Consider the following 72089-nt stretch of genomic DNA (forward strand, 5'->3'; position numbering starts at 1 on the left):
GAAAGAAAATCATAATTATGCCAAGTTGCATCTCTTTCCAGCAATAACAGCAGAGGGCTGCGAATCAAAAATAAAAGTAATAATGGTGTTTACATCAATCTTCTTATGTTTTTGAAGCTGAGTTATTTCAAATTGTAAGAAAAAAACACATGAAAGCTACTGCTATAGTACCTTCCACTCCCATATAAAAAATTAAACTTATTATATTAGAGAGAACAAAACCATATTAATTTTGTGAACATTGAAATTTGGTAGGTGATAAAAAATCAAAGTAATATTATAAACTTTAGTGCTTTGGCTTGACTATGAGATTAATTTAGTCCCGTTGAAACTTTTATGTATTTTTAAAAATGCATTTTATTGATAACGAAATTTTCCTACATATCAAACGTTAATGGTGATAAACTCAACAAACAACAAACTCTCCTTATATGTCTATTATATTAATAATTTTTTTATTAATACTATATTAAAAAAATTAACTTTAAGTTAACTTTATAAAATCAATTTATATTTTTTTAGTTCGCATCAACTTGTATATAAAATTTTCAACAAAATTTTAAATTTATTTTCTAAAATTAAGTGTTATATACTTTATATAGTTTTATTAGCTTACTATATTTAAAAAATTAAAAAACTGTCGTGGTAAAATCTTTTAAATAAATTAAAAAAAATAAAGAACTTATAAACAAGTTACCAAACTTAAGTTTACATTTAAATAGTAGAGCGTTATAATAAAAATAATAAAGGAACAATAATGGTATAAATATTATTGGCCTGAGTTTTAAATGCTTTTAAATTATTTGATAAGGAATATTAAGTTAAATAATTTTTAACATATTTGAAGAAGATTTATTGAATAGAAAACCTTTGAAGTTTCAACCCCTATTAATCCCATCCACAAATGATGTGCAATTTTCTTTCCGTCTTTGACGGGATGAACAACGAAGAAAATTAAAGTAAAGCCAAAATTATTATGCATGAGTATAGTACACGTAATAGTGAATTACCACTAATAAAAATAAAAATCAACCGAATAAAAAAATATACAGAATACTTTCACGTGTTATTCTTTGTTGAATTATTTTATTAATGAAAATTATGTTATATTATTTAAAGTATTTAGTTTATCTGGTCTCTTTTTTATGTAGAGGATCGTCTAATGAGAATGTTTGTTGTGTTTGATATTGAGATTATCGTTAATTTTATATTTTGTTTAAAGTATTGGTGTCAGTTTGTGATTGTTGTTATTATGTAGTTATGGTATGCTTTTCTTGATCTATATATACACCAGTGTAACTATATTGTATCCTTATAATTTACTTATTATTGTGTAAGTGTTTGTACTTTATTATTTTATGTAATCGTATAAAAATATTTAGAGAAAATAATTTTGTTTTCTTATCTCTTTTTTTTAATTATGTCTTAATGATGAATTTTAACTAGATAATTTATTTAATATATTTTTATTTACGAGTTTTTATTATTATTAACAAATTAGTATCATAGATTTGATTCTGATTTGTTTCATATTAGTAGGTAGTTAATCTCTTATCAAGATTAATCTTTTTTATTTGTTTTTTTCACAAAAAAATCTCCAAGAAGATAATCAACATGATAAGATTGAGAAATTTATGAAAAAAAAACAACTTCAATATATGGTGTATGAAGATATGTGTTATGTTTAAGAAACAAATTTAAACACTTATTTGACAATATCGAAGAGACAATTATAAAAACTCAATTGGAGAAATTATGTTCCTTAACTCTCTTGTAGAAAATATTTTATGGGTTGTAAATGAAATTTTTTCTTATATTACTAAATTTATTACGTATAAGTTTCATTTAGTCGTTAAAGAATATAATTTAGTAGAAGTAGTAGACTATAATAAAAAAAATTATCACCTTAATTGATTAAAGATCGATTAAAATTTTATTTACTCTTATTATGTTCATGGATATAAACACATAGTAGCTTGGTGTAAAACCATTATCCTTTATGAAAATATATTTGAAGACAAATATTAAGAATTTCACATGACTCTAAAAAAATTTCAACGACTCATTTCTTATCGCCATCTATATATAGAATATCTATTTGAAGAAAAAAGTTTGACGAAAATCACGACAACAAAACTTTTATAACCTTTAGTAATCCTCAAGCCTGAGTTTGTGAACAAAAACATTGTTGTGTTCATTAACAACCTAAAAGAGTATTTCCAATATTGTCTTATGACGTTAATTATCTTATGGTAGTCAACAAACTCGTGATCGTTTAGATCACACTTTTCATGTAAACAAAGATTTTAGTTAGGAGTGATAAAGTAAAAAAATACTCAAGTTTTAGCTCAAAGTGAATGCATGTTTAAAGAATACTCAGTGTTTAACTAAAAATTGTTGTGTATTCAAAGAATACTCAGTGTATAGTCAGTAATGACATTGATCCAAATAATACTATGTGTTTAGCCAAGAGTAATTGAGGCTAAAAAAATACTCGTCTTGTATCTTGCAGTATTAGCCTGTCAATGAAACTTGATCATATTGATCAAGAAGTGAACGTAGTCGGAGACAAACAAGTATAAACCGACCTAGTATAATTTTATCTTTAATCTTATATATTTTAATTACATAATATTAATACGCAATTAATTATAAAAGGAGAATTTTGCTAAAACAATTTTTTTAAAATACTTTTCACAATGTTTATCAAATTTAAGTTATATTTGATAATCTTCGTCATATTTGTTTTTCTTACAAAACTTTTAGTCCATCTATCAAATCACTTTTATCAATTTTCAACAATTTTAAGCACACAAGTAATATTTATAATTTTTTTAAAATACACATAAGAAAAGAAAAAAATGAGAACCCATTTATTTTATCTTAAAACATGTTTTTAATGGTTGAATTTCACATACTTATCTTTATTCCTTAAAAAAGTGCAAAAATTAATCTTCCAAAAATCATAATTAATTTTAAATCCTTAAAAAATCAATAGATATTAGTCCTCTATAAAAGCCCATGCTCTCATTCATTAAACTACTCCAACTTTTAGAGTAAAACTCACGATTCCTTATGCAAATAAAACCTAGCTAATAGAAAACATGATCTTCACACTCATCCAACCATTTTCTGTTTTGAGAAAACAAATATAGTTCTTTTCTTTCTGAACATTAGAAATGTAACAAGAATTATAATAATAAATCAAAATTAAAAACTGAAAAGGTATATAAACACGCACTTTCAATGAATTGATTAGTCACAAATGACACATCGTGACTTGTTATCCGTCTTTTCATGCAAACAACTAGTTATAAATGACACTTCATGACTTGTCCGTTTTTTCATGCAAACAATAATATCAATGAAGTAAATATATAAACAAACATTTTTTTTTCTTAAATCTAACTTTTACAGATTATTTTAAAAAATAAAAAATATTACATTATGTAAAATATTAAATTCTATATTTTTATTTTAAAGCACCAAAAAATAACCTTATATTATTGCATATTTAAAACTTTTAAAAAGCTATTATCTTACTACTAAAATTTTACTGTATGATAGAAATTAAAAACATATTTAAAAGCTATAAGAAGTTAATTTTTTTACTACAAATTTTTTATCTAAACTTTCACGGACGCAAGTGATTGCGCGATGGGAGGTGGAATCGGAAAGAAAGGAGAGGAGTCAAAGCAGGGTGAGTTGCGATCATTGTTCAACGCCCACGCGGCGCAAATTAGCGGAAAACCATTCTATTTTATTTTCCATTATTTTTATTCCTTTTAATTTATATAAATTTATTATTTTTTTGGAGAGTTGTTTTGTTCGGAAATACAGCTAATGTGAGGTACCGTGGCCGTTGTAAACAACGAGCCTCATGCCTCGCATGGCCCTATAAAAGCCTCACCTCTCGTTCAAGTTCCGTTTTCTCTAACTGAAACCGTTCCAAATTTCCTCTGCCAGATAGGCAGAGAGAGAAAGTAGAGCGAGAGAGGAGAGAGAGCGAACAGAACCACACGCATATCTTTGTTCTTCCTCCGTCGGGGTTCGCGTCAGCGTCGCCGTCGTTCTTTTCTCCGATTTGTTTTTCCGAAATGGTGGATCCGTACGTTCTCGGCTGGATTCTGTGCTCCGTTCTGACTCTCTTCGCGCTCTACAGCCTCGCCTTCAGCGGAGAGAGCCGGCGTCGAGCTTCGCCGAAGGCGGAGAAGAGCATCGAGCTTTCGGAAACCGTGACCACCTCCACGAGTGAATGCAGATCGGAGAAACGCGACGCCGACGTTGACGTCATTATTGTCGGAGCCGGTGTAGCCGGCGCGGCTCTAGCGCACACTCTCGGAAAGGTAGTTTTTTATCTAAAACTCGCGTTTCGATATTGCTGATCCGTTCTTATTGCATGTGATTATTATGAGTAACGAACATGAGCACAGACACGGCATATTATTTACTGGACAAATTATTTGTTGTTTTTTTTTTTTTTTTTTTTGCGTTTGTGTTATTTAGAATTTTGTATTCATTTGAGAGGACAGAGTGGTGTTGAAAGACCTGTTTCACCAATGAAAGTGTGAAGCTGCATGTTCTATCCCTCTCACTTTTTCTATCTGTTTTGAGAAACGGAAAACTAGGATGTTACAATTCGTTGCTGTCGTTTGTCACGTGGTTATAGCATGGTTATGTAATTGAACATTCTGAAAGCTTTTATATCGGAGTTCTGAGTTTTTCTCTTCTAAGCAGCGGAAGTCTGAAGATATAACATGTTCTGATTTAAAACGAATAAGATGTTTAGTGCTTTATTTTGTTTTTTTAGAAATAATATATTAGAGGACAGAGTCAAAATTGAATGCGAAATTTTATTTCGTTAATATCTATGCGTACAACTGCAGCCTGACAGTTCCAGCGTTATAATGATATGTATTTGTTGAAACTTAGAAATCAATTGTTCTCTGTAAAATATTTATATTTTATATATTAATTTTTGTGCAGTTAGTTGATTTGTTTCTACGATTCGAAATCACACAGGAGTGTGTGATTTTTGGATTATTTAATCAAGTAATTGTAGGTATTTAATGGAAAATCGTTGATATTGTAACATCTCTATCATTTGTTATGCTTGTGTAATATTTACCGTTTTTTCTTCAAAGTATGAGATTACACATTATCTTATGAGTTGTGTTGCTCACTTTTGAGGACCCGGATCAATGATTTATAGTGTTACTTTATTGTGTTTTGGATATAAAAATGAGGTTAGGCAGCAGATCACTGTTTAAGGGAGTTTTTACTATTTGATTATTCTGTTTACAATCTTTGCGTGTCTGGTTTGGTTTTTATCCTCATACCTTTTAATTATACTGTATGCTAAGACAACTTGAAAATCGAACTTCATATGGGTAATTTATTCGGCCTTCGCCGTTTATATTGTGTGTTGTGTTGTTTATCAGTGAGATTCAGGACATAAATATTTTGTGGAAGTTTTTAACATACGAATGCCGTAGAGGTTGAATATTGTTTTCCGATAGATATGGGTATTGACTACATAAATATTTTGTTATAGGATGGGCGTCGAGTACACGTCATTGAAAGAGATCTGAGTGAGCCTGATCGTATTGTTGGAGAGTTGTTACAACCAGGTGGCTATCTCAAATTGATTGAGCTGGGTCTTGAAGGTAATCTAAATATTAACTTTATGCATGCCGTTTATTGTACTTCTAGATTGCTGATATGTACTGGAGATTCTCCCTAGAATTTTTCTAAAGTTTTCTGCTGTGTTTAATTGCAGACTGTGTAGACAAAATTGATGCTCAGCAAGTGTTTGGTTATGCCCTTTTTAAGGATGGGAAACATACTCGTCTCGCTTACCCCTTGGAGAAGTTTCACTCAGATATCTCTGGCAGGAGCTTTCACAATGGTCGCTTCATTCAGAGGATGCGGGAAAAGGCTTCCACCCTTCCCAAGTATTGATTTCTTCCTTTGTGGATTAGACCTTGTAGCATATGCTTGTATATCCTTCCTTTAATAGTTCTTGTTTGTAATATATTAAAAAAGTTTGAGATCTGGCGCTGATTTGGATTCTAACTTGGAATGTTGTGGTTCCTGGCGATCTAGATGTAGGATAATCAGGAATAGAGGGCTTCCATGCCCTCTTTTTTCTACCCGACTTTTTCCTCTTAAGAATATTGATTTTTTAAAATGAGTGATTGTCCTTCTGAGATACTACTGTCTGACCTAGGAGCGGATAACAAAAGCGTTCTGCTTTTCGAACATGGTTCTATGGTGGATCCGCGTTATGTATTACATTAATGCTATTTAAGTTGATTTGGTTAGATGTTTCAGTCTTGTTATATGAATCAGTAATTATTGAATTTATGCTATTAGCTGATGTTTCCTATAGTGTATGATCTCATCATCATACAGATAGCCAATTGATATAAATTATAATAATACTATCAGAATTCAGAAGTGATATGTGAATTAAAATGTGATTTTAGTTGTTCAATTGAGGTTGAGATATTTACATTGTGTTTTTCTTTTTAAATATTCTGCAGTGTGCGATTAGAGCAAGGAACAGTCACTTCCCTTGTTGAAGAGAAGGGGACAATTAAAGGTGTGCAATATAAGAACAAAGATGGCCAGGAATTGACAACATTTGCACCTCTTACCATTGTTTGTGATGGCTGCTTCTCAAACTTACGCCGTTCTCTTTGTAATCCTAAGGTGAGAATCCCTTCCAGCTTAATTCTAATAACAAATCTCTCAACTTCCTATCAAATCAATAACCATACCGTAAAAGATATTTTGCTATAATTTATTCAGATATATTTTTTGGTTTACATTATTCAGACTTTTTTTCCTACCAAGGTTTTATTCATCGTGCTTGTAAGAAGAAATGCGTAGAATTCTGAATTACTAATATTTCATAATGCTGTATTTGCAGGTTGATGTTCCCTCATGTTTTGTTGGTTTACTTTTAGAGAACTGTGAGCTTCCATGTGCAAATCATGGCCACGTTATACTGGGAGACCCTTCACCAATTCTATTCTATCGTATAAGTAGTACAGAGATTCGCTGTCTGGTCGATGTACCTGGTAAGAAGGTTCCTTCTATTTCAAACGGTGAAATGGAAAAGTATTTGAAGACAACAGTAGCTCCCCAGGTACTCCATTTATGATCTAAGTTCTATAAATTGTGTTTTATTCTTTGCATGTGAATAACCTTTCACTCTGAATTTTATTGGGCTGTTTGACGATGAAGTGACAAACTATTGCAGATTCCCCCAGAACTTTATGATGCCTTCATAGCTGCTGTGGACAAGGGCAACATAAGGACAATGCCAAACAGAAGCATGCCGGCAGATCCCCTTCCTACACCTGGAGCCCTTCTGATGGGAGATGCATTCAACATGCGGCATCCACTAACTGGAGGCGGAATGACTGTGGCATTGTCTGATATTGTGGTGCTGAGAAATCTTCTAAGGCCCTTGCCTGATCTGAATGACGCACCCACTCTCTGCAAGTACCTCGAATCCTTTTATACCTTGCGTAAGGTATTGTTAGCTTTACCCCTTTTCTGTTATCTAACTTCTAATGTATGATGGAGCAGAACTTCACCGTTTACTCTTTAATTTTCAGCCTGTGGCATCCACAATAAATACATTGGCAGGTGCTCTTTACAAAGTTTTTTGTGCATCCCCTGATCAGGCAAGGAAGGAAATGCGCCAAGCTTGCTTTGATTATCTAAGCCTTGGAGGCCTATTCTCCGAAGGACCAGTTTCTCTACTTTCAGGATTAAACCCTCGTCCCTTGAGTTTGGTTCTCCATTTCTTTGCTGTTGCAATATATGGTGTGGGCCGTTTATTGTTACCGTTCCCTTCACCTAAGAGAGTATGGATTGGGGCCCGACTAATCTCTGTAAGTTTTAAAAGCTACTTATACACCCTTTAACACATTCTCTACTATTAAAATTTCATGAAAGTTACAAAATTGTGCTGTGGGTGAATTCTACCACTGAATTTGTAATTTTCAAAAAATTTTATCCAACTAATAAAGTAGTGTGTAGTTTTATATATTTAGTTCAGTTTTAACGTCTGAATAAATATCATGGAAGTTAACTCGGTGTGACCAAATTTTTTCTTTTGTTAGGGTGCTTCTGGAATCATCTTCCCCATAATCAAGGCGGAAGGGATTCGTCAAATGTTTTTCCCTGTGACTGTTCCAGCTTATTACAGAACTCCCCCGGTTGGACAATAGTGAGTATGTTTTTATACATTTTCAGAAAATCAAGGTGCTCTCTGGATGAACAAGTTAGCTTTCTTTGTCTTCCATTTTTCGGAATTTGAGGAAAGGTTGAAGTTCCTATTTCTTTAAGCATTTTGGTTTCTTTAGTGTGTATTCTTTGTAGTCTGTCACTCATACACTGTTTAAGTGCATGTAATGATATCTCTTTCCCTTTCCGCTCCTCTAGAAATCAAATCCTTCATTGATCTTAAACTAAACTACCATCCAAGTGAAGCAAATGAATTTAATTATAATCTCCATTCTCATATTATCATTTAGATTTAAGTACATTTAAATATGTATTTAGTATCTATTTTTTTTTAATTTTATATTTAGTACATGACAAAAAAAATTTCTTGACCTTTTACATCTCGTTTCTGAAATAATATTTACTCATAATTTATCTTTACTACTACTTTAATTTTTTTAAGTAATTTTTCAAATATTTTTATATGTTTTTTGGTGTATAATTTTTTTATCACGATAATTTATATCTTTTTTATGATAGTATAATGATGAATATGAAAGCCAAATAAAAAAAAATTAAACACTGAGAATAAAGAAATATCTTTAGACTAGATATAAAATCCTTAAATTTTTTAGGACCCGTACATATTTAATACTACAATATATATGCTTGCAAAATGGTGATCCACATGAAAACTAGTTTTACGAAGTCACGTGCAGTAGGCTTTGCTTATTGATATGCACTGTTACTTTCTTGCAAACTGCATGTGATGCATACAAACAAATTAGATAAAGTTGGTACTGAAAATAATGTTGAATATATTTGGGATGTGTAATATATTAACTGTGATCAACTAACTTGTAATCACGTCGCTGTTCATCCATGCCAATATCCACTTTGTTTGGGTTGGCATTGATAGTGACATGTTGGTTAGGTGAGTTGCGATTTGTCTAACTAGAGGCCGAAACACCTCATTAAATTTATAACATTGGTGTAAATTTTTTCTATATTTACCAAAATAGATAAATAATATTAAAAAGGTTAACTAGATGAGTAATCATGCTTGGATACAAACAAGGAGTGCCAAACTTATTCATTTGTCCTGAATAATTAAGTTCAGATACTTGTAGTATAATTATTTATTATAAATAAAACTAGAGATTTTTGGAGTTTAAAATTTAAAATAGACGTAGAAGATAAAGTGACTTGATTTAAATTAAAAATATAAATAAATAAATAGGTATGTAATTTAAAAAATAATTATTAAGATGACAATTCAAATAAATACAAAATATAATATTATTAAAAAAAGTTTTCAAATTTTGACAAAATTTATCAGTATTTTTTAACTAATTCTTAATTTAATAGGATTCTCAATTTCAAGTTAAAATTATATAAACATGCATTAAGCATAAAATAGAACACAATTATGTGAATTAGTTTGTTATTTGAAAAGAGGAGATGAATTACATAAGTTTAACAGCTCTATCAACCTTTAACAATAAGGTGATTAGTTACTCACGACTTAAGAATTACACCATTCTTTCTATTTGAAAAATAATTAATTGAATTAATCAATTTATATTAAAAAATAGGTGAAGAATTAGTTGTTCATCACTTAACAATTACATTAATCATTTTGTTATTCTCTCTAACTTTAAATGTCCGACAATTTTAGTGTCTGTGTGAGCCCAATAATTTTGACTTGTTATTTTAGAGATACATGACTCTCACTAAAGTGCTCTCCAGGTTCAGGTTTATTTATGCTCTTCAGGTTCGCTCAAACACTCTCTAAGCTCAGACGAAAGTCCTACTTTAATCTTGTTCGGTTTGTTTAAGTTCATTTGATCAAGGTTAGCTCAAGTAAGCTTAACTCTCATTAAACAATTATCTTGTATGCTTTTGAATTCTTTAAATTACTTCGCTCAACCGACTCCAATTTTTCTTAAGTAAATGCTTATAATTTTTATGTAATTCTATTAAACAAGACTAGAAGAAAAAGTAAAATTTTAATATACTTATAAAATTTAATAAAAAACTAATAAAAGATAATGGAAAAGAAGGGTAAGTGGTCCAAATATTACTATAAAAATATATAGCATTTATCTATTGCAATATACAACTTTGATTTTTTTTAAAATTTTAATAAAGAATTTAAGCTTTGATTTACCATTTAACCTTTTTTTTATATAGACTACGAAGTTGTGTTTGATTCGCAGTTTATCATTTTTTAATATAAAGTACAATTTAATCTTTTATTTTTTATACATATATGAAAATGGAGAAGAAAATACGAACTCTATTTTTTTTTTCTAAACCATGGAAGTCATAAAATTTCATACAACTTTTAATTGTTTATTTATTTTTCATATAAAAGTTATATTTAATCGTACACCTTCTTTAACCATTTTTTAAATATTTGAAATTTGTATATCTAAATATAACTTCCCTTTATTTTTTTTAATTGTTAAAGCTAAATTTGCATATATAGCTTTATTATTTTTTTGTTATAATTTCAAATGTAGAATCACTCCCGAAATTAAAATGATATTTTTTTAAAGATATGATCGTGAATATTTTACGTTCGTTCTAGGACCAACCAACTTAAATTATGTAACGTTGCAGACATTCTTCTTCATTAACGTTTTTATAACTACGAACTTATTTTCTATAAAAGGTGGAAGAGAGATTAGTTAATATGTTCTTGAATTTTTATGTCATGTAGTCTAGCACTTATAAAGTTTTCTTCCTACATAATGTACATTAGTGAGAAACTTATAGTTAGCACAATAAACTTGTTATTCTCACGTATTTATAATACACTAGATTACCATAATAAAGCATCTCTAATGCTATTAGTTTAAGATACATACTTTATCTTATACTATACAATTTCATATTAAAAGTAAAAAAATTAATTATATTCTACTTTATCTTAAATTTTTATATTTTTCAACTAAATTGTCACCTGGCGTAACTATTACCTCACATTGTCATAGCTTATGTTTCTACATAAAAAATAAAGATTTTTTAATATATAATACAAAAATTATTTTAATAGAAATCCCATTAAAAATATTCAAATCTGTAAAAAATTTTAGAAATTAATTATATTATTTTTCATTTTTTAAGTAGAGACACTTAAACAATGACAACAGAAGACGATGACCACCTCACGCATAAATTTTTATTAGAGACTCGATTGAATATATTTAAATTAATGAGGAATTTAAAACTTAATTAAGTTTATATTTTTATAATTTTTATTTATGTTTAATTTTGTATTAAATCAAAATATTAATTTCACATTTGTAATTAAAAAATAAAAGAACTTTTTATTTGTAGGCAGGAGTATCTTAATACTAACTTTATTAAGACACAATAATATTGAACTTGATCTCTTTTATTAAAGTTTTAACTTTGGGAATTGTTAATACAAAAAAACAAATAAATAAATTCCATGTATATAAATTTGCTCTGATGAAAAAAAAAATTACTGCATTTTAAAATAAGCTACAACAAAGATAATCTTATCTAATTAAATTGTATCTTCTTTTTTATTGAATACATTTCCCATAGTCTTTATACAAATATCTACGAGATTTTAATAAATTCAATTAGATTATTGATTGCTTATAAATGAGATTTATATTGATTGGTCAGAACTCAACACAACACCTCTTCTTTACTATGAAACTATAGACCAAATTTGTTTTCTAGCAAAGTTAAACAGTACTGTTTTAATCTATCTAACCGACTGCTGGATTTGGTTAGGAGGAAAACAAAGAAAGAATGGCCGTAGAGAATAAACATAAATAATTTTAAAAAATGTAAGAAATAAAGTTAAATTTGGAGTTTTTTTATTAAAGAAAAATAGGTAAAAATTAAGTGAGAATAAAATTTGAAAATGATTTGGTTTGAATAATCTGAGAATAGAGAAGTTAGTAAAAAGAATAATTATACTATTCGTTTTGACACTGAAAACATAGAAGTATATCCTATTTAAATAATTATATAATTGATTAAGACAACAACATAATCAACTGTACTGAAAATAATTGATTAATGAATTTTTTTGAAACATTTAGTTGTCATTTAATAAATTCAAAATCAACAGTTTATTAAATAGGGCAGATAGTGAGGAAAAGCGGATGAAAAAATAATCACTGAATCGATTAGTGCAAATGAATGATAGATTAAAGTTTAAGACCAACTGGAACAAGATTAAAAATTAAGGTGAAATTAAAGGTTAAAGTGATTTTGTAAAGGATGAATGGTTTAAAGAACAATTAAGTTGAACCAATGTTTAAATATCTATTTATAAAAGAAATAAAGTTTAGATAATCTTTTCCTCTATATATGTACTGTGACTTGGTTAAACTACACCCGCTTCTACAGCATTGAATGGAGAAGTAATATCAAAGGTTAAACTAAGTTGGTTGATGTTAATAATAGTGTTTAATCCACAAAATGTGAACTTCTCGTTGCAAGTAAAAGTTTCTCTAAATAGTTCCTATCAGAAGTTCTATTGCTTATACTTTTATACATTAAGAAAGTATTATTTTAAAGTGTTTTTCCTAAATTGTGTTAACTCGACTTCTCATATTAAGAAGCGAAGTTAAAAATTTGGTAGGATATAGTACCTAAATCTGCTACTGACATCAGCTATTAATGCAGGTAGCAATGCTGTATCCTCCATTGAATAAAGAATAAAGTGAAACAAAGCAAAACTGTCATGGCTTTAGCTTTTAAAGCTGTCAATGTTCTGTGCTAAGTTGAATTTTTTTTATTGCAATACATTTAGACCATGAAACAACAGGCATGCCATCACTTTTTCTTCCTCAATCCTATAAAAATAATCTATACCTGTTTTCAGTATGGTAGGTCAATTCAGAATAAAGATTTTACAATCAAAATGACTCAATCCAACATATAAAGGACTATTTTTTTATAGGATACAAAGAGAAAATACCTTAAATATATTGCAATTATCAAGTCATGCTGCCTAACTATTAATATTTAATTATGAGAAGGGGACAGGGAAGTGTATTTGTAATAATCGGTATAAAGATATACATCTAACTAAAGTTCTGACTCTTTTTGAAGCCCATGGGCACAGTACATCATCCTCCGAGAAAAGGGCACCAGGAAAAAATCACTAGAAAAGAAAACACACAATGTTTTTTCTTCTTTTTACATATAATAATAATATCCCTTTTACCACCTATCCTTTTATTAAGGAAGCGAAGTAGATACTTTTAAGGAATAGGAAAAACGTTTCAGATGGTAGGTGGTAGCTCGTCTTATTATTAATCACTATCAAAGCAAACATTAGATAATGATTTGGTCACATTCAAAATGAAGGGAGTAACTTATGAGTTAGGAAAAGATTAGCTGAGCGGGAACAGTTGAATCACAGCTCGATGGAACTTATACTATGACAAACACTTTCGTAAGTATTTAGAAGACCTCAAGAAATAGCTTACGATATGTTCATAAAATATTTTTAGCTTATATCAATAAGCTCCCTAAAATAAATTATGAAAGCAACTCGTTACTTATATAAAGAACGGTTTAATCTTGCTTCCTCTTTGATTATAAAAATAACTTTTAAATGCAAAGCTTAAGTTGTGTTAGCAAAGTGCTATTAGTATTTAATCATGCTTCCTATTGTTTTATAAAGAGCTTAATTAATCTATTTATCTAAATGCACTTAAGTTGTGGTAGCAGAGTGGTATTACTCCAATAGTCCTTTCCTTCTAATGTTCTTCTTTTTTAATTATTCTTAATTAATCCATTCAAAATCATTGTTAAGATACTAATAGAAATTTGTTCACTCTGTCTCAAATAGTTTTAGTTTTTAATTTTGTAAATTCTTTTATTCTAATTTTTTTTTTAACTCTTCTATATAAAGTGTATTTTTATTCTTTTGTGGCTTCTCTCGTACATATAATAACATGTTTATATAATTACTTTATAACTAGTTTTATTGTAGTTACTTTACACATAATACCATTGGGAATGGGGTATAAAATGGCCTTTGGCTAACCCCAATGAAACTAAGCCTATAAATAGCACACACTGTGTGATTAGAATATTTGGTATGGTAAGTCTCTTTGCTATATTAATAAAAATGTTTGCGAAGTTGTGTTGAACAACTTTACAGAAGAATTTCTCCGAGAAGTTCCAACAGTATTCAGCAAATGAATTAATTGGGTAAAAAATAATTTAAAAGACTTTAAAGAGGCCATTGACGTCTGATTGCAATGCTTATTTATTAATTAAATATGTCCCTGGACAATCAATTTCACAGGAAAAAAATTCAATGCATCCAAGGACAACAGCCTTATAATACAACACATCAACACCATCATTATTAATTTATCATGCGATAATTACCCAAAATTTACAAGCAAGAGAATCATATTTTAGCTGGATGATAATACTATTTTAGAAAAGCTTAAGAGGACTTTTGATGATTAATTTGAATACCTCATCTGCTTCAATGTTCCTGGATTGTTGTGCGGAGTTGGGCAATTACAGATTCTGGTTCTTCCTTTCCTTTTGTATAGCCTCATATGAACAAATTACTTCTTTGAACTTGGCCTCAGAAGCCTCTATCACATTTTCACATCCAAGAATCAATAATGCTATGGTTGGAGTTAACAAGATCTTATTAATGACTAGTAAAGGCATACCTCTATTATCATGGTTCTGATCAGGATGATACTGCATTGCCTTGGTTCTAAATGCTATCTATGAAAGAGATAAGATAAACTTTATAAAATGAAACTAAGATCCAATAGAGCAATATACATAACAGAATAAGCAATTTACATTAAGATGTTCAAAAACTAAGGCAAAAAGGTATGAACGCTAAGTACATCCTTGCAGCAAACTAGATGTTACAGAAAGAGTTACACTAGGGTTTATAGTTAGCTGTTGGCCCATCATAAATATAATTTATAGTTTGAATATGTGTGATACAAACTCCTTTATTCGATAGAGCTTTCCAAAGGAATTTTTGCAACTTATCATAGGGTTTTGCTAGATCAATATCCATCATCTGAACAAAAATAGATCACAATCTCTATAGGGAGGCCAATCGAAATACTTGATAAAATAATTGCAAATGAAATTAAGGCAGCCTTGTAAGTTGTAACTTTAATTGATCACAAACGATAATGATGTTTTTTTTCACATGGTTTCACTAATTTCCAACAAAATGATTACCAAACTAACTGTTTTAATAAATAAGAAGGGTGCAAAACCTACCACCCATCAAATAATATCTTAGCCCTTTTTAGATATCCGAAGCTAATAAGAAAAATACATAAAGATTATCACCACCATAATTTATAAATCAATCTCTTTATCAATACAATGCGGTTGATATAGTTTACAAAGCATACAGTAATATATGAAATGTGATAATAATAATAAAATGGAAATTTACCTTAATCTCAGCATCTGTATATGGTGTTGTTCTAAACCTGATATCCATAAAAGGGAACCGTTAATGACTACTTGAATGCAAAACAGACATGCTATTGCTAACTTATTATGTAGACTGTACAGGATTCATGCATGGTTTTCCTTAACAAATAATGTTCAAACAGCTATCAACAGTTACCAAAATTACATCCCCTTTTTATCGGGTCATAATCACATACTGCTCCAAATGAGACATATTACTCTTACCCTCCTGTTGTATCATATTATATAATATCTTCAAATATTCTAGTTATAGACATCTTCTTCCTAACACGATTCTCATATTTGCGCTATCTTGTGCTCTTTCATGTCATATAAGTGAGCTCGGTACTTTCTACCATAAATTGATAATCACACCTTAAGCAATCCAGTATCTGATATTACAAAGGCAAAGTTCCAATGCCTAACACTATATGCTGTAGGTGATTTTAAAATAAAACATGAAAGGACATTACCTTAAGAATTATGTGATTAAATATTAAATAAAGAATGTAATTTTGATAAACTAAGAGCAAACAAGCGCTGGATTATTCTAGCAACTATGATCTCACATGTATATAAGCGTTGAAATATTTTTTCAAACAAGTGCAACAACATGGTCTGTTGATTGTTTAAATAAGATCAAAGTTTAATCATTGTGAATATCAATGAATAGCTGAAAATATGGAATATATTCTATAATTATTACAACATGATGTTAGGCTCATATCTTGATTTTTACTAGAAAGACACAGAAAGGAGCTTGGGTTATAAATAAGGGGTCGAAAGGGTGGTTAATTAAGATCCAGGGAGGGAAAGATGAGTCAAATGATGAGGACATTGAGCTGGTGGAAGAAAGACAAAAAGTAGGAAATCTTAACAGAATGGGTGTCATGTCATAAACGGGATCACCAGTGAGAAGAGCAGAGGGTGGTTTCAGTGGGGTTTGCCATTCCTAAGGATGTGAGGTGGCTGTTCCTAAGACTGGGATTCTCTTGGTTTTCCTCTGACATGTTATTTCTTGCTGTTTTTGTTTTTTAATGTCCCAGAATTTCATAATACCTAATGGTTGTAAGGAGCTTGGCTCTATGTTCCTATTCAATAAATCCAGTACCTATCACATTCTGATATATCTATCTCCTGCTAATACAGGGCGTTAAATACCATAAAAGCTATACTATCCTAGACTCCCAGTGTCAAAGTCTCCTCAAATGCAAATGTACAAGGGAGGGCCGCTGTGCACGGCCTTACCTTTTCATATGCAAAGAGATAATTCGGATTTAACCACGTGATTAAACAATCACCACCAAGACACAACTTACTGTTGGGTCAGAGCTCACTGAATAAAGTAACACAATATTTCTGTAAGTACCTGTCAAGACCCAAAACTGAGTAGTGATGTGATAGCGAATAGTTTCTGCTCTCTCCTGGAGTGTGTTGATAATTGGCCCACTGCTCTCTGAAGGATTCTTCGGCCTTCCAGTACCAATCATCTCTTTGAATATGTTGATGATGTGAACCACCACCATTTCCCCTCCAGCTCTCGTAGCTTCTTCTACGCTTATCCCTTTCTCTATTAAACACACTCTGCATACGCTTTATACGTTCCTACAAGAAGCAACTTAGAATCAAGACACTGCCTAGCATCAACCAACCGATTAAAAATCTAAGCAAGCAAAGAAAAAACACATTTTCTTTGTCACTTACTATAATCAATAAACTAAAAACTACACACTTCAGTCAAATTTGCTTTCATCACAAAGTACTGTGCCTCAGGATCGTCAATCAGAAGGATCACATCACATCTCCCATTTTATTTTAAAAGGAAATTTTAACTTAAAAATAATATAAAACAAGAACAAAAGTAATCGATACTAGAAAGAATAAATAGTCTATGCAGAGATACATCCAATAACAAATTGTCGTGTATGCTACATTTGTTGATTTTTACTGTAACTATTTTCAAAATCACCAGTACCATGATTTATGATTTCTACAATGACCATACATAGAAAATAAACTCTACTAGAAAACTCACCACCCTCTCCACCTCCTCCTCATACTCCCCTTGCAGTCGTTTATGGTACCTCTTCGATGCTTCTTCTTGAAATGCTGATCGAAAAGAACTGCCACTCCCTCCTCTTGACTGCGACCTGGACAGCTACAAAGAGTTCAATAATAGCATGCACCATCAGTTTTACTATGATTCCTGTGTATCTCGAGCTTGTAGTTCAAACACACACAAAAAAAAGAAAAAAAGGGCTTTTCATACAAAGCATATTCTCTAAATACGTAAGAGGAAATATATGTCATCGAATAATAACATTACTAAAACAAATCTGCCACCCAAAATCAAAGCGATTCTGGTGAATGACTCATTCGATCAACTTCTTCACATGATGCCACCAAAGGCAACCATCACGAAAGCACAGTAAATTATTTCACAGTGGGGGATCACCAACCAATTTCCATGCAATACGATGAAAATTCTAATTATATGTCACTTAAGGATTGTTTAGAATGATACGAAGGAGGTAATAATTTCTCAAAAAACAAGGTTCGTGAGAGAATGACAACACAAACTAAAATTGAGAATAACACTGAACATGCAAACCCTAAGACCATTATTCTGTCAAACAAAAAATAGTAAAATAAAATTAGAATGAAAGTTTCACCTAATCTCTGACAAAAGTTTGCATGAAAATCAACATATATTATACATCATCGAAGTGAAATTTCAACTCTAATTAAAAAACAACGGTAACAGCAGTTAAGGAACAGCACGTAAGTTTTTCTAATTAAAAACAGGAACATGCATACGATTCGAAGAACAATTTTGAAAAGGAAAAAAACAAACTAATGCGGAGAACTTACGGAGAAGGCAGTTACGGCGGCGCCGACTAATCCGAATAGGAAAACTCCCCAAAGTTTGATATCATGCGCTTCCTTGTCGTTCCGATCGCTCTCGTCTTTGTTCATTTATGAATCAAACTCAACAATATCACAATTCAACGACTCCAATCACCAATTTTCCACAATCCAAACACATTTCTCTCTCAATTTCTCACAGTTACAAACTCTGAACCTCTTTTCTTCTCTCTCAGCATCGATTGCCATCTATTTCTCCTCTCCTCGCTCTCCTCCAATTTCTGTTTGTCAAAACCACCAGAATCGGTCCGGTTCAGTGACTATTAATCTGAATCATCACTATGACGTGGCACAAATCATCCGGTTCAAATCAACCTTTCTACTTAGGCAGTTTCTTCCTGCACCCCCACATTTTTCTTCCTGCACTCCACATTCTTATGAAAAGACAAAATCGCCCTTATTAGTTTTTAAAATTCCAGAAATATTCTTAACCTAAAAAAACCCTAGAGAGGTGCAGGCAAGGATGTTCTTGCGCAGCCGTATCTTTCATGTTCTAGGCGTGCCTTTCATGTTCCAGCAGCAGTGTGACACCTTCAAATCCTTCTCCTTCAATCTCACATTTTTTTTTGTGATTTAGAGTGCTCTTGACAAAGGTAAGTAAATTTCTTTGCTTTTGAATCTGCACATCCGTTTTTTTTTTATGGATTTTTGTTTCCGTAAGTGTTTTCTTCCATTTCAGATTATAGAATCCGATAGAATTTTGGATTACAAAATACGGTAAAATCTTGAATTTTTGCTTCCGGTAAAATCCCAGATTTGTGGTTCTAGGAATATTCCGAATTTGTGGATCCAGGAAGGTTCCGAATTTGTGGATCTGAATTTGTGTTTTTATGGTCATCCTTTCTTCAACATATAAAACTTCATCAAAAGATTTTTTCTATCTTCAAATATGATTTGCAATGAGCTTCTTTTTTTCTTCTTTTAATATTTTTTTTTTGTCTATAATTTATTTATATTTGTTTAGTAGAAATCATACAATGTTTTTTCTCTCTCTTTTGGTTTCAATAGAATTTTATATTTGTTGTTTTTTGTTTGTATTGGTTCAATATCTTATTCGTTAGTTTGTAATTTGGTTTAACTTAAATGGTGTAATTGAACATGGTGAAGACTAGGGGAGGAGGTTCACAATGTGATCATCTACGTCCACAACCTCTGTTAGAAGAAAACATGTTAATGAAGATGGAAACACACAAGAACATGGATAATGACTTCTCAATATCATCATCATCCCATATATCAACCCCATCATATAATTCTTGATAAAATTCATCAATATTGTTCATACTTCTACAAATAAAATAAAAAATGAAACAAAATCATTGCATTTCGAATCCATGAATCCATGAGTCAAAAACATTATTCTAGATCCAACAATCCATAGTTCAAAAAGACAATTCCGGATTCATAAATTCATAATGCGAGTGATGCATTCCGGATTTAGGAGTCCGTAATACAAAAAAAACAGTTCCAGATCCATCAATTTGTAATGCAATTTAGGCTTCCAGATTCAACACTCCGGAAAACAACAATTTATGACCTTTTACCTTCCAGAACACCCTTACCGGATCCCGATATCCGATAGCCCCTTTTGAAATTATAGGTCAAAGTTAATGTTGAAATATTTAAAATTGTGGGGTGCAAGAAGAAAAACGTGAGGGTGCAGGAAGAAGAAGCCTTCTACTTATTGAGCCACAATTGGCCATATCCAAAAAGGCATGACCCATTATAAAAAACTGGTTTGACACCGTTGAGACTGTTTCTTTCTGTACCTCCATATGTTTTTTCTGTCACCCCATACAAAAACATGAAAATATTTTTTTATCCTTCTTGTACCATTATCATATTCTGGATTACATAACTTGAAAGTTAATATGAGATTTGAAAATAGCTTACGGATTATGTAATCCAGAATATATTTTTAAAAAATGGTATTCTAATTTATATAATTTGGAAGTCAGGATTTAAGATTAACTTCCTTATGTAATCCGGATATACATTTGAAAAAAAGGCTTCTGAATTACATAATTTGAAATTTAATTTAGGCTTCCTGATTATGTAATCCAGAAAACTAAACATATATCTAAAAAAAAGCTTATGGATTAATAATTAAAAAATTAATTACGAATTTGAAAAAAGATTTCTGAATTACATAATGTGGGAATATTACAAAAAGAATATTTTTGGAATATGAAAAGTTTATGGAGGTGGGAGAAGAAAATAAGGAGGTGTAGGAAGAAACAGTCCACCGTTGGATTCCACCAACCGACACCTCAACATACTCTTACTTTTTTTTGCATCAACATTGCCATTGCTATTGCCACGACAACAAAAAAACAACACACTCTGTTTTTTTCTTCTTCTGATTCTCTCTTTTCTTTCTATTTGTATTGCGTGTAACTCAGATCTAGCGTTTGCAGAATGCAAGTTCTGTAGGATTGTTTCATTTACCGGTAATTCGAGATTTTTGGTTCCTAACGTGTTTTCAGTGCATTGATGTAGCTGCCTTGCTTTCGTTGTGTTTTCTCGTCGGCATTGTGGTGAAACTGTGAAAGCGTTTTTCATTAACGTTTTCTGATTCGTGTGATGCAGATTAGTGTAACTGAAACTACGCGTTTGTGCTGTAAGAAGATTCGACAATAGAAAAGTTATGTCGAGGAGACCGGTGAATTCTTCTAGAAGGTTCGGTGATAGCGGCGGTGGATTGTTCTCTTCGAAATCTAGGTCGCCGCCGGTTTTGTCGATTGCACTCGTAGTTTTGGTGATTTTTTATTTTATTTTAGTTGATTTAATGAGGTGCTTTCACTTTCGGTGTTTTTTTTTCTGATTGAGGTTTTGGTAATTCTACAGGGAGGTTTGTTTGTCGTTGGCTATTTTTACCGGGGCTCAGGTTTGTTCTACTTTTTTCGTTTTGTTACTGAGATGTACTTCTGGCTTGTTTTGTTTATCTATGCAATTCAATGTCACTTGGTTTTTTGACAGGTGGATTTGGCAGCCGTTTAGATTCTGTTAGCAGGATTGAAGGTAAGTTCTAATTTCTTACCCCTCTTACTGTGAGAATTCATTACTGGTCCTAGATCACTATGATCTTGAGCAATTTACATGTGAGAGGCACCTTCAAATTTAAAATTTTGGCTAACTATTACTTTGAAACCGGTCGTGGACAGGTAATAGTCTTGGACCGTGTAATAATATCTCCTAGATTGTGGTTTGTTTCACTGTCAATTTCTTTGTCTATTTAAGATTCGAACAAAACTTGTATAGAGTTTCTTAAGTACTAATTGTGCTGATATCTTAATTGGAATGGAAGTTTTACCTAGACAGTTTGCGTAATCCTTTAATGCAATCCTTTATCATGTGAATTATGTGATTGAGTGAAGAATAACACAAAAAGTACCTAAAGAACTGTATTTTAGTTTAGTCTGAAAGGTATTGTGTTGGTATGCTATAAGTGTGTAGAGCGCAGAAGTACGTTGATGATTATGTGAGGTTAATTCCTAGTTAGCAGAGAAGTTTTCTTGACACTAATTTCATTGAAGTTGATATCTTAAGCAACAAGGCGAGGTTTTGTCATTTAATTGAACATGGTGGAGCTTTGTTTGTCACAAATTATCTTTTTCTCATTTCGTTTGAGGTTTGAGGTCTACGCTTGACTGATGGCTCTGCTGCATCAAATATGGTTTTGTTGTTCTTCTTGGGTTTTTTGTTATGTGATCAAGATTTCAAGAACAGTTTCTGCTCATTGGAATCGGAGGTGTTTGTGGTAATCATAAAATTTTTATGGTGTTAAGTCTCTTAATGCTTTTCTCTTATTTCTTCTCTGATTTGCGTTGTGATATAATATAACTAGTCACATGTGGTTCTTTTTGGGGAAAAAAATTAGTATATATTTCTTTTTTATCAGACTTAATGCTTCTAGCAGATTAAAGGTGTTCAGTTGTTTCTCTTTATTGAAATGTAATTGGCTTTTATTCGTGTCTCCAAAGGTTGAAAATTCCACACCTGTACTTCCTTTTTTCTTGTGGTGGCATACATTTGTTGAGTTGTGATTCTTGAAAAGTAGCAATTTATCCCATAATATAAATTCCATATTTCTTGCTTGAAATGCATTTTCTATTGTCTTTTTCGTTGTTTCTTATTTGCATTACCGGGAAAAAAATGTTCATTTTGCTGGTGGTACCTTTTTGTTCTAGTTAGTTGTTTTATCTTGTCTTCTTGTTTAGTAGTAATCATGTGTTACTTTTGTCATGTGTCAGATGCCATCCTTTGAATTGTATTATAACTGTGACACTTCTAGTTGGGTTCATACTGGCTGTGTATAACTTATTATGACAACCATCTTCGTACAGTTAATGTAAGCAGTCCAAACATGTATACAGGATTAAAATAGTTTTAGCTGCTGACACTAACTGGATCTTACGTAATGGGTGTTCTATGCATTTGTCCTACCATGTAGTAAACATTGTTTTTCAATGATTTGCATCTTATCTTTGTGGTTTCCCTTTTTCTTGTAATGACATTATTCTAAAGATTTGGGGGTAAGTAGAATAGGTGTGATGACAGTTATTTTTGTATTACTCCAGTTTCCTTTGCTATTCTAATTTGTTGTTTACAATACCTGCAATATACTGGAACAGTGATAATTTTGTTAGAATTTGGGTTTAGTGTTTGGATGTTGGAGATAAGGAGAAGGGAATAGATCAAAGGAAGAAGAGAAGGAGGTGAAGAGCATGACAGATAGTTTTGATTTTCCTTCCTTTTGTTTGGATGATTAAAATCCTCCCAAGTTGGGGGAAACCTTTGAAATGTTCATAAAAATTGAATATACCGGTTAGAGGATCACATGTTAATCCCTTTCTCCTTTATCCAAATATAACTGAAAAACCATGACGTAGTAGTATCTATCATTCGTTTCATCCAGTGATCTTTGCCGTGAATGCACTTCTAGATATTCTTTTTCTTTTATTAGCAAAGAATAAATAAAAGAAAATGAGACACTTCATGAGTGTCCCAACACTTCTATATATTCTGTTATAATATACATTACTTCCAACGAAATGCAGGTGATTATTTGTGCAGTGCAGAGGTCCAACAGTCTATTCCCATTTTAAAGAAAGCATATGGAGATAGCATGCATAAAGTTTTACACGTTGGTCCTGATACTTGCTATGTGGTCTCTAAATTGCTGAAGGAGGAGGAAACTGAAGCCTGGGGAATCGAACCATATGATATAGAGGAGGCTGATAGTAGTTGCAAAGCACTGATCCGTAGAAGCAGTGTGCGTGTGTCTGATATCAAGTTTCCTCTTCCGTACAGGCCAAAATCTTTCTCTCTTGTAATTGTTTCAGATGCTCTGGATTACCTATCTCCAAGATACCTCAATAAAACTCTACCGGAATTAGTGAGGGTATCATCTGATGGTGTTGTAATATTTACTGGTAAGAGCATTTTATGGAATTTAATGTGGGTTCCCATCTATGAATTAAATTTATTCTTCTGTTTTAAGAATTTATTTTTATCTGAAACTTGCATTAAATGGTGTTAGTTGATTCATGTAACTGATTCCACTCCCATCTAGCTGTTTTTAAGTCCAAAAGTTTGGTTGTTATTGTTGAAGTCTGAATCACCTAGTATGATATTAATGTTTAGAGCATAAATGTTGTTTGAGGTAGTGTATTTGAGCTTATCTGAACTCGTGAACTCCCTCCCATTTATTTGTCTTAGAATTATGATTTGCTTTTACCGGTGTTAATGTTGATGAGTTGTCGGGAGCTTGCGCTTTAAATATACTGCTTGTGCTGTTGCTTAAAAGACTATCTTAGCAATAGTCAATAATCTCTTGGTTCTGTCACTGACTTCTGATAAAATCTATAATGAAGGTTTTCCTACCACTCAAAAGGCGAAGGTGGCGGATGTTTCTAAATTTGGAAGAGCGGTGAGTAGATTTTACATAAAGAATAATAGAATGTTATCCATATTTTTGTAGATGTATTGATGTCAATTACTGAGCCTGGATGAATAGAAGGTCTTGATCCTAGACTCTCAACCTTTTTGAAGCTAAAGATACTATCACCTGGATATATACACCTTTCATTTTTTTATATATAAAAAATGGGGAAAAATTAACTGATTCGTCTTGCTTCAGGCCAAGATGAGAAGTTCATCCTGGTGGGTCAAGTTTTTCCTCCAGATTAACTTAGAGGAGAACGAAGATGCTTCTAAGAAGTTTGAACAGGCTTCCACTATGAGTTCCTATATTCCAAGATGCCAGATATTCCACTTGAAATCACTCCATTGATGTATGGGATGGCACAGCATTGGAGATCTCTCTTAATGTTTCTTCTCTGTTTTCATTTGAAACAATTCATTCTATAAAGGTAATTTAATTCTTTGAAATATACTCGCCTTAGATGGTGTATCAATTCTGTTGATAGATTTTTATTCTTTGAATTCCAGCCCCTGGCTGCAAAACACAAATCAAGTTAGTATTTAACTAAATTATTAGTTGAATTAGGCTATCTATAAGTAAGTCGCAAGTAATATTGCTTCTTTTGTTGAGATATAAATTAAATGTCGTCATATGTTCTTGTAATTTGTCAAAAGGTTGGATACACCACATTGTTTTCATTTGGTTTAGGTCTATCTATACACCATCGCTGCTGTAAACAGTAAGAAATAATTCGTGATGACAAAATCAATAGTTTATATTCTATCACATATGTAATCATGTACCCCTAATACTTAACTAATGATTTTTCTGTCATCAATTGATTATTACTTTTTCTTATTTTGACAGATAATTCGAGACATAGTTCGAAAATATGAATAAATGGTAATTTTTTTCTTATTTTTTATAATATTTTTAATCGAACTGGTTCATTAATATAGTTTGATTGATTATGATTGGAGAAAATTTATTTATAAGCATAGGTTAGAGAAATACAAGGAAATCATGAAATTGGTTTTTCATGTGTTGAAAATTAAATTTAGTTTTACATTTTATATGAAATAGTTTATAGATTTTTTTTTTAAACAATGCATGTTGTGATCTTTGTTTATTTGCTTTCTCTAAATGTTTCTTTCCTTCCTTTTCAATAAAAAGACAGAATGGTTTTTGTATAATTTTTATTAATAAAATGCTTTATTTTGTTAACTAATTAAAATAAACTGCGCAATGACTAAAACAAATAGCATAATATTAAATCTTTAAAGCTTAAAATGTCTTGTTTTGTATAAATAATTTTTTGAATGACATTTGTATACATTTTTTACTTTTGTTAAAATTTAAAGTAAACAGTGCAATGACTAAAACTAATAGCATAATATTAAACGAAAATTCAAATAACTAGTTTGCGGGAAACTAATGGTGGCATGAGTGGATGCAATGTTATTGTTTGTAAAATAGTTTATTTGATCTGAATATAAACTTATTATTCTTCTTTAATATTATTTTTTTAAAATTTAAATAGATATTTTTAGGTTATCGTTGAAATGCAATTTAATTTTTAAATAAATGAACCAAAATCTATTTTAATAATATATAAAAACTAACTTTTAATGATGATATACATAAATTTATCTAGAGTGAAACATGTGAAATATGAAAATTCTTTTAATAACTTTAGGTATGTTTGATAAAATCAACTTCTAGCTGAAAGGTTTTAAATTTAGTTGTAAGCTGAAAGTTATTACTATTAGTTTATTAAATAATAAATGTCTGGTAAAACTCTTACTATATGTTAAAGTAACTTAAAATGTAAAAAATAAATACGGACGTATTTGTATGATATTTTTTACATTACGTATACGTTTATAACTTTTGTGTATTATAACTTTTTTTTTTATTTCTCTTCCAAACCGAATATGAAAAACTGAAGGAATCATCAAATCACAATACTTAAGAGTAGGATTTTAAAAAGCTACTTAATCAATCATGTCCATTTTTCTTAAACAAAATTTTAGGTACCCAAAACTGTTTTGTCAAGTCTCACCATTCATATTTCGTGGATTCATTAAAATCATAACAGAGGAATCGCTCAGAATCTAATGTCTCGAATTTCAGATAAAAAAATTCAGCAGCTTTAGAAATGAAAACAAAGTGATATCAGATCTAGATTGCATTAAAATAAACATGTATGAAGTGAATGACCTAATAAAACTGTCATTTTATTACATTTTTAATCAACTATAACATTATATATAAATTAAAAACATTATTTGTCACTTTATCCTAATTATATGAAATAAAATTATATAGTAATTTATGATATATTCCAAAGAAATGCAAAAGTGTTTGAAATAGACTATTAACCGATACGAGACTATGTTAATGTTAAATGAAATGAATTATAGAGGGAATTGAAGTTTGTGGTACTTATTATTATGAAACCTTATATAGAGTAACCCTTACTTATAATTTATCATATATTTACTATGTTTTTGGATGAATTTCTTTTATTGGATAATTTTCTTATAAAAGTTTAAGTTGTTTTATAATAATATATATTTTTTAGACACAAAAAATTTAAAATATTGAAATATTAAGAATTTTTTAGATTAATTAACTAAAAATTATAAATTCAAATTTCATTTAAAAACTAAAAATATCTCAAATTTATGTCTATTTTAATATTTTCCTTTTGGCTAAACCTTAGTTGGGATATTGTCATTTTCAATTTAATTAGGATGTCATTAATTCGATTAGGTTAGAGGACTTATAGACTCACTATTATTTTTTTCAAATAATATAAAAAATATATTTCTTTTAAGTTAAAGTTGGTTATAGTTTTTTTTTTTCATCATTAATAAATTTTCTTTTGTTGATACAAGTCATTGTTATTATTTTTAAAACATTTTAATCTATTATCACTCATCATAATCAATTATCACTAATTAAATAATTAATTATATTTATTAAGAATCAATTATATTTCAAAATATACCTACCCAATTAATCAATTATTTATTATATAGTTAATTATCTCATTCCTGTAATGTACATTTAATCAATTAACTGATAACATAATTAATTATATATTGTTTCAATTATATTTCCATAATGAATAAAAAAAATCATCATTACCTTTAAATGTACCACAATAAGAAAAAGAAGAAGTCATTTCCATCCTTCACACATCCTTTACTATATTTTTTATTTCCATTCATATCAAATAGATAAATTTTCTCGAAAGTTATTTAACATTCATCACATTATGACCCTATTCTTCAAGTGGGAAAGGTCGTTGCCTCTTATGAAAGCACATGTTATCGTGTGTTGATTTATTTGACTTTAAAGTGGTGTGTGATTTTGGACACAAGAATTTTTAGTACATTTGAACCAGATGGGTTCATTATATTTGACTTAACGCCATCATTATCCTTAGATTAATTTTCAACAACCCAATCACTAAATAAAATATTCTTTCGTTCAATGAATAAAAAGGTTTTTGTTGAACAACCATTATTCCCACATAAAAAGGTCTAAAGACACATAAAATAAGGGTCCTCAAATTTCCCTCAAAATTTTTAAATGCAAAGTAGATAATTCTTATCCAAGTTATGAAATGTGTACAATCCAACTTACTCTAATTTTTTTTTATTAAAATGTGTATTACGAATACTATATTATATTATAAAGTGAACTTTAAGCTTGACTCAACCTCATTAAATCAGTTCGTGGGGTGAGGTTTGCACCCACTTATATATAATGAAATATTTTTATCTCTAGTCGATGTGAGATCTTCAACACACCTCTCTCACGTCCAGAGTGACAGCTCGTGCGTGAGACAACATATTATGGATGTCTGAAAGCGGGTGACACGATAGGTCCAACAACCACTCGTTAGGATAGGTTTTAAATGACCCTGATATCATATTACGAAGTGAACTTTAAACCTAACTCAATCTCATAAAACCAACTCATGAGATGAGGTTTGCACCCACTTATATATAATGAACTGTCCTCATCTCTAATCGATATGAGATATCCAACCATTTGAACTCATCGTAAAGAGATAATTTTTAATAAAATAGAATAATAATTTTTGTGTTCCATGATTTTATGAATAGTTTAGGAATGTGGAGAGCCACCGAATTCTTAAGGTGGGGGGAAAGAGTTCTAAACGAACACGAAAGCCCATCTCCTCTAATTTGTTCACTAGTGGGCCCACTGGAAGCGTTTATGACCGACCAACATGTGTTTTGAGCCCACAACTTAGCCATTAAAAATAAAAAGCACTACGCTACGAGAAGGAACAACATTTTTAACCAAGGCCAGAAGCAAGAAGCCAATAGCATCATCAAGATCCACGTGGCAGATCAGTGATCGCGCGGGTGTATCGTCGTGTCGTGGTTTGCGATTCATCGAATAGAAAACGTTCTTCTCTGTAGCATGTTCGAGTGGGTTAGTTACACACTCGCGTCACGCACTTGGGGTTGGCATCTTGGTGTCCGCCACGTGGCGAAGCCGTTACTCCCGCTTTCGAATTTCATTCTTTTTTATCTATCACAATCATTACAATACGCTTCCCAAACGCGATTTCGTAACGTGGCTTTTTCTGATTATTACGTCTGCGCATTAAGCTATTTACGTGTTGGGTGGCTGCTCAGGAAAAATAGAGAGAGAGAAGGAACCAATTATGCACTGAAAAGCAAAAAAGGAAGGGAAGAGAAAAAGAATAAAAGAAAAACAAACAAACACTCCCCCAAAACTCAGGGATTCATTTTTGTTCGTTGCCTTGGAATCAAACCCTTTGTTATATTATTGTAAACGTGCGTTCTTGTGAACTGGAAGCAAAAGCAAGGCTCGCGGCATTGCTCTGCGAGTTTTGACTTTTAAGCGTCCCCTAACCTTCTTCATCTTCTTCATTTTGCTTCAGCATTTTCTCGATTCTTCTATTATTCCACCGCTGTGCGTCGCTGTTTGATCTTCGTTGACGAATTGCTAATGCGCATCGCTTTGCTGGTACATTATGTCTCTTCCTTCTTCGGATTCAGATTCGGTTTCGGAATGTTGCTTCCTTCTAGAATCGTTTCGATTTATTCTCTTTCACCGATTCATTTAGAGTTAACCGTTTTCGTTTTTTTTTTTGTTGCTATGGATTTTTGTTTGATTCAGAGTTTTTTTTTGTGCCTGTTGTGTTTGGTTTGAAAGTTGTATTGGCTTTGAATCTGTTTTGGCGATGTGTGTGAAATTGTGAATCTAGTATTGTTGGTTAGACGGATAATAACTGTAGGATTTGAAGTTTGTTTTATTTTACTAGTTAGCGAAACTGATAGTGATTTAGTGAACTGGTTTTGCTTCTTCTCTTTTTTTTTTCTCTGGCTTTTACACCCTGCGTTTTAGTTTGTTTACTATTCATTTTTATCTCCTCTAGCATGGGAACTAAGTATGGTTTTGCGAATTTGATATCAGATAAACTAATTAAGTAGTAAAATTGAGCATTCAGAAGTGTGTTTGAGATAAAATATTTTGTGAATTGGTCTGATTTAGTTTTAATTGTTAGAAATGACTTATTCTCCTCCTCTTTTGTTGCTAAGTCGAGTACTTATTGTAAGTACGGGTAATTAAGTAAAATAACTGATATAATATCAATTCAAATTGTTTGTATTGTGCATTTGTTTTCTGAAGAACAATGGAATTTTATTTGTAAATAAATTCAATAATATGAGTTGCAATTTTTAGTGATTCTAAAGGCAACTTTTAAATGACCTTTTTGTTAGTTTCTGTTGTTAAGTTGGAAAAGGTATTGAGATGTTTATGAAGCTTCACTCTAAGTTTGCTCTTCTCAAATCCTTCGTAAATTGCAAACGGATAAGGTTATGGAGGTTGAATGTCATTCAGCACTAGTTCGTATTATTGTTATTTTTAATTGTTCCCTCTCAAAGAGCAAGTAATGTGCCAAGATAGTAGAGTGTTGTCTAAATAAATAATTCTTGCTTGCGGTTATTTAAGGTTCACTTCTGAGAGTGAGTCTGTTTCGATAGAACTTTCAATTCAAATGGTTTATCCTTTTTTTTTTCATTTCGATCTTTTGTGTCTATGTACTGTTGCATATTGTGGAATAGTGAAAATCTCATAGTTATAGACAGATATCATTAACAAATTAATAAAAGAGATCTTTCAATTTTGCATTGTTGATCCTGCTCAAAGAAATTCATTTCTTACCGAGACAATGGTTGGAATATATAATATTTCAGGTGATAGGAATGATTTGGATTTCTAAAGTCTTTCTTACGGGGTAACGAGATGCGTCTAGTTTTGAAGTACAGTGAGCAGGGATGGACATCGCTGCTCTTTTAACTTCTGCTGGAATTAATATTGCTGTGTGTGTGGTGCTCTTTTCATTTTATTCTGTATTAAGAAAACAACCCAGCAATGTTAACGTGTACTTTGGAAGGAGAATAGCCTCTCAGCATTCAAGACGCATTGATCTCTGCTTGGAAAGATTTGTTCCCTCCCCTAGCTGGATCTTGAAAGCATGGGAAACGTCTGAGGATGAGATACTAGCTATTGGTGGCTTGGATGCTGTGGTTTTTGTGAGGATGCTTGTGTTCAGGTTGTTCAGTCCTTCTAAGATTCGAATAGCTTTATTTGTGTGCCTTATATTATTTTGATGAACGTTGTGATAGCGTGAATTGTTTTATTATTTCTTAATTTTTTAATCTGAAATCTACCAAATTCCAACATACCAATTACATTGAAAAGTGTATCAAGTGAAAAATGAAGTCTAAAGGAATTAGATTGTCCATTTCTGTAACTTTACTAACTGTAATGTTGCCATTGTCTTCTACAGTATTCGAATATTTTCCATTGCTGCTGTCATCTGCATTACTCTAGTTCTTCCTGTAAATTATTTTGGTACGGACAGAACGCATACGATTATACCCTTTGAGTCGCTGGAAGTATTTACCATTGAGAATGTCAAAGAAGGTTCAACGTGGTAAGACTTAAGAGTTATATATTACTTCTCAATTAAAGTGTTAATTATGTTAATTCAATTCGAATGGCTAATAATGCATACAAGTTGAGAAATACAATGGAGAATATATATTAAGTTACTTGAAGTTTCATAAGCAGTAATGAACTACGCCCTCAGAATAATGTGGATTTGCATTCTCATTAGACTTTTCCTCCTCATAGATGAATAAACTAAACTTTTCTTTATTGGGAAGTTTATTTGTATTGTTTTTTTCTCCAAAAACAAAAACATGAAGTGTGTGCAAGAATATTATGTTTTTTTTTTTCCTTTTTAAGATGTTTATAAAGTGGTAATTAACGACTTTATGCAGAAATGCACCCCCAAACCGGTTACTTATATACTGTTTTTATTCTTTTGCATGTTTTCAGGCTTTGGGTTCATTGTCTTGCGCTATACATCATAACATTCTCGGCTTGTACTCTTCTATACTTTGTAAGGATCTAAATTTATCTACAGGATAAACACCTCTACCTTTTTTAGTTTTACTTTCCCATTTCTTAAATACTGATTTGTCAGTATTTATGTTTAGGAATATAAGAGAATTACTAATTTGAGGCTACTGCATATTGTTGGATCACCTCCAAATCCAAGTCATTTCACAATTCTTGTCCGATCTGTTCCCTGGTCTTCTGAAGAATCATACTGTGAAACCGTGAAAAACTTCTTTTCACATTACCATGCATCAGTATATTTGTCACACCAAATGATTTATAAGTCTGGTACAGTTCAAAAACTGAAGGTGGGCTTCCTAACTCCTTTAAATATTTTCGATGTCATTTGAGCTTCATACCAATTTTAAATTTATGTAAAGTTTATTGCTTAGATTTCCATCACTTTGTGAAGTCATAACTGTCAATACGTTTTTTCCAGTAGTTTATCTGTTTAGGATGATATTTGGTTCCAGGGTACAGAGAACCTATGAAAATTAGTATCTACGTTTCATTCATGATCTATGAAAATTAATGTTAGGCTTTAAAGGGATAAGGAAAAAGTACGTGTAACCAAAAATAAGATGTTAAGATGATGTGTGGTTGGTCACACAAGAAAACACAAGATATGTTTTATTTAGGGAGATATGGTTGTGAAATTCAAGTATTAAAGTTTGTTGTTATTATTTTATTTTATGATATTTAGCGTCATTTTTTTCAAAAATATAAACTTGTAGTACTCTTGTTGACAGAACAACTATTTATACTTTATTCTAATCTTCTTCCCTCAGGATGATGCTGAACATGTCTGTAAGGTACTTAAAAATGCTTCACTGGAAAAGACTTGTAAGCCTAGTTTTAGGCATTGTTGTTCTGGAGCAGGAGGAACAAATTCTTTCAAGAAGATTTCTAATGAAATGGATATTGTTGATGGTAGAATGGGCAATAGTGACATGCATTTAGAAACAACAACGAAGGTAATTTTTTTGGCTGGACTGGTTTATATACTTATGACAGAATGCAAACTTTGTTTTTCATTATTTGACGTCGAAATGCCATGTTTGGAAATTGACAATGTGATCAAGATCCATTAACATAGTTGTATGAATATCAGTCATTACTATAATTCTTTATTTTTTCTTTTTTGTTTTCAATGATAAAACGTAATTATATTTATTAAAAGAAAAGAAAGAATAGGGTAAATCCCTTGTGTATATTGAACACATAAGGTTATGCTTATATAGAAAAAGAACCATATGGGCTAAGCCCATAAAATAGAAATATCTAACAATATCTATAATATCTCATAATATTAACCTTCTCCCTCAAGCTGGTGCACATAAATCATGTACCTTGCTTGTTACAAATGTAATCAATCCTAAGCTCTCGTAAGGGTTTAATAAAAATATTTGCTAATTAATTATTTGAATTAACAAAGTCAGTCTTGACTCTCGATATAATCTCTTCTCGAATGAAATGACAATCAATCTCAATATGTTTGGTCTTTTCATGAAAAACTGGTTTTGAGTTAATATGAGGAGCAACCTGATTATCACATATAAGTGTCATTTAAGTGACCACTCCAAATTGTCATTCTTTAAGTAACTGTTTAAGTCAAATAAACTCATAAGTAGCCGAGGTCATAGCTCTATATTATGCTTTTGCACTAGATCTCGCCACAACACTTTGTTTCTTGCCCTTCCAAGAGATAAAAATTATCACCAATAGAGACACAATAACCTAAAGTTGATCTTCTATCAGATGGAGATCCTGAGATCCTGCCCAATCAACATTTGAATAACAAACGACTTTAGTATGGTTATTATGACCATATAACAAACATTTTCCAGGAGAGCCTTTAATGTACTTCAGTATACAAATGACTGCATTCCTATGGTTTTCACATGGAAAATTAAGAAATTGACTCACCACACTGACTGCAAAGGAAATATCAGGACGAGTAACAGTGAGATAGTTCAATTATCTAACTAATCTTCTGTACTTCTCAGAATCTGAAAGAGGCTCCCCTAATTGGGTAGAAGTTTGACATTGGGATCCATGGGAGTATCAAAAAATTTTGAATTCATCCTGATTTGATTCCTTATCAATTCTATGCTAGTGATGGTCATGCTGAATGACAGTTTCATTCCTTTGGAGGACATTGTCAATGTGGGTCTTAAGGGATTCTAAAGCTGATGGGTCCATCTCCGTGTCTGATGTTGACGCAGCTGTTAGGCTTCTGGTGATACCATAGGAGTTGTGGTCCAGGAAGAGTTTTACCAGGATCTCACAGTGGGCACCGAATGTTCTTACCAAAGATGAGTTGGAATCATTTGAGGTGGATGTTTGAGCCATGTGAACGAACAAACTTCTATTCTAAGGGTTGTAGAACTTTATGATTGAAAACCAAGTGGTGGTCCACCGGTGCTTAAGTCAGTGAGAGTTTAAGAATGAGGAAGTAATGAAAATATATAGTGAGTCAAGAATACTCCTGAGGTGATATTTATAGGCTTTTGGCCCTGGAACTTATCTTAGTAACCGCGACCCTTATTGGATATTAAGCCGATTTTCATGTAGACACGAAATGATTACTTTCCAGTATTAGTGAGATAAGTGGCAACTACAGGTGGTTAATTCCCACTATTGCGGGTGAATCTTTATTGCTCAATGCTTTTCGGTATTGGGTAGTACATTCATGTTTCTTTTCTAAATGATTCCTTCGTGAATGATTGCGCTACAGACACCATTCATGTTGCTACTTAATAGCTGGAAAAATTAAAATTTTGGGAAGAACAAGTGATACTTACTAGGTCAATTGATGTTTTCCAAAATCAGGAGACATGAAGTGGTACATGCCTACATGGTGAAAAATATCTGAAATGTTGGTTTTTTGGGGTTGAAAGTTCACTTTATATTGTGGATTGATTTGTGACTCTTTCAATCTTATTATTTTGATTTTGAATTTATCTCAAATTTAATTTCTTGGGAGATTCAAAATATGTGTGATGTTTCCTACTTGTGTGTTAGCCTCATATGAAGCAGTTGCAGTTGAAAAAAATTCGGTCGTCTCATAATTATTGTTCGGTTCTTCTGTTACATTATTATCATTGTTTGTTATTTTAAGTGATGAATTCCATGCTATTGTTTTTTGTTTTCATTTTGTTGCTGTAGAAGTATTTCAGGTTGTCATATGTCAACAAAGTTTTTGTGTCCACTAGTTTGTGATTCATGTTTGGATCTTTGATACAGGAATGTGCCTCTGCTTTTGTGTTCTTTAAAAGTCGGTATGCTGCTCTTATGGCTGCCAAGGTACTGCAGACACCAAATCCTATGTTATGGGTGACAGATGTAGCTCCTGAACCGCATGACATTTATTGGTCCAACATTTGCATACCATATAGGCAACTTTGGATCCGTAAGATAGCTACACTTGTGGCCACTATTGCCTTCATGCTTGTGTTCCTTATCCCTGTTACATTTGTACAAGGATTGACTCAACTAGAGAAACTTCAGAAAATGTTCCCTTTTCTGAGAGGGATACTTAAAGAGTAAGATGTTGCTGCATCTATAAAGTGAATAATATCATGGAATTCCATATCTTAGAACCACTAATTTTCTTTTTTCTTTATTATGCATCATACTGCTTTAATTTACTTGATGAATGTACAACTTCATTTTAATAAGAAATAAAAAATTTAGTAATAAAAAATACAAAAAAGAATTTGATAGAAATATCTGCACTTTAGGAACAAGTAGCCTCTCAACTAGTAAATTATGTTGAGATATGTAACCACTTGAGGGGTCAATTATTCATAAACTAAGTATTTTTTTCGAAAAATGAAAACTGTTTGGAATTCCACCAAGCTTTCAAATACGATATTTTATCAGGGTTTAGCCTTTAGGTTATTATCATGTCAGCTGCTTGTTTGGAGTGATAGTGTAAGTTATTCTGGTCATTGATTATTTTGTATTTACATATGCCATGCTTCCTTTTCAAAATTGAAATGATCACAAACTAGTATAGTGAGAATTACATGGAATATGAAATTGTTGGTATTTATTTATTGTCTAAAATGCTATGAAGTTCAATGTAAATTGACTCTTTTTTTTTTGTAGGAAATTTGTGAATCAGGTGGTGACTGGCTACCTACCAAGCGTGATATTGGTTTTATTTTTGTGCGCAGTTCCACCTGTGATGATGATATTTTCTTCTATGGAGGGTTCTATTTCTCGTAGTGAAAGGAAGAAGAGTGCATGTTGTAAAGTCTTGTACTTCACAATTTGGAACGTGTTTTTTGTTAATGTATTTACTGGTTCTGTTATCAGTCAGCTCTCAGTTTTTTCTAGCGTAACTGATCTGCCTGCCCAACTTGCCAAGGCAGTGCCAGCGCAGGTGATATATCTTATTTCCTACAAAAATAGTGTGATTTTTAATCTTTCAACCTTTAGTCAGACTTATTCTCATGATATTTTAGAGTATTGTTATATTGTATTTGAAATTATTTGTATGCATTTGGGTATATATTAGGGGGATTTGAGCTACGCTGAATAGCGTATACACTTGTTAACTCGATTCGCTTTCTACCCATTTTTGGAAGTGATAAATTAGTAACTCCTCTGTAGTTAGTGACTCAGTTTGTTTCGACCTTTTCATGGTGTACAGGCTACTTTCTTCACAACTTACGTTTTATCGTCTGGTTGGGCTAGTTTGGCATTTGAAGTTATGCAAGTTTTCCCTCTTCTATGCAATATTTTCCAGAGATTCATACTCAGACTTAAGGAAGATGCACTGGATAGCAGCCTAACTTTTCCGTACCATACAGAAGTTCCAAGAGTAATATTGTTTGGATTCCTCGGCTTCACTTGTTCTATTCTGGCACCCCTGATGTTGCCCTTCTTGTTGATCTACTTTTTCCTTGCTTACCTTGTTTACCGAAACCAGGTTAGTAGTAGATGTACATCTATCACGTGTTCGTCTTGTCTTTTGCCATTATGGAGTTGATTGCATTTAATTATTTGCTTTGCATAAAAACTCAATTAATTGGAACGTTTTTAGTTTTATTTTTCTTGTATTTATTTTACGTTTTATCTAATAAGCTTAGCCGTACATAATTACTAAATTTGAGTAGTGACTGTTTCCTAACAATTTATATGATTTGAGTGATTAGTTATTGGAGAATAGGTGAGAAGTTAATTGGTTGCAACAGAGATTTTATTGTTGTTTTGTTTCGAGGAAAAACAGAGGGGGCGAGGGTCTACTTAGTCCGGATTCTCATATGAAACAATTATAATAAAAAGGAATTGACTAAGGAAGCCGAGAATTATAATAACTTGATGCTCGTATGAGATCTTATTAGTAAAAGATTTGTCTCTTGAATGAAGAGATAAGACCGAACGATGTTAATTATATTAAGAATTTTTATCATGACATTATTTGCATGTAAAATTAAAAAATAATTTACTTAATTGTAGCATGTTTTTTTTTTAAAAAAAAAAACATATAAACGTGATTTAACTATCGATATTTATATTTCTCATTTTTTTAAAAACAAGAAATGTTCTATTGTGTGTGATACTCAAATCCTCCTAGTTTCGTCAATTTTTTAGCTACTTGTGTAACCCTACATCTTTACATTCAACTGTATTTAATTTGTTTCTAAGATGCTAACCAAAATAAATAGTGCAGTTCAATTTATGACGTCAAATTATGCTTATTTTACGTTCCGATTAATGAGAAATGATAGAATGGAATGGAATGTGAAGAAATGGTATATAGGTCATTCCATTTCATCCTCTCCCTTTCTTCCCGTCAAACACTTTCAGTGGTTCCTTGATTTTTTTTTAACCAGCACAAAAACCTTCTATTAAACATAACTTTTCTGTTCAGATCATCAACGTGTACATTACAAAATATGATGGTGGGGGACAATACTGGCCTATTGCTCACAACACCACGGTGTTTTCGTTGTTATTTTCTCAACTTATCGCGCTGGGGGTGTTTGGACTTAAACGCTCATCAGTTGCATCTGGATTCACCATTCCGTTGTTGATTGGTACGCTTCTGTTTCATCAGTATTGTAGGCAACGGTTTCTCCCAATATTCAAGAGCAATTCAGCACAGGTAAAACTCCCATTCTCCCTGCCCCAGTCATCACGATCGCCCTTGTCTTTCAATCAACGCTTTTGAATTAATTAGGCTTTCTTTAGACTGCAATTGACATGGATCTGAGAGATGAGCACTGCGGGAGGATGGAAGAGATTCATGAGCATTTACGTTTAGCCTACAACCAGCCCAGATTAATAGACGATGCCTCCACTCCACCCCAATCCGTCAAACATCACGAGGACATGGACAGTGGTCAATCTTCATCAGAAGATATGGAGAAAGGTTTGCTTTATTAAGAGTAAATTATATTTAGATACCTCAAATTGCAAACCATGTTCCTCATCTTGGGAATCTATGTGTTAACTGTTTTAGAAACATTGACATTCCTTTTTCCTATACATTGACATTCATTGTTAAAAAAACTTTACATTGTGTACTTCCATTAGGAGTAAATGTTATAAACAAGATCATGTGCAATCTAAAAAACTCGTGGAATGTCAGTGTAATCTACTGATGTTATGAATTCCCTTTTTGAATGATGTTTATTAACTTAACTTTTCTTGGTAGAAGGGAAATAAAGTGGAAAGGAAAGAAATAGATGGAAAATAAAATGAGTTCATTTGATAGAGAAGAAATAAAAAAGCAGACAAATATAGAAGGTGAGATTAACTCATTATATTTCCTCTATTTCTTATCCATTTCCATTAACCTATTTACTTTTTATCTATTTCTTTTAGCTATCTTCAAATCAAAACACTTATATTTTTACTTTATTTCTTAATTTTGTCCTTCCGATTTGTTTCTTACAATTCCTTTTCTGACTGTTTGTTTTTCACTCAGGCAATGAACTTATTAAAAAAGATAGACGACGCCCCGTTCAACCCGTTCAACGCTCACTGAGTTTGAATTCGGATAAATCTGTACTTGGTTTAAAGCTATAAGTACTCCCAAAATGCTGTACATTGTACAAGAAATTTCATGACGCGCACTAAAGGTGCCCCTCCATGAACAATTATTCAAATCATAGATGAAGATGAGAGTCCCTTGATATATATATAAATATATTGTTCATTAATTTTTTTGTTGTAAATAGAATTCTTTTAAAATGAGTTCAATTAAATGTAAGTAATGTAATAATACAACAATATAATCAAAAGTGAAGTAAATTTTAGGAATCTGTGAAATTTAGATACAGAACATGGATATATCTTAAGGATTTAATTTGTATTAAGAAAAGGGCTTCAAAATTATATTAGAATTAGTCTCATGCGAAATTTGTGCGCCTATTTTATTGATAGATTAATTTGTGAATAAAAAAATCGTGGATAAATGGTAATGAACTATAACTCCCCTCTGCCTGTAGCATTACACTACTTGGTATGAAGAACAGCAGAAACAAAAAAAAACTGGAGTTTGCACGTAGAAAAGGAAAACCCAATGTCCCAATCTGTAGATGTGCCAGTTACTTAATTTTTTCATCCATCTATCACGAAGTTTCCAAATTAGAGAAGTTACTCGTTTCTTGTTGGTTCTTTGCATCTTCAATCAAATTTCTCCAATGCCACAAAACCTGCATCAGTCCCCCACTTGCGACATGCAATAGAAACACACGAGGTAGTGTTGCAAACCATGAGGACATAATCTTGACGAACACAAAAATAAAGTACATTCCCAGAAGATGCCATTTCAAAAGCTTCTCCTGTCAAGTATCCATGAGCAAACGCATCAAAACCAAGCTCATTAGAAGATTGTGAGAAACAAGGAAACAAATCAACTGAGCATACAACTGATGATGAAAAATACACAACAAATTCAAAATATACCTCCGATCTAAGAAACAATTCTTGTGATATCTCCTTCACGAAATCAGCCACAAGACAGCCAGCAAAGAGGCCAACAGGAATTACGAGTTCACGGTTTATGGACAAAGTATATACAACGTCTGATACAAAACTAAAAATTAAAAACAAAACAAGAGACCATTTCACTGCCTCTTGTGCTAGATTAAGCAGTCTCTCTAGAAGTATATGCTCAGCTTTTTTCCAAGGAAATTCTTGAACCAATTCTGGCATTGTTTCTTTGAGTTTCTCCCTCATGATTCCAATCTTCATCTTAACCTCATTGGGTTCATTATGGTCTGCCATCGATACTTTCAATGATCTGGTTCGAGTATAACTTCTTCGACGGGGAAGGTATATTTCTGAACATCTGTGGAATTGGCAGGGTTGGCATTGAAACAGCTTTACCTAAACAAAAGAAGGGAAACTAATTCTTACAAATGAAGGAAAATTTCAGACACTTACGTTATATCATAATTCATAAATTTTTGGGACTGCAACTTCAGTGGAATGCTTCCCACATAAAAATGGAAGGCCACTCATGAATCGTGACAAATATAGCACATACATTTTTACAGGGACAAGAACCAGTTTTGAATAAATATTGAGGAACCTAGAACAAACACATTTTACCCTTCAAAAATCTTTGGTATCAAAATTAAACGCTTAACAAATTCCATCACGTTTCAGTTAAATTTATTCATCATATCAATGCAGAACCCATTATTCACCTTAATCCAAATCTGAACAGTTTCTCATCCCTTTATAGTTTCTATTTCACTATTTCTTTCCCTTCTGTTATGTCCACATTCTTCCTCTGAATGAAACCAATTTTCTACCGAGCAAAACTCAGTATCTCTCTAGAATCAAAATTTTCAGCCTTAGAAAATCTTTGTCCTAATTTCTCTTTCTAGAATAGTAGTTCTGAAACACAGTGCCAAAAAAAAAAAATCTGTTCAATCACATTCAAATAGATAGCACACAAATTTCCTTATACACAAAGAACATCACAACGCAACGAACTAAAGGTGACTTCATCACAACCGCGTGGATCATTTCTATCGAATTGGGAATAAAAAAGAAATTGAACATTGATTGATATTGAAGACATAATTTAATGTAATTTACACATGAGACGATGTTTTAGTTGAAATCAAGGACTGCAATAAAAGCATACCCGAAACATTGGAGTTGAAGGAACTGCAAGCGAAGGCAAAATCGCCATGCTTCTCTGCTTCAGCTGCAACCCAATCCAGTCCCCCGCAATGCAATAATTCATCAACCTTTCGTGTGTCTCTAGGGTTTTGCGTTCAGAGAGGTTTGGGCCTGGCCCAACATATTTGTTGCAAGGCCCATCTTTGAGCCCGTAATTAAACTTGGCTCTTGCGCCTCTTTTCCTTTACCTCTCCTGCTTCTTTTGTTTTTGAGAAATTACTTAAATATGTATGTTGAATAGTTTTTTTTACACTTCATCACAAATAATCGTTAATAAAACTTTTAAAATATTGTTATTAACTCTCATTATGAATTGAAGTGTCCTTCATCAATTCTATCTTTAGAGTCTTCCAAACACTCAATCAATCTACCTAAAATTTTCCAAAAGATAAACTCCATATTCACAATATCTCCTCTCCTCTTAACATCCACCCCATATATGAAAAGAAAAAAAAATTAAAACTATTACGAAGTGAACTTTAAATCTAACTCAACCCCATAAAACCAGCTCATGGGATGAGGTTTGCACTTATATCCTATGAAAAACTCTAATATCTAGTCGATGTGGGATTTACAACACACCCCTCATGCCGAGACTGCCAACTCGTGCGTGAGACTATATGTTATGGGTGGTCCGATAGTGGCCCGATAGCGGATGACACATAGACCCAACACAAACGTTAGGATAGACTCGAAATGACTTTGATACCATTTTAAAAACAGTAAAAGGTTTAATAAACTTTTTTTGTCGATAATAAAAAATATCATAGAATAAAATGGGAGTATTAAAAATATTTCAACTCACTAAAAAAAAATAAGTCAAATCAGTGTTCTTAAATTTTACACTATAAAAAAAACCTCAATAAGGGAATCCAAAAAAAGTTTGAATAAACTTAAGAAAATTAGAATTCAATCAGTCAATATTATCTAATCCTCTAGCTCTTTAGGATCTTGATTTAACAAAAAATTGATAGTCAGAAACTCCTTTAGAGTTAGAGGGAATGTAAAGAAATATTTTAGAAATTGAAAATTTTAAAAACAACTAAGAAATTACCATTAAACTTATATTTTTAGTAAGCAAGTTACTTAAAATTGTTTCTTTAGAAAAAGTAATTTTATTTGAATTATACTTTAAAATTAAAAAAAATATATCTAACATGTAATAAGACAATTGTTTTAGGTGGAACACATAGCTAACTATTATTGGGTTTGTGGATAAACCAATCTCACAGTACTCACTCTAAATCTTATAACTACATGTGCTTAAACCCTAATATAAAAAATAAAATAAAAAAATAAATAAAAGATTATGACAGAAGGTGTCGTTTGGCTATTGTCATGGCTTGAATCACTGACCAAAGTAATATATTATTATTTTGAGCCTTAATTATGATTTTATTGAAGTAAAGTTTTGATGTGTTTGGTCTTATGTCGAAGGATTCTTCTTCATCATTTCTTGTGCTTTCAGGATATTCCCTTTCACTTTACAGACTCAACATATTCACACACACATTAACTTTAGTACTTTTCCCTTAATACAATATCTAACTATGGATTAAGCTAACAAGTTTTTGTTTTCCTCCATCTGGCTCCTTTCACTTTCTGCACCTAGCTACCATATGTAACATGCTTTATCACTTTAATTAATCACTTTAATTAACCTAAAATTAACCATTTACATTACACATGCACGCGTGTTAATTACTTTTCTTTGTAATTGTTTTTTTTATCAACCACAAATAATAAAATTATATGAAATATTGATAGTTTAACTCATATACAAAACCAAACCTGTATAGTATACATGTTTATTCAAAAAAAAAAAATAGAGTTATCACAAATGGTAGATATGACCTTAACCTCATATAAGTAAAATAGGATTTTTTTTTCTACAAAAAATGGGATAACTTTTTTTTATTAAATAAATTTTTTTTTTGAAATTATTGATATTAAAAAGTTGTATCAACATAACATGATTTTTGACGTATTTAAGTGAAACAGTGTCAATATAACTCGACTTTAATTTAAATTGATTACACTGAATTCGTATCTTTTTCACATTATTTCATCTGTATTTTTAATAAATCCATGTCATGTTGATAGAACTTTTTCATATTTGTAATTTTTGAGAAAATAATCTTATTTTAATAAAAAAGCAAAAATTACCCCTTTTATAAATATTCAGCAAAATAACCCTTTTAAAAAATTTGGTCCTACACATTTTTCTATCCTACCACAGATATTATAGACACCCCTATTCCTTCTACCACTCTCATACAATACAATCCTTCTTGCTTGTACATAAAATTCATTGAGCATAATAATGTAAAATGTAGACATAACCTATAAGATCAAACCCAGATCATACTCTTTTGTTAGTCTTCAACTTTGACACAATTTAATATGTTTATGTGTTAAGAAAGTGATATTTTTTTATGTATTTGTAATCTTTGTAATTGTAAGGTTTTAGATTGTATAAGGATTGGAACATCCTTAAAATATTTCACTTTAATTATTATTTTTTTTTTTTAAAAACCTTCAACTTTGACACATTGAAAATGGTATTTGGAGGAAGAGGTTTCACTCAAGACAGTAAATTAAGTTTAGATTAATCATCTACAAAAACAATAACATTTTTAACATAAAAAAAGGCAAATCTCTTCCTTTTCTTCTAAAAAGCACCTTGTACAACTGCATACACTTATTTTTCTGGATATAGAGAGCTTTTCATATCTGGCAAGTGATCAAAATAAAACCATAAAATATGTTCCAAGCTAATTATAATTATGAGACCAACATGGTTTTATTTGTTAACTAATACTGTACTATAATTGAGGTGCCTAAGTCTGTTATGGACCCCAAATATATTATATCATATTATGTAAATATTTGATTCAATTATATATGACAAGATATAGTGCTGTAATCAGCTATAGTGGCCAAAGTTTGAAACTACTGAAAAAAAAATGATTATAGATAAATAGTGAGTGTCAAATTATGTCAAGTGTCAACAAAACCCAACAAATAATGACCATGGCTTACCAGAATATCCTCATAGTCAACTAAAATTCATCTAAAATATTACACCTATGATCAATTACACACACACAGTCAACATATTATCTTATAAATAACAATGAATAATTAAGTTTATCTAACAAAGCAAGTCAAAAAAGGGAGGTCTATATATTACACATTTTTTTTAGGTTTGGAAAACCTAATTTTTTTTATCAATCTAACCCCTTTTGATCTTTTCTTTGTTGTTCACATTAGAGTATTAATTCTTCAGGTTAAGGCTTATTTGGATTTTTTTTTATAAACATTTTGTGAGAGAATAGCATATAAAAATGAAATAACTTTATTGTAAATCAATTACATAGGTTAAGAATATATTTTTTTTTTAAAAGCTAGTAGAATGTTTTATATACCAATCAACATATACTTTAAGAAAAAATGTTGACTAATCAGAAGAGTTCATCCAAATAGATGATGTAATTGAAAATTAAAAAACAATGGTCTTTATTATATTAATTATATTGCATTTTTTAATAAAATAGAAACTAATTTGTGACGATTTCACAGATAATGACAAAAATAATTTGGTGAGAAATATGTAATAATAAATTATGAACATAGATCGAAGCCCTAACACATTGGATTCCATTCTAAATAAAAATTCTAGCATTGAAGACCGTAAGAGGACTTTGGTCCATATATTAATTTGTAATTAATTTAAGCAATAAGATAGCATGACATACATTGGTGCAACTGAGATTTAATCAAACTTGTCGTTATGATGCATGCCAACTACATTTGACCAAAATTCACAACCCTAGTACAAATTCAAAAACAATATTATTGGAATATATATTATAGTATATCTTATTGATGAATAATTAACATTTTTCATAATGGTTATGGCAGTTCATTTTGACCATGGTGTTAAAGGTTAAGGGTTTGTCAATTAATTACAATACTTTAAGCAATGCAAAGCTGGCTTTCGTTAATTTGTGATATTGATGGAAACCAAATGTTAGTTCAAAATGGTACTTGTGATATGATTATTATATGCATTACTTTGATTTTAGGGTACTCACTCAGAATTTTTGTAAATAGTAATTCAATATATACGACATTTACGTGGAGAAAAAACTGTTTAGTGTCTACAAATTTTGATAATATACATATGAATTATTAAAGATAAAATGTTAAATTTAATTGATAAACAACGCCAAAAATATGATCCATTAAATAAATTTCATCTTTTAAATATTATTATATAGTTTGAAAACAGAAAATAATTTACAAATAAATAATTAAAGTTTTTCTTTGTATCTATTTTTTTCTATATATGTATGTAAATGTATAAGAGTATCTTATCAAAGTTTTGCTACAATATATTATTTTTTTATTAACAAATTTTAACTATAAGACTTTACTTAAAACTAGATTCACTGTCACTATTTAATACTATGATTAAAATAAAATATTCATTTTTTACGTACATTAAATTCAATTTTTTAAAATAAAATAAAATAAAGGTTACACTGCAATAAATAATGAATAAGATATGTTTTTTTTTTTAAAAAAAAATATTTTATTATTTACGTAGGCCAGTGGGCCAACCCACCTCGTTATGCGGAACGGGTTAAAGCTGGTCATCAGACTAGATTAGTGAGCCTGTCCCGCACATTTTGGTAGCGGACAGCGGACCAGCCTGCATGGCCCGCCCCACATTGTCACTCCTAAGTTTTTTTTTGTGAGATATAAGGAATACATATGCTTTGGGAAGTTTTAGTTTGCTTGCCTATTTTTATGCATACACATTTTTGTATAAGGATTAAAACATTCCTCAAATATTTTAATTAATTAAATTTTCTGATAAAAAAAACTTATTTTAAAAAAATAACAACCATTAGATATGTAAATTTGAATTTAGTTATACATATGTAACTTTATTTTTGGGTGAAAACCAAAATAAAAGTATATAAAGGACTTGTAATGTGTGTTTTACGGCCAATATTATTTTTAATATGCTTTTTATATTCTTGCTTTAAAAATAAGGATATGTTAAGTATGTATAAAAACATATATAATAATGGAAATTTCATTTATAAGGGTTACCAAATTTTTTTATTAGCTAAAGCAAAAAAAAATTATTATTATCGAGTTATTCTAACTAGGTATCATGAATTATTCTAATTATAATAGGAATAAAACAATCTTATGATTAGCAACATCATGGTCATTTCGCTGTAGGTTTTTAATCTTTCCAACAACCTTAGATAGATTAGGTTAATAATTTTGTATGAAATTGGTTTCTTTTATATGTTGCTTAAAGATTGAGGAAATTTTCTTTTTTAATTTAACAACCTATTATTTGGTCTTTATAGTTGTTGAGAAATGATATACTATTTAATGAAGGGAAATACGATCCCATTGCTACCTTAGACTTTAATTAATGTCAGATCTTAACACTGTTTTTTATATGTTTCTCTTGAAATTGCTCAATATTAAGGATCGCAATATATTAACTTAATTTCATAGAAGGGTTCATCCATTACAAAATATATGTATACGTAAATATAAAGGATAATATGTTACTTTTAAATATAAGTTTCTTACACCTATTCTTGTTTAATTAAAAAAATAAACGAATCTTGCTTTCCTCTTTTCTATCCATCTTTTCTTCAAAATAAAAATGTAAAATATATGTATATATAATCAAAATTAAAGTGCAAAACGTACAGAAACTAGGGATAAAAAAACAGTACATTCTATTTAGGATGAACTAAATTGAGAAAAAAAATAGATAAAAATAGTAATGTAACATTTTTTCTTATCAACAAGAAATAATAAATAAAGATGAATCATTTTAAGGATGACTCAATTCTTATACAGAATATAAGAAAGAAAAAAAATATAGAACTTCACTCATTAGTCTATCCCAAACTTCCAACAAATACTACTTACAAAATCAAATAATAGTTGTTGATAGGCTCTTGAGCATGTTGGCTTTTGTCATTTTGTGTATAAGGGTTGGGACACACTGTATAAGAGTTGGATACCCATGAAGTGTCTCATTTTATTTTATTTATTCTTTGTTGAGCACAAAAAAATTGAGTGATGGGGTTGGTCTTTGAATTTTAAATAATTTTTTAGCTAGTTGTGGCAGTGTATGTCTTGCTGTTGTGGCTATTGGGTTTTTTTTTTAAGTGTATGTCTCTTTTGTTCTATAAGAGAGTTAGATCATCCTAAAGTAGGTCACATTTATTATATTTTTTTTACTGATAAAAAAATAATAATATAACTTCACATAACTTCAAAATACATACAAACATAGACAACTCACCAAATATAAATCTCCAAAAATAAAAAAAATAAAATTTTTTAATCTTATTTAAAAAGCAGACACCTTAACCTACCACAAACACAACAAATATAGTAATGCACATAATATATAATGCAAAGAAATATATATAAAAAAAAATAAAACAAGAGAGAAGAGAAAGTGAATAGTTACTTATGCAATGTACTTCCATTGATCATTTTGAACAGGATGACATTATTCAATGATTTCTTAGAAAAGAACCATGGACCATGACTTTTGGTTGCTTTGACAAAACCCACTTCTAAAGGTTTCAACTAATTAATATATAGGACCTATGATCCTTATTCCTACCTAGATAGAGTGAAAGGGGAAAAAGTAGCACAAAGGGAAATCTTAAATCAAACTTAAAGTCTGCCTCAATAATAATGTTTCAGTTTCATATTATATATATATATATATTATGATGTATGCATGATATATTACTGTTGAAGAGGAACTTAAATCTATTCTAAGTACCACTGTGATCCTGACAAGTGACAATATAGAATCACTTTTCTTTGGATAAAAAAAGAAAAAAAAAACTCATCTATTTTGAAGTGTTGTCTAAAATGGAAAGGAATCACTTGGTCAGAAACATATACTGAACTTTTTTTTCTTCTAATAAGACTACAAATATTTGAATCTTATATAAGTGAATGAGTCTGTCATAAGAGTATGTTGGAAGGAATTTTCTTAAAACATGTTTTAGATTTTTTTATAAGTAAAAATAAACTTATAAAAAAATAGATTATTTTATTATAAGTTTAATTAAACTCATACAAATTAAAAATAAAAATTTAGAGAAGTTATATAAGAGAATTTACAAATTATATATAAACTCTTGTTAACTCATAAAAAAATTAATGTTTTATTTTTTAAATATATGTAAGAAACTTGTCCAACATCAATAAATTTAGGTGACAATTCTCTAATGTTGTGTTTGTTTGGAAGAAAAAAAAAGAGATTAAGTGAGTATTTTCATTAAGATTACATGTGAAATTAATAGTTTCCATGTGAAAAGCGAACCACGAAAGCACTGGTGGAAATCATAGAGACTCGAAGTCAAGTTCTTTAAATAAGAAAAAAACATTTAACCATTACTTTATTTTCATGATTATTATTATACTTATTAATATTATTATCAATATTAATATAATTAATAATATAAAAATTATTAATATTATTAACACTTTCCATGCATATAGGAACTCAAACTTGAAATATTTTGTATCTAGCTAGTTAGTTTTCTTTGGTAAGTTGGATGTAGTTTAATTTGACAACATGGAAGAATTGAACAGCTACATCTTTCAAAAGAATGTTAACTGAGTCACGTAAAGAATCTATCTCTTTTAAGAAACTACATAGGTCCTAGCTAAAGTAGCTTTCTTATATATATAGGGAGTAAACAAAATGCACCCTATTGAAACATGTCATTTTATGCTATTAATGTTCACTTCCATCTACAAGACAAATCTCTCACCATATTATTAGAGATATTTTATGCATATTTTAGGCATGTAGGAGTGACTCCACATTGCCAAACATAACACTCATCAAAGACAAATGATTCTGATGGCAGGTGCCACTTCTTTTTTAAGAAATTATAAGTCTATTATACGTCAGTTTTATACAATATTCTCTTACAAATAGTAGAAAAAAACAAGAAAAAAGAGAGATGAATGTAAAGTGAGGTGAATACTGTGATTAAATAAAAATAAAACAAAGCTAAATAGTAAAAAAAAGACACAAGAAATTTGCCTAGACACAACACTATAAATAAATAGTACACGTTTTGTTTTCGAATTAGATTTAGAGTTTTGTATTTGGTAATATACAATGACATTTAATAAACAAAATCATAAGGTTAAGATTTGCACCCACTTATATACAATGAAAGGCTCTAATCTCTAGTCAATGTGGGATCTAAACCGGCTCTGATATCATGTGTTGGAGATCCCACATCGACTAGAGATTAAAGTATTTCATTATATATAAGTGGGTGCAAACCTTAATACTATTAGTCGGTTTTATGGAGTTGAGTTAGACTTAAATTTCATTTCGTAATATAACAGCAATGCTGATTAGCTTTCTTTAATCACTTATAAAACAAAAAAAAATCAAGAAGAAGTAATGAAATCAGGTTTTTTAAACTAATTTGTCAAAGTTTTTTATACTGTGTTTTTTTACATAAGTAATTAACTTGTGGAATAGTTTTCTTACACATATATGATTATATATATACATATATAAAGTTTATCATCATGCATGTAGTGCTTCATCCTACGTTTGTCTTAAAAGTACTGAGAATTTATTGTATCTCTCTTCCTTTTTCTCTTGAAAGAGAAATCTACACACACTCACCAACCACATTCAGTGCTGCCGCAGACTAAATGGCACCCTACTCAGTGCCTTTTTCTGAGATTGCATAGAGTTTGACTGGTCTTCTATGCACATCATAAATCATACATCATATACAAATCAGTTAGAACACGAAAGATACTTAAATGATAGCCAAATTAATACACAAAACAATAGTCAGAGAAACTACACTGCCACTAGCTTTTGCAGATGATCAACATTCAACACTAGCTATTATGGAAAACACTAACTTAGCAGAAATTAATATAGCTACACCATAGCTAGTTATACATACTGTATGTATATATATAACTTATTTTATTGTCAATTACCCCCTCCCCTTGTGACAAATTGCTAGCAGCAGTGGTTAATTAATAATAGTAATAATAGTGAAATTAACAATGTACAAAAACATCATGTTATTGTGCCCCGGGGTAGCTAAACTCTTGCAGAGCACATTCTTGTGCCACACCTTGACCTTGAAAATGGGAAGCAAGTGAATGATGGTGATAAATGGAAGTGGTGGTTTCACCCCAATTTGTGGTGGTGGTGTTGGTGTTTTGGTGGCAAGTAGTTGTAGTTGTAGTAGAGTCAGCTATCTTATGGATCATGCCCTCATTGTACAAGAACTCCAACCCATCTGAATAATCTGAAGAAGGAACCATTTCCTCAAATGAGGGAGTGAAATTACCACCTTGTCCTTGCACCAAGTCATCAACTCCAGAGTATTGACCAGTTTGTGCAAATTGTACCTCGTTGTTGGCAATGCAGGCTGAGGAAGAAGAAGAACCGACATGGACTTGCTCTTGGTAAACTTGTTGCCCTTCTGATGAGAATTGAAGATTCAACCCCTCAAGGGTAGGCTGGTAATAATCACCTGAAAATCTTCCTCCAAGTTTGATGAGGAGTTTCTTGATAGAATCTTGGTCGTTGAAACCTGGGCCTTGGTCTGTGTACGGCAAGGGTACTACTACTGGTGGTGGTGGCACAGGCATGTTAATGTTCTGTGGCCAACATGGTTGTTGTTGTTGTTGACTGGTGCTACTGTTTTCCTGAACCATGGATAAGGAAGAAGAATCACCATCACTACTCCTTCTATTAGCATCACTAATTTCTTGCCTAACACTGTTGTAACTGCCTCTATTACGTGGCTCTCTTCGATGCTTCCCTAGAAGCTTCTTTTTCAGCCTCGTGTTCCAGTAGTTCTTTATGTCATTATCAGTTCTTCCTGGCAATTGTGCTGCAATCACCGACCACCTGCGATCACACAAACCAAAGGGTTTCACGAAACAAGAAACACGTTTGAGATGTCAAACCTGTAACCATCAACTTCTTAGTAAAATTATATCTCAAAAAACCAAACACGCATTATAACTAGTTACACATTAGGTTGTATCACCCTGTGGTTCATAATAAAAGAACTAGTTACACGTATATATTGTAGCAACACAGTCTTAATTAACTAGTAAATTAAGCTAAGAGTGAGATGAACACACATATATATGTATCAAAATGAATGTATAAACCTGCTTCCGATACTGATGTAAAGACTGCAAATAATGTTGTCTTCTTCTTCGGAGAAACCACCGTGTCTGAGATTAGGGCGAAGATAGTTTAGCCACCTAAGACGGCAACTCTTGCCACATCGCTTAAGGCCTAATTCACAAAATCAACAACACTGTCAAACACAAAAAAAAAAAGAGACCAAACCTATCTTCATATTGATCACGATGGTTGTTAAATCAGTGAGAATCACCGAAACCAAATGATAATTTTGATTGAAACATAATCTTATAATAATTTTGACACTGTATTTCCAAAAGGAAATTTGAAGTGTTTATTGATTGAACGAGTCCTTGTCTTGTAATTACACATAGTGAATGGAATGAATGAAAGAAGGAAAGAAAGAAAAATTTAGAAATAGGGTTAGAAAGAAAGTGGTATAATATACCTATTTTTTGAGGCAAAGCAATCCAGTTACCACCAGTGCCATGTTTTTCTATGTAGGATTTGAGCTTAGCATCTTCTTCTGGTGACCATGGACCTTTCTTCACGTTTGCTTTGTCGCAGCAAGGAGCCCTGCCCATGTTGTCTTTTTGGTTTTGGTGTCTGTTTTGAGCTTTTTGATTGATTGGGGCAACTTCCACTCTTTAATTACAACCCCAAGTCAGAATTATGGGAGAGAGAGAGAGAGAGAGAGAGAAAGAGAGACACAGAGAATGAGAATTATTAATATAAAAACTTGGAGGGGATAAACATGATTCCAAGACAATCCATTGCACTATTTTTATATAGTGTGTGTGGCAGAAAAAGAAAGGTATATATTTATTTGTATAGAAAATTCCTGAAATTTAGTATTGCCAGAATAGGAGAATAAGGTTTGTTCTTCTTGTCTTTCTTAGACTGGAATCAATTTTAAGTTGTATATACTATGGGCTCTAACATTTTTAAATTTCCTTCCAACTTTTTGGACTCCACTCCTTTCTTGCCTCACTGTCCACCCACATATGCATGCATCTCACATAATGGGGGCACTCTTCTTTCTTACACTCTTTCTTCAAATTTCAAATTTTTTCCTATTACAAAACTATTAATGCAATTATTTGTCTTTGTATAGTTTTAATAACACATTTTTATCACTCTTTTATTTTTTAATTTCTAATTTTTATCATTAAATTAGTTCACCACACCCATATTTACTCATTATATTTTTAGTTTTCGTAACACGTTAATACGGTTGTACTATAAAAAAAATCACTAAATAAAAATTAATTTTTAAGATAAAATAATCAGTTGTTATATTGACTAAAGACTGAAAAAGTTATTGATATCTAAATTAGTTTCTATTATTGATAAATAACCTTTAGATTAGTATCTAATTAGGTTTTAGCTACCAACTTTAGAATCTAAATAATTGGTAGCTAAAATCTTGATAGCTAATTAGATACTAATTTGGAAACTATTAATCAATAATAAAAATTAATTTATATATAATAATTTTTTTAGTCTATCATAAATTAGTAGTTAATTTAGTCAATATAAAAATTAATTATTTATTGTCTTTAAAATTAGTTTCTATTTAATTATTTTTTAGTAGTGTTGGAACATCCTAAAGTCTTTCATATTTATTATTATTTTTTATTCATAAAAGATTATTTTTAAGTTTTCATTCATGTTATTGACATGTAATTAAGAAGTGCTTGTTATTGTAAAACAGTGTCAATTTATCACCATTTTTATGAAGTAACTTCGTTTATTATAAAAACTGAAAAAAAGATTATAATGAAAATATACAAATTGGAAACTTAACTATGAATGAGCGACATAAGGATGACAATTTGGTGATAAAACATGCCATTAAACTTTTTTTTAAACCTTATCAATAAAGTTCTACCATGGAAAGAAAACTATGAAAAAAGTACTTTTAAGTTTTTAGATTTTCTTTTGTTTAGGAGTTATATCAACAATTAATATTGGACATTATTTAATTGTGATGTAGCTTTTGTCAATGCTTTGAAATTTGTCTGTGAAGGTTGTCTTATATTAATGTATGTTAATATCTTTCCAACTTCTAAGTTGACCAGTTTTATGATCACTTTAGGGCAAAAGATAGTCTGAAATACACGCGAAGGACATAGTCTAGGCATGCTTCCTAAACTCAAAGACCGTTCAAAAATCTATGTTTAAACTTATTTTCAAACCAGATTTTTTAGAAAAATAGCTTCTAAATGATAATCTATTAATAGATTTTAATGCACATGAATAAAAAAAGTGAGATCGGTGAGAAGGATGATGTGTAAAATAAGAATTTAACAAAACTCATAATTACACTGATAATCAAGATATATACTAGTGGTCTTTGAATGGATTTTTTATAAAATTTATTCTGATTAAACTATGATTTTCTGATATTAACTGGAGTTATAAATGAGATTTGCATTTATTTATAGACAAATAACGAGTGATATGATAAAGTTAACGATGATTTTGATATCAGGTTAAGAAATGAACTTTAAATCTAATTGAATCTTTATAAAATTGATTTAAGATAAGATTTGCATCAACTTATATATTATATTAAATATTTTTATTTTTATATATTAATAAATATTTTTATCTCGTCAATTTAAGATGTTGAACTTATAATACTATCACATCCAAAAAATCACTTCATAAGAATTTGAACTTGAGAAATAAAGGAAATTTCATTTTATGAGGTGAGTAACTCACCAACCAAACTTCATCCGAGAAAAAATTAAAAATTGAATGATGTTGATATCTATAAGGACGAATCAATCTAATTGCTTTTTGTCCAACATTGAAAGGTTAACAAAGATTCTAGAAGCAAAAAGAAAGAGTGCATTGAATTTATGTGGAAAAAGTTGTAAGGGTTTTTTTCTACCATTTTTGGTTGGTGAACAAATTACTTACTAGATAATAAGAGTGCCGTGAGAACCGAGGTAGTAGGCTGACTAGTGGGCACAAGCACTACCATCACAATATATATATATATATATATATATATATTCTTACAAGAATTTTATAATATAGAATGAATTTGAATGAAAAAAAATTGGAAGGAGGGAAAGAAGAAAGAAATCGAAACTATTTTTATATAGTTTGGTTTAAGAAAAATGAAAGAAAAATATGGAGGGAATGAATTATTAAGGAAATAATGATTATTAAATTATATATAATTATTATACATAATTAATTTGATAATGATAGAATTTTATGATTAGTGGATCATCACATAATTAACTTGTAATTTGTATATATTTTTCTATACATGGTGTGATGTAGCATTACCATTTTTCTTACCATCTTTTATATACAATTTTCTTTTCTTACCATCTTCTTATGTATCATTTTCTTATATGTATCAGAGTGTCGATTTTGGTGACAGCCTCTCCATTTTTATCCGTTAAATAATATATCATGTTTGGCAAAGAAAACATCAGTAACGAGTTCTATAGAAACTTAGTACAAGACTTCACTGTCGAGCAAATTCAACGATTGGCAAAGGTTGCTAACTCGCTCAACAATAATGATAAAAGTGACGCGTTTATAAAAGTTGTAGGTTTGTTTGTCCATAACTCATCTATTGGTTCTACTTTTACGAAACCATGGATTTGGATAGCGGAGCAACCGATTACATTGCATCTGATTGACAATTTTTCACACACACTTCATCATCATTTATTCCAAAATGTTAATCTGCCCACAGACTCAACAACGACATCTCATCTACGGGCACGATTAAATTCAATAGCAATATCACTCTCAAAGATAGATGTTCTTTGTGTTTCTTTTAATTTAAATCTCATGTCCGTTAGTAAGATAATCAATTCACTAAATTTTTTGTTTCGTTCTTTTTTCACATGATTGCGTTTTGTAGGACTTGGCTACAGAGAAGATGATTGGCTCGGGTAAACCATATGTAAGCTTATACTACATGTCCCTTCTTCCAAACCAAGCCCGCACATCTCAAATTCCGATCGACCCTGATTTATGGCACACACGCCTCAAACTTTCTTCTCTGGCGCATCAACAACTTGCATATTCATTACTACCTATAATATATCTTTCAAGAATATTCATCTAAATCTCTCGGCCAAATACTCGTCTAGATTTATCGGATGCAAGAATACCAAAGTAATGAAAGTGGTAGGGTATACCATTTTGAACCAAATATTTATAGTGTTCTTAAAATATTTACAAACAAAACATCGCAACTTCATGAGCGTTGAATATAAACGCATCCAACGATCAAGGTTCATCAACTTTCATGTCAAATGGCACAGTAAAAGTAACATATGTGAAACGATACAATTTTTCCGTACAAAAACTCGTTTAATAAACAAAATCTAATCAATGTCAAAATCAAAGTCATTCCCAAAAAATCTCCATTTTGATAAGCATTTAATGCAACCTTTCATTTCTTTTAACAGACATTTTGTCTTTTCAAATTCCTTATGCCTAGGGGGACTAGTGTACTATCTGGACGGAAAGGTTGGTCGAAAGATTAACCGACAAGTAAACTGAAAGGTAAATCGAAAGGTTGACTGAAAAACATAAATCAAATAAAAATAAGAAAAGAATGAAGAAATAGTTACTCTGGCAAAGCCCATTCAAAAGGCCCAAAACATATAGGGTGTGTTTAAAGAAGATTAGGTGTAAAGAGTAGAAGTCCAACTGGGTTTTAAGCCCAATAAGAAGGTGCTATAAATAGGTGATCAATCGAAGAGGTAAGTAGAGTGAATTTATCTGATAATTAACTAATATCAATTATGACTTTGACATCGGAACACCTTTTAAGTACACATACGCATCCGTGAGAGACCAAGAACTAAGAGATATAGTTAACCCAGTTCTAAGGGTAAGAGTATACAAACCAAGCTCAAACTCAAATCAAAGGAATAACAGACCAAAAACTCAAACCGATAGAGAAGACCGAGAACTCAGCAGGTTCAAAAAAAATAGAAAGATTGTTTATAAACCCTTGCAAGAACAGTACTCATATTTATTTATTTTTTTATATATTTTAATTAATTAAATTATTTTTTATAGTATCTTAAAGATTGAACTAAAAATATAATTCTTTAAAATCTAAAAGCTAAAATAAAAAATAGAAATTAATAACAAACTAAAAGTACAAATATTTTAAAAAGTCAAATCAAAATTTGTCTTTTCCACAGTAGATGTAGGTACTCAGCCCCCACAGAAGTGAAAAGTTTTGAGTCAAAAGTCTCAGACACCGGTGTGCCAGAAAAGCCAGAAATTAGTCTAAAACTTAACGTATTTAATGGCCACTGAAGCCAAATGTAGTTTGAAAAAAATGCAGACACAGTGCAGTAAAAATTGATGAATGAATGAATAAAAATGTAAACGTATCAGTGGAAGAACTAACTGAGTACTTAATCAGGTTGTTTAAATATTTTAAACTGTTCAGCTGTAAATATTTATGAAAAATATAATTTTAAATTAATTATCATTAAAATTAATGAATGTGTAATCAAACATAATGTTTTTACTATTATTAAGCGTGTGGTTAATTTACACAAAAAGATTATTTATTTAAATTAACTCAGTGTAAATTATTTTTTGAAGGTTAAATATAATTTTTTTATTTTTATGCAAAATTGATTTTAGTTCATCGTACAAACTTTATATCTTTTAAAATAGTTGTAGTAAAAATACTATTAAAATATAGATTAAGATGTTAAAATATTTATAAGATGTTAAAACATTTTGTGACTTGGAGATAATGTGAATTGTGGATGTTATAAATATTTTAACATCCTAATCTACATTGAAAAAATTTGTTTATCATGTAAAATAAATTATCATTGACTTATTCCAATAGTTTTCACGCGAAATTGATTTTCGTTCTTCGTTCAAACTTTATATCTTCTGAAATACTTGTAGTAAGAAAATTATTGAAATATATTATGTGATAAACAAAATTTTAGTATGGATTAAGATGTTAAAATACTCCATAGGATGTTAAAACATTTCATGTTGACTCATAGATAAGGTGAATCGTGAATGTTATAAATATTTTAACGTCGTAATCCACGTTGAAAATCTATTTATCATGTAAAATAAATTATCATGGACTCATTTCAATAATTTTCTTTCTACAATTATATAGAAAATCTATTTTTTTTATCAGAAAGGTAGAAAATCTAAAATATTGAAAGAAAAAAAAAACCAATTTCCTATAATAGTGAAAAAATACATTTAACTTTTTTTTATCAGATGATTTTGAATTAAAATGTGATGTAAAGTTATGGTGGTGACTGTGATCTAGTAAGTTATGTTTTGTTAGGTAGAGGGGCCATGCAAAAAATAGGAGCTGCAGGGTTCAAACGCAATAAAGCCCATTTCCACAACTGTGTTTTACTTGAATTTAATCACTTTTAGTTTTGTTGTTTGTTTGTGTAGAAAAGTAGATTCCTACTAAGTTTTTTCTTAAATGTAGCCCACGGATTCAAAACGCTGTAATAGTATTTATAGCACCGAAAATAATAGCTCACCTCATTCTTTATTTTTTTCTTATTTTAATATTTTCTCTTTATATGAATACATTGATAATTTTTTTTAAAAAAATTATAAATTAAAATTAACTTGTACATGAATTAAAATTATATAAATTATTTATTGACTAAATTTAACTGATAAATTTATTTTAATTTTTTTAAATGTCTCCATGAAAAAGTTGGTCCTATATTGTTTGTGAACATAATTAAAAGTTTAAGATTATATAATGTTCCTAACTAGTTCAAGAAGGGTGTTGAACATAGAAGTATTGTATTTTTTTGAATAAATGAACGGAAAAGTAATATGAGTGTTAAATTAAATTAAAATTATAAATTAAATTCATTTGAATGAAATTGAAATTGAAAACGTCATTAAGTTTATGTTTGTTGATTTATTGGATTTTCGTGAATCACTTAGATATCAATTAACACGATTTTAGATAATTTTTTGTATATTTAGTTTAACATTAATTTGAGTTGAAAATAGTTTTATATCATAATAAAAAAAATATTTAGCTTTTATATCATATTTAGTTTTATATATCATTTTAGTGTTTTGTCACAATCAATATATTTATATTGACGTATTTTATTATATAAGTATTTAAGTAAATATTGAATGTTAATTTAATAGATAAATAAAAATCACACAATCTTTTCGAAATTTATCAAGTACATATATTATTAGCCGTTCAACAATTCAGGAGTACGAAATGAATATGCATGAGCCATTTAGGATAATTAAAAAAAGCAAAATTTGTATTATTTTGCTTATCTTTTATTAAAAAATAATAATATTTTGAAACATGAAGCAAAAAAATGGTAAAAAAATATGTTAAGAAAAAATTATTACAAGGGAAAAAGTGGTTGGTGGAGTACATATAGAAGAAGCTAGTAAGCAAGTTGTACAATAGAAATTGAATAATTAAAGAGTAAGGACCAAAGTCTTTTCTTTCTTCTAATAGTAGCACAGTCAACGTACTATAATTTGATTTTGACCAACGAGTTTGAAATTTAAAATATAATTAAGTTTTTATATGCATAATATATTTTAATAATTTTGTTATTTTTTTACGTAAAAAGTTAAGTTATTTTTTAAAGAAAAAAAGTAAACAATATCCATCAATGTTATGGATTTAGTCTTTGTGGTTATACATTCACAGTTAATTCTTTTATGCATTCTTTATCTTTTCTAATATAATATATTTTTAATTTAGTATTCGTAGATGTAACTATTTTTAATGTGGTCTTTGTAGGTAGAAAAAAAATAATGCAAAACCTTTTTTTTTAAATGCTTAGTTTTCTTTAATTAATATTACATAATAACTTATTTGTAAATCATCTTTAATTTCTTTTTATTGATTATTTTTTATATTCATGAAATTAACTTTTTTAGAATTTAAACATGTTTATATTTAAAGTATTTTTGCTGTCATCAAAATAAATTAATGTTGATTAAATTATTTTTGCAAATTTTTTATTTATTTGTATAGTATTTTTTTCTATTGGGTGAGGCAATAAGTTAAAATAAATTTTAACATAAAAAAAAGTTAAAATCTGAGTTAATTATCAAATAACTTCTATTTCATTTTTAAATTTCTTATTTTAACTTTTGAAGTAAACTTTTAAATAAATAAAAAGGTCAAACATAACCTAAAATTTGGTCCCATTAACTCTTAAAGACTAATTAACTTTAAAGACTAATGTGATTGATATTTTATAGATTAAGGAAATGAAGAATAAAATTTTAATTGAGAGAAGAATAAAATGAATGTTAAGCAAACCCTAATAAGTAATATTGCACATGTGAAATTAAGCCAACAACTCATATCATAAGAGTTGAGTTAAAGATGAATCACTTCAATCAATAATTTACATTATGATGAGTTTGAAATTTTGTAACCCAGTTTAATTCATTGTTAATTGGTAGTTTATTAAAACACATGTGTTGTGGGAGGGATTAAGGTCATTAGGATTATTCAGAATTTGAATCGATAAAAAAAGTAACCAAAAATTGATACCCTATTAAAGTAAAAAAAATTGGATTAATTTGGATTTTTTTTTAAATGAAGCAATTCACTTTGATTTCAAATTTAGTTAAAATTTGACAATTTGAAATCGCCCTAAACCAAATCAAACCAAAATCAATTATTTAAATATTATTTCATTCTATATTAAAAAAAGTGTACAAAAATAAAATTTAACGTCTCTGAGTTGGTTTATACATATAAATCTATAATAGACCGATTAAAAAAAAAAAGAGGAGTAATACAATAAATTTAATATATGAATGAGATTAAGAAAGAGTTGTATGATGGTGTTAACATTATATTATTAGTCTTGAAAAAGAAAAATGTTAAAATAGAATAAAAGATTATTAAAAGGAAACAATAAAAAAAATTAATTTTTATGTTTATTTTTTTAATTTCATATAATATTGCACCACAATAAAATTATGAATTAGAAACCAAATTTAGAAACTAAATAATTGGTAGTTAAAACCTTAGTTGATACCAATTTAGAAACTATTTAACAATAATATAAACCAATTTTTTATTTAATTTCTAAAATGATCTCTAATTTAGTTACTATTGTAACTAGTTATTTTGGTCTCTAAAAATTGGTTTCTATTTCATTATTTTCTTGTAGTATTGTACATTAAGTGTATGCAGATGATTTGTTAGATTTATTAGAGGTAGATGGTAAGGTTTATCTGATATTTATATGTATAAATACAACATAACCATACAATCACCTTTATTTTTGTTTTTTTCTTTTATTATAAAAGCGTAAACACTTTTTTTTATATATTTTATTTTATTTTCTTTGTTGATAAATAAATGTTAATATATGTAAATAAAGTTTTTAATATTATACACAACTTTAAAGAGAACAAATATTTAATTATAGTAAAGTAGATAATGAAATTATTCATTATGATAAAACATTAAGTCATCATGTAAGGTCAAAAAGATAAGATCAATATATATATATATATATATATATATATATATATATATACTAATAAAAAGTTATACAATAAAATAGAATTGCAAGATGGTTAAATTAAAATATTATGGGTTAAAAACATGATTTGAATAAGAGATTTCATATAATTAAAAAATGACTTAATAATTTTTTCCAATAGAAGTAGCAAGCAAGGTCAAAGTAAATGAATTAAAGCTAGAATAGCATAGAATTCAACTTGAATTTAGTAGAATGGAGTGTGACTGATATTCATGGAATGAAAGAAGCAGTGTGTTGTGGTAAAAGGTTAATTAATAGTCATTAATTGAGTGGGGATTAATTTGGAATATAGCAAGTACTTCCTCTTCATAATGGAAAGAAAATAGGTCTGAAAATGAAAGCTTCACTTGACTTTTCATGCACATTTTGTTCCACAATTCTTGAAAGGCTCATAATTCTGATTTATGATGATAGAAACAGGAATCTCAACTGGCACAAACAAAAAGTAACTGTTTTTTTTTCTTAATCAAAATACCTTTTAATTTTTCTTTAATGCACAACATTTTGGAGAACTTATTCTATGGTGAGTAGTGTGTTCTGCTTTTTATATGTTGTCAACTCATCTTAAATGACCAATTTGTAATTTTACACCTTTAGCTATTGTAAACACTGTGAATAAAAATATGTAATTTCGTTCTCTCATATTTAATTGTGACAATTATGTTATTTAAATATTGTAAGTGCATAATTTTAATCCATATATATATATATATAGAGAGAGAGAGAGAGAAAACTCTGATTTTGTGATTATTGTGTAGGTTTGTATTCGTTCTCAGAACTTAATAAATACAAAGAAAAAGGATTAGAGATAAAAATGTTCTCTTCGTTCTTTTCTTTTTTTACGTTTTTCTTATTTTCTATTTTCTATTTTCTATATCAAACTCTTCTTTTTTTGAAATCGAGTAAATTTTTATTTAATGTGTGAATTGTATAAATTTGTAAATTTATAATTTCTCTTAATGCTTCCTACCCTTCGTGGGTCTCAATCATGGCCATATCATTTATGACCAGCATTCAACACACGTAAAATGTTCATTTTGTGTTTAATGATTTAAATTTTTTGTCTTTTAGATATTCATATCGGTAAGTCAAATTACAAAGTTCTGGATATATAAATCTGAAACTAATATGTCACTTCCGGATTTTACTATCCAAAAGCTTATTTGGACAACATAAATGATCTTTCGAAGGTCAAGATCCATAAACAAATATAAATGAGTTTTGGATCTCAATTCTAAGCACCATTTACAATACATCATTCCGGATATAAAAATTCGGAACTCATTATTCACTTTCAGATATAACCATCTGGAAGCTTAAATGAAATATGAAAATGACCTTCTGGATTTCGAAATCCAGAATATATAAAAATAACTTCTGGATATTGAAATCCGTAAGCAAATATGTGAAAAGGATATAATGGGATTTTAAAATTTTTGTTGGGTGCAAGTCAAAATTGATTGGGTGCAGGAAGCAATTGCCCTCAATCATTTGGAGGGGCTTTCACTAAGTCCAGTATGACCCAAATAGTGTACAAAAACCCAATAAGAATGAAGAGGATCTTATATTGAAGCAAGTAATTTTGGGCCTACGCCCAATTCCGCGAAGGCCTTTCTATTTAAGTAAAATCATTTTATTACATTCTTTGTTCCGTGTGCATAGAGATAAGGTTGATTTGTTTTTTGTAAAATATTTTTGACAAGAATTTTAAAACAATTTCAAAAATTAAATGTTCCGGTGTGACTTTTAAAGTTTCTTAAATATTTTTAGAGAAGAGCATCATAAAGTGGATATAGTAGTTAATTTTAATATAAAGGAAAAAAAATTACATTATATGATTTTATTAAGTTTAACTTTTTTTCTCAATAAGTTTGGTTCCTCTGAATTTATATTTATTTTATTACATGAGTTTTTTTTTTATAATAATTAATGCACATGAATCTTAATATTCAAAGTAGAAACTAATCTTGATACCACATATTTAAAGTGTAACTCTTTTTATTTTAAGTACTCTTTTTATTTTAAATGTAACAATTCAAATATCATAATTTAATTATAACTTGACACAAGGAGCATCCATCAAGGATAATATTTCTTCATATCAAGTTCGAAAATGTTAACAAAGCACTGAACTAAAGTAAAGGTTATGCAAAGAGAAGTATACAAATGCTGTTTTTAATCTTAACGGTAATAGTGCTCCTGGTCCTGATGGTTTTGGTGGTGTTTTCTATCATTTTTGCTGGGAAATTATTGGGACAGATGTTTGCAATGCTGTTCAACAGTTTTTTAAACAAAACTGGGTTCTCCCTGGAATGAATAGTAATGTGGTATTTCTTATTCCAAAGGTTCAGGGTGCTGATTCCATTAAAGATTACAGGCCAATTGCTGTTGCTAATTTCAAGTTTAAGATTATTTCCAAGATACTGGCGGATAGGCTTGCACTTGTGGCTGCTAGAATCATTTCTCCTAATCAATATGCATTTGTGCAGGGTAGACAGATTCAGGATTGCATTGGTATTGCTTCTGAAGCTATTAACCTTCTTTCTAAAAAGGTTAGAGGAGGTAATGTGGCTTACAAAGTTGATATTCATAAAGCTTTTGACACTCTAAGTTGGAAGTTCTTATTATTAGTTTTAAAACGCTTTGGTTTTCACCCCTCATTTGTCGGTTGGATTAGTACAATTCTCCGTTCAGCTATGCTTTCTATAAGAATAAGTGGTAGTTTGGTGGGTTTTTTTCCTTGCAGTCGAGGGGTAAGACAAGGTGATCCATTGTCTCCTTTACTTTTCTGTCTTGCAGAGGAAGTTCTTAGTAGAGGTCTCTCTAAGCTTGTGAATGATAAGAAGATTTTAAATATGGCCAGTCCGCACGGTTATCTCACTCCCTCTCATATTTTGTATGCTGATGACATATTTATTTTTTGTAGGGGGATATTAAGTCTCTTAGAAATTTGAGTTCTTTTCTTAAAACATATGGTGATTTTTCTGGTCAATATATAAATAACTCTAAAAGTAGTTTCTTCACCATGGATAATTATCCAAGATTTGTCACCAAAATTCAAAATATTCTTTCTTGTAGTCATGGTTGTTTGCCTTTCCATTATTTAGGAGTGCCTATCTTTGTTGGTGCTCCAAAGTGTCGGTTTCTTCAACCTTTGGTTGATAAAGTTAAATTGAAGCTCGCATCTTGGAAAGGTAAATCTCTTAGCATGATGGGTCGAATTCAGATGGTCAATACAGTGATTACTGGATCTCTAGCTTATAGTTTTAATATGTATAAGTGGTCTGTTTCACTTATTAAGCAAGTTGAGCAGTGGTGTCGGAATTTTATTTGGACTGGTGATATTCTGAAAAAAGGTATTGCTACCATTAATTGGGGGAAAATTTGTTCACCTCTTGAGGATGGAGGCTTGAATATCATTAATCTTCATCATGAAAATAATGCATATCTTCTTAAGCTTGCTTGGAACTTTTCTTATAGCGACAAACCTTGGTCTTTACTCTTGAAAGCCAGGGTTCTTAAATCAAAATATGAATTTCGAACGGTTTATAGATCTTCCTCTCTTTGGCCTGGAATTAAGCAATTTTATTCTACCATACTTGACTATACTTATTGGACTGTTGGTACAGGTTCTTTTATTAATTTCTGGAATGATAGAGCTACTACTTCTTTAGCAAATATTGCAGGGTTATCTGATGGTGTTAGCATTCCGGATACAGTCTCTCAATTTTGGACAGGTTGTGATTGGAATATTCCCTTCTCTTTACAGCAGATGCCTCTTTTTTTTAATCATATCATGATTAGAGAGGAACAGGATATTCCTAATTGGATTCTAAATGAGTCTGGTCGTTTCACTCTTAAATCGGCTAGGACTTTTTTCTTGGAACCAGGAGTTCCAGGTGGTTGGGGTAAATTCATTTGGTCTGCATCTATTCCGCCTTCCAAAACTCTAGTACTCTGGAAAATTTTTCATGGGCGACTTCCTACAGATCAACATATTCAGAATAAGGGTTTGCATATATGTTCTATGTGTTCGCTTTGTGAAAAGCAAGAGGAATCTATTCAACATCTATTTTTTTGAATGTTCTAACGCATTGCATATTTGGAGTTGGGTACGACAAATTTTTCTTACTTCTCATTTCTCTAATAAGGATGATATACTTTCTTTTATTAAGAGTGATGGTAGTCCTCTGGTTAAATTGATTAAGCTTGCGGTGATAACCTTTTCTATATGGATGATATGGTGTATGAGGAATTATGCTAGATTTCAGGATAAGATTGGGGTTTCTAAGGCTATTTCGATAATTAAAGATTTAACTTGTCTAGTGGGAAATTCGTCTAAAGCTTCAATGAAGAATGATATGTTGGACTTCAACGTGATTACGTGATTAAGTTTTTCGGTATTAAGACTCGTAGCGGTAAAGTTCTTCGTCCTCTTCCTATTAGATGGGAATTTCCTTCACCAGGCTGGGTCAAAATTAATACTGATGGGGCTGCTAGGGGGTATCCTGGTCTTGCTACTTGTGGAAGTATTTTTCGTGGGAGTATGGGAGAATTTATTGGTGCTTTTTCAGCGTTTCTTGAAGTTCAAACTGCTTTGGTTGTTGAGTTTTATGGAGTTATACATGCTATGGAGGAAGCTCAAAAAATGGGACTTACTAATGTCTGGCTTGAATGTGATTCTGCCTTGGTTTGTGCTGCGTTTACTGCTAGGACTAATGTTCCGTGGATGCTTCAGAATCGATGGAATACTTGTCTTAATTTTTGTGGGACAATCAGGTTTAGGGTAACTCATATTTTTCGTGAAGGGAATGCGTGTGCTGATAAGTTGGCTAATTTAGGATTTATTCATAGAGAATCTTTTCATTGGTATAATAGACTCCCTGCTAGTCTGTTCTTAGAATTCTTTATGAATAGGTATAATCTACCTATGTATCGTTTGTGTTAACATATGGGTTTTGGTCTAGTCCCCCCATATTTTTGTATTTTCTTTCTTTTTTATTTTTTTAATAATATTTTTTCATGTGATGGCAGATGATTGTTGTTACTTGAGGTGTCAGCTTAGCTGAGATGTCAAGTTGCATAATGATGCCTAACACGAAAACTTTATAAAAAAAAAAGTATACAAATTATAGATTAATAATCTCTCTTTTCAAACTTCACTACTAAAAGATCATTAAATAAAAACTAATTTTAAAGATAAAAAATAACTAATTATTATATTAACAAAATTAGATATTATTTTAAAGATTAAATAAATTATTAGTATCTAAATTTATAAACTAGTTTCTAAATTGATATCTAATTAATTAATTAATTAATATATAATTATCTACTAAGATTTTAGTCAATAATTTTAGAATTTAAATTAATTAATGAATTTTAGTAACTAATTAGATAGAAATTTAAAAACTGGTTTCTAAATTTAGAAACTACTTTAGATACTAATAATATTTTTAATTTTTAAATTAGTCAATATAATGACAAATTATTCTCTAATATTATTTTTTATTTAATTAACTATTTTTTAGTGCTTGTACTCGTTCAAAGAAAAAAAATAGTAGATGTGAAACGGATGCTGAGAAACAAACTAAATAAAATAAATAAGATTATAAAAACAAAACTAGACTAATGACACTCACAACAAGATTGAAGACATTGATTATATATAAATTTATATATTGGTTGTAAGACTAAAGACAATATTATTTTTCTTTTTATTTATTACTTTCAGTAACATAAAATTGTATTGAATAAATAAATAAAATCGCACCCCTCAAATAGTGATATAAAAGAAGAAGTCTAAAAAGTACTATTTTTTTCCAATCATGTTCTCAAATTTAACAAAGTTGCTTATCATTTAAGTCAAGCTCATAAAATTTAATATAAAAATTAAATTCATTTTAAATTATTTTTAAAAAAGTAGATACATATTTGTTTTAAAAAACTACTTATTAAAAATTCTTATTGTGGATTCAGTTAATTAAATTCTATCAAACTGATTATTACATAGATTTACTACTACACTAAAGTTTGATAAGTTAATTTATGACAACTAGGAATTTAGGGAATTCATTAAGAAATATAATATGTTGCTACTATCAATCAATTAAAAATTAAAATCTTAATAATTAATTATTTCATTTTACTATTTAATATTTATCTTCTTAATGATTAAAATAAGTTAATAACCAACATGATTTTTATTTAAAAAAAATTATAATACATAATATAAAAAAACTCCTATGCATACGCACTAGTCTTGAAATATAACAATCATTAAAATATCTTTCTGAAATGAAATCATAACCCCTCTTAAAATGATGTTTTAAGTTGTGACATTGATTCATGATCAAGTCAAGTGTAAATAGTTTCTTTCTTTCTTAACAAGTTTAATTGTGGAATTTTCTACTTAGATCCCAACAACTATGTTTATTTGACGAATCATCGTGTTCATTTGTTACACAAGATAGAAGAGACTAATAATTAATCTTAAGAATTCTTTGAAATTAATTAGTGCTTTCTCGAATTGATAGTTTTTATGGAGTTGAGATTTTCAATTAGAAAAAAGTTATTAAGCCATTTGAAATTGGCCTTTAATTCCAATATCGAACTTGACATCCAATCATAATTATAGAACTTTAATTATAATCAAAATTAAAGGTTGTGTAAAGGTTACAAAGAAAGAAATCCAAATGCTTGCTTTTTACATGTAAAAGAAATCCATTTATTGCGATTTTGATCTAGAATTTATTTTCATTATTCTATAATTGTTCTTAGTTCTTATCATTGTTTGATTTATTGCTCATAGTAGTTAAAACTTTCATTCTATGAATAATTGGTTCAAATAAAGGTGACTAATTATGATTTCCTTCAAGTTTATAATCCTTATTATGAGTCCCATCTTTATTTCTTTTAAAAGAACTATATGAAATAATTTAATATTCTTAACTCCAAATGATATAGAATATTGTTCTCCATTCTCTCGTTAAACTTTTATTTTTAGATATTTATTTTGATTGATCTTTTCCCCGTTATTTTTATTCTCATATGCTCATGAGTCACTCTAATAAGCTTAATTGAAAGGTTGTACTAAATTTTCTTTTGCTTTTATTTACTTTCATCTTTATTTTTTGCTATTGGATCATCAACCAAAAAAATTCTATCGGGTGTTATTCTCTTTACCGTGCTTGAGAACTCTGAGATAAATCTGGGATAGGTTTACCAACATATTTGTTTAGGTGAATGTTGTTTAGATGAAGGGGAGTAGAACTCTTATAATTGTGATACCCTATTGGAACAATCCTGAAATGTTTTTTTTATTTATTTCATTCTTTAGCTGATAAAAAACTAAAGAAACTCTGTATAAAAATATGAAGAAAGCTTGGTTCATATCAACTTACCAAATTATATCAATGCAAAATGACACAATTTTTCACATCTTTTTCAACATCATTCTTTACTTTTACAATACACCAACACAAGAAATATTGTTATCATAAAAGAAAATGCATGTTACAGAATGTTACATAAGGAGTGAAACATTTAAAAGCATTTTTTACATCTACTAAACCTGAGAGAGACTCCCCAAAGAAGCTTCTTTGCATTTGGCCAATTACAAAATGCCTGCAAGGATCTTTGGGAGTTGGGAGCATTGTAGTTGGTCTTGACAACAGAGGACAAACATTTGAATTGGGATGCTCACTTCACCTATCTCAGTGTAAAATCTTTTGTGTAAGTTACTTGTCAAAACAATGAGTTTCTAGTAGGTGAATCAATCTCTGAAGCATTTTGGATGGAGTTTAACCTTTAACACAAAACCTAGGAAGGTCTTTGGTTTTGGGTTCTACATAAGGGTTGTAAGCTATATGTTCTTTGTAGACCAGTCACTTATATTTGTCTTTTTTTATAAGAGTTGAAATATCTCTTATACTACAAGAAAATTATTAAATAAAAGATATTTTTTAGAGATAAAAAATAATTAGTCACTATATTAATTAAATTACATACTATTTTAGATACTAAAAAATTATTGGTATTTAAAGCAGTTTTTATTATTAATAAAATCTTTTAAAAAAAAATCTAAATTGCAATTGGTATCTAAATTAGTTATCAAGATTTTAGTTACTGATGTTTTAGATTCTAAATTAGTCTCTAAAAGATTAATAGAGACTAATTTAGAATATAAAATAGTTAGTAGCTAAAGTCTAACTAACTACCAATTTATAAATTACTTTATAATTTTTTATTAATAATATAAACTATTTTAGATATTAATAAATTTTTTAATTTATAAAATAATATCTAATTTAATCAATATAATAACTAATTATTTTAATTTCTAAAATTAAATATTATTTAATAATTTTTTTAAAATATTAAATATTACAAATCTATTTATTAATTCATTATTGATACATAAAAACATAAAGTTTCAGCTAACAAACTCACTTTTTATAAAGCCATATATGCATATTATCACATAGATTTGCATGTTTTGTGGCCCTTGAATTTGTCTCTTCATTCTTCAATAATCCCATTTGTCCTTTCGGTCCTTCATTACACACCGTTTAATTACTATAATAACTCAAATCTTGGTCATAAAACACATCAATAGGAAAGATTGGAAGATTACATATAATCTCAAGCAATACAAAACTTGAAGTCGCTTCATGTTTCTTCACCTAAATGAAATCAAAATATGTATCAAGTACACTAGCTTTGTCTAAAGTACTATTTATAATAGAAGAGACTTAAAGGACCATATAGTCCGCAAAAATCCATCAATAATATAAATAGTTTAACTCACTTTCCACAAGTTCATCATGTTAAAATGGCTCTTAATTATTTGATTTTGAAAGAAACATGGCATATCTAATGCCCATGTGAAATGTGATTATGTAATGTGACTCATGAGTCTAATCACACATAATGTGAAGTATGTAACAAAGAAAACCTTAGTGGGGTATGCTACCTTTGATAAAGATGTTGTCCACCTGGTGCATTGCTGACTAGACCTTGTCACACTTTCTATTAACTTATACCCTTTTCACATCTTCACTTAAAAGATATGTGTATCTATAGCAATACACCAAAATTATTTCTAATTATAAGTATCATGAACTAGTAAATAAAACTTGTGTCAAACCAGAATCTTCAACGGGTATCTCATTGAAAACTTTAAATTATTAGGTTAAGATACATTCATGAATGGTTTTTTTATGAATTTTGTTTCACACAAATTAGTCTCTTAAACTCGATCATCTTTATGGAGTGATAGATGTGTCTGAAGTGTTCGCTTCAGTGTAAGTTAAGGTATAATCTTGGATTCATGCAAAGTTTAATTTTGCTTATTTCCCGTATTCTAGTTGGGTTTTAAATCCTATAAATTGTATGAGGTTGATTCTGTAATGTTAGGTAGTGTTAGTCTGGTAGCTCCTTAACTAAACTGGTAGGTAGGCGTTCTAATAAGAGTTTATTGTCAGGTATTTATATATAGGGTTGGACCAACCCTGAAGTAGTTCCTATTTATTTATTTATTTTATTGATGATAAAAAAAATATCTTTAAACATAAAATTAATAGGATCTTTATATATGTTTGATAGATAAATAGCATACGAATTGAAATTCTAATTTTTTTTATCATTAAAAACATAAATGGATGTATCAACTCATATACAGAGTAGAAAGAGTTGAGAGCGTAAAACATAAACTTGCAAAAAAATTATTAAATAAAAAATAATTTAAAAAAATAATAATTAATAACTATATTAATTAAATTATATACTATTTTATAAATTAAAAATTTATTGATATTTAAATAATTTTTATTATTAATAAAAAATTATAAACTAATTTTTTAAATTAATATCTAATTTACCAAGATTTTATTAAAGTTGATAACTAATTAGATACTAAATTATAATTTTTTATTAATAATAATAATTACTTTATATACTAATAATTTTCTAATTTATAAATTAATATCTAATTTATTTAGTATAGTAATTAATTATTATTTTTTCTAAAATTAATTTTTATTTTATAATTTTCTAGTAATTTTGAACAAATCACCCCTACATTTATATTATTCCTAGAATTTACATTAATGAGCTCAGTATATTCCTAATTCGAAAAATAACATTAATACATCATATGACAGGTAGAATTACATACGTAGAAATCTTATAGAGATTATGTACCACTCATTTAATATATTCTTTGAATTTTTTTTCTAATTTGACATATGTTGTCATGACATATATTAAATCTGAAAGAAGTGTTGTTTCTTTTTATCAGAAAAAAAAATATAAATAAAGAGATACTTAAGTACTTCAATCCTTTCTACAAAGAAACACCTTTACACAATTTAGACCACAAAATTGGCCATTTAAAATCAACTAAAATCTTATTGAATATCTATTGTTATTATGGACTCTGTGTATATACGTTTGTTAATATCTAAAAGTGATTAAAATAAAAAAAACAGTTATATTGTATACAAACGTATAAGTATGATTAATCTTTTTTGGTAAAAACTTATGATTTTTCTCCCATATTAACTTATTTAGACACAAAAGCTAAAGCTTATAGCCTGAAGATGTAGTTTTCAAAAAAAGAAAGAACATAATAATGCTCAATGCCCGTGTCAGTGGCAAATACAATCTTCGCCAAAATAGCTTCTTTTGTTCATGTTGTTCACGGGCCGGGGCTTGTGTAATGTATAATGTATACGGTGAGATTATATTTTTTTATTAAAAAAATCATTAAATAATAATTAAATTTAAAGATAAAATATAATTAATAACTGTATTTATTAAATTAGATATCATTTTAAAGATTAAAAAATTATTAATATTTAAAATAATTTTTATTATTAATAAAAAATTATAAAATAATTTTTAAATTAGTATATAAATTAATTATTAAAATTTTATTTATTTTAAATTACTCTTTAAAACTAATAGAGATTAATTTAGAATATAAAATAGTTAGTAGTTAAAACTTTGATAAGTAATGTTTAGATACTAATTCAAAAACTACTTTGTTAATAATAGAAATTACTTTAGATATCAATAAAATTTA

At 29.8% G+C, this 72089-nt stretch overlaps 6 protein-coding genes across 12 annotated transcripts; 3 read left to right on the plus strand and 3 right to left on the minus strand.

The window, feature by feature from the left end:
- Positions 1 to 3802: 3802 nt before the first annotated feature.
- On the plus strand, positions 3803 to 13119 carry LOC137816591 (squalene monooxygenase SE1-like). Of its 5 annotated transcripts, none has more exons than XR_011081831.1 (10): positions 3819 to 4346; positions 5555 to 5666; positions 5780 to 5954; positions 6546 to 6714; positions 6935 to 7153; positions 7268 to 7543; positions 7629 to 7907; positions 8139 to 8245; positions 9991 to 10104; positions 12919 to 13119. XR_011081831.1 is itself a non-coding variant. In XM_068619789.1 (8 exons), exons 1-8 carry the CDS (start codon positions 4098 to 4100, stop codon positions 8244 to 8246), a joined length of 1587 nt encoding a protein of 528 aa, XP_068475890.1. In that variant the 5' UTR covers positions 3803 to 4097; the 3' UTR covers positions 8247 to 8491. The 5 variants fall into 5 exon arrangements, 1 of the variants encoding a protein (XP_068475890.1); XR_011081830.1 differs by having other exon boundaries at positions 9991 to 10094; XR_011081833.1 differs by having other exon boundaries at positions 3864 to 4346; positions 9997 to 10104.
- Positions 13120 to 14499: 1380 nt separating this feature from the next.
- On the minus strand, positions 14500 to 18883 carry LOC137816592 (uncharacterized). The gene is made up of 6 exons (XM_068619790.1): positions 18589 to 18883; positions 17753 to 17875; positions 17087 to 17322; positions 15698 to 15734; positions 14940 to 14997; positions 14500 to 14858 (listed from the first exon to the last, which is right to left on the minus strand). The coding sequence occupies exons 1-6, from the start codon at positions 18691 to 18693 to the stop codon at positions 14779 to 14781; spliced, it is 639 nt and encodes a 212-aa protein (XP_068475891.1). The 5' UTR covers positions 18694 to 18883; the 3' UTR covers positions 14500 to 14778.
- A 1957-nt stretch (positions 18884 to 20840) lies between these two features.
- On the plus strand, positions 20841 to 25231 carry LOC137816593 (probable pectin methylesterase CGR2). The gene is made up of 7 exons (XM_068619791.1): positions 20841 to 21092; positions 21232 to 21400; positions 21490 to 21529; positions 21622 to 21663; positions 23703 to 24077; positions 24519 to 24574; positions 24785 to 25231. The coding sequence occupies exons 2-7, from the start codon at positions 21290 to 21292 to the stop codon at positions 24935 to 24937; spliced, it is 777 nt and encodes a 258-aa protein (XP_068475892.1). The 5' UTR covers positions 20841 to 21092; positions 21232 to 21289; the 3' UTR covers positions 24938 to 25231.
- A 3825-nt stretch (positions 25232 to 29056) lies between these two features.
- On the plus strand, positions 29057 to 39228 carry LOC137816594 (CSC1-like protein RXW8). Of its 3 annotated transcripts, none has more exons than XR_011081834.1 (13): positions 29057 to 29602; positions 30838 to 31196; positions 31434 to 31580; positions 31988 to 32051; positions 32149 to 32358; positions 32839 to 33024; positions 35297 to 35595; positions 36164 to 36440; positions 36711 to 36989; positions 37935 to 38168; positions 38255 to 38435; positions 38721 to 38812; positions 38994 to 39228. XR_011081834.1 is itself a non-coding variant. In XM_068619792.1 (12 exons), exons 2-12 carry the CDS (start codon positions 30919 to 30921, stop codon positions 39092 to 39094), a joined length of 2256 nt encoding a protein of 751 aa, XP_068475893.1. In that variant the 5' UTR covers positions 29057 to 29602; positions 30838 to 30918; the 3' UTR covers positions 39095 to 39228. The 3 variants fall into 3 exon arrangements, 1 of the variants encoding a protein (XP_068475893.1); XR_011081835.1 differs by having other exon boundaries at positions 38724 to 38812; XM_068619792.1 differs by lacking the exon at positions 38721 to 38812.
- A 189-nt stretch (positions 39229 to 39417) lies between these two features.
- LOC137816596 (uncharacterized) lies at positions 39418 to 41318 on the minus strand. The gene is made up of 3 exons (XM_068619793.1): positions 41169 to 41318; positions 39977 to 40399; positions 39418 to 39852 (listed from the first exon to the last, which is right to left on the minus strand). Exons 1-3 carry the CDS (start codon positions 41268 to 41270, stop codon positions 39640 to 39642), a joined length of 738 nt encoding a protein of 245 aa, XP_068475894.1. The 5' UTR covers positions 41271 to 41318; the 3' UTR covers positions 39418 to 39639.
- An 8740-nt stretch (positions 41319 to 50058) lies between these two features.
- On the minus strand, positions 50059 to 52207 carry LOC137816605 (transcription factor RAX3-like). The gene is made up of 3 exons (XM_068619807.1): positions 51886 to 52207; positions 51461 to 51590; positions 50059 to 51191 (listed from the first exon to the last, which is right to left on the minus strand). The coding sequence occupies exons 1-3, from the start codon at positions 52019 to 52021 to the stop codon at positions 50354 to 50356; spliced, it is 1104 nt and encodes a 367-aa protein (XP_068475908.1). The 5' UTR covers positions 52022 to 52207; the 3' UTR covers positions 50059 to 50353.
- Positions 52208 to 72089: the final 19882 nt, after the last annotated feature.

Source organism: Phaseolus vulgaris, chromosome 1, assembly GCF_000499845.2.
Source record: "Phaseolus vulgaris cultivar G19833 chromosome 1, P. vulgaris v2.0, whole genome shotgun sequence".
NCBI lineage: Eukaryota > Viridiplantae > Streptophyta > Magnoliopsida > Fabales > Fabaceae > Phaseolus > Phaseolus vulgaris.

Bases quoted from the DNA above. Each gene is read 5' to 3' on its own strand.
- LOC137816591 (XM_068619789.1), top strand. From the start codon at position 4,098: ATGGTGGATCCGTACGTTCTCGGCTGGATTCTGTGCTCCGTTCTGACT. The intron at 5,667-5,779 runs GTAATCTAAATA...GTTTAATTGCAG, and splicing joins GATTGAGCTGGGTCTTGAAG to ACTGTGTAGACAAAATTGAT. The intron at 7,908-8,138 runs GTAAGTTTTAAA...TTCTTTTGTTAG, and splicing joins TTGGGGCCCGACTAATCTCT to GGTGCTTCTGGAATCATCTT.
- LOC137816593 (XM_068619791.1), top strand. From the start codon at position 21,290: ATGTCGAGGAGACCGGTGAATTCTTCTAGAAGGTTCGGTGATAGCGGC. The intron at 21,664-23,702 runs GTAAGTTCTAAT...AACGAAATGCAG, and splicing joins TTCTGTTAGCAGGATTGAAG to GTGATTATTTGTGCAGTGCA. The intron at 24,575-24,784 runs GTGAGTAGATTT...GTCTTGCTTCAG, and splicing joins TTTCTAAATTTGGAAGAGCG to GCCAAGATGAGAAGTTCATC.
- LOC137816594 (XM_068619792.1), top strand. From the start codon at position 30,919: ATGGACATCGCTGCTCTTTTAACTTCTGCTGGAATTAATATTGCTGTG. The intron at 33,025-35,296 runs GTAATTTTTTTG...TCTTTGATACAG, and splicing joins ATTTAGAAACAACAACGAAG to GAATGTGCCTCTGCTTTTGT. The intron at 38,436-38,993 runs GTTTGCTTTATT...TTTTTCACTCAG, and splicing joins ATCAGAAGATATGGAGAAAG to GCAATGAACTTATTAAAAAA.
- LOC137816596 (XM_068619793.1), bottom strand. From the start codon at position 41,270: ATGAATTATTGCATTGCGGGGGACTGGATTGGGTTGCAGCTGAAGCAG. The intron at 40,400-41,168 runs GTATGCTTTTAT...TCTTTTGTTTAG, and splicing joins CTTCAACTCCAATGTTTCGG to GTAAAGCTGTTTCAATGCCA. The intron at 39,853-39,976 runs GTATATTTTGAA...GATACTTGACAG, and splicing joins AATTGTTTCTTAGATCGGAG to GAGAAGCTTTTGAAATGGCA.
- LOC137816592 (XM_068619790.1), bottom strand. From the start codon at position 18,693: ATGAACAAAGACGAGAGCGATCGGAACGACAAGGAAGCGCATGATATC. The intron at 17,876-18,588 runs GTAAGTTCTCCG...AACTCTTTGTAG, and splicing joins CCGCCGTAACTGCCTTCTCC to CTGTCCAGGTCGCAGTCAAG. The intron at 14,998-15,697 runs GTAAATTTCCAT...TCTCTTTCATAG, and splicing joins ATACAGATGCTGAGATTAAG to ATAGCATTTAGAACCAAGGC.
- LOC137816605 (XM_068619807.1), bottom strand. From the start codon at position 52,021: ATGGGCAGGGCTCCTTGCTGCGACAAAGCAAACGTGAAGAAAGGTCCA. The intron at 51,591-51,885 runs GTATATTATACC...TTTGTGAATTAG, and splicing joins TGCTTTGCCTCAAAAAATAG to GCCTTAAGCGATGTGGCAAG. The intron at 51,192-51,460 runs GTTTATACATTC...GTGTGATCGCAG, and splicing joins TACATCAGTATCGGAAGCAG to GTGGTCGGTGATTGCAGCAC.